A 72,089-nucleotide genomic window follows, 5' to 3' on the forward strand; every position below is an offset into this window, starting at 1 on the left:
CCGAGTACCAACGTAACATATCTTTCTTATCACACCATCATATGTAAATGGGCTAGAAGGTCCATCATGAGATAACTGGAATAAAACATAAGGGAATACTAGACATAGGATGACCCAACATAATAAAGAAACTTATACACGTGACATACGGGCCTATAAGGCTGGCATGATCATTTGTACACTCAAAACATAGGCCGATAAATCCATACAAGTATCCATGTACATGACATATGTCTACAAGCCTCTAAGAGTACATAAACGTCATAAAGGTCGGGACAGGGCCATACCAATCAATACATGTCTAAATCATACTGACCAAATAGGCAACTCCGGAGCAAGTGGAGTGCACTAACACTTTCCGCTAAGCTGATAGCATACTAGGAGGACTGTCAACCTATCTATCGACACATGCGGGCATGAAACGCAGCATCCCCGGGCAAAAGGGACGTCAGTACAAATAAACTACCGAGTATGTAAGGCATGAAAGAAACATGGTGTAAAGAACTTAACATGTAAGTCTGAATATCTTTGTGAATCGTGAAACATATATAATGTCATGCATATGCTTGTAAATATCATGCCATGTATAGGTATATGAGTACATAATATCATCAAGCCTCTGAGGGCATCCCATCATATCATCTCGGCCTCTATGGGCGAAATCATCAATTTATACCAGCTGATCAGGTGGTGGTGCGTATATAACACCGTAACCTTTCCTAATACCCCATATACATATGTAGACGCGTATATAACACCATCTGATCATGGGGCAATGTGCATGTATAAATGAATGCAATACATAAGAAGTAAGTTAATAAGATTTCTCGGTATCTCATGAGATCAATATGCCTTCGGATACATTTGATCAACAACGTATTTCTTTGAGACCCATGAACAGAAGATATAATAATAAGACACATGTGGAATCAAGAACATAGGCACCCCTGGTGCTTCTATGAATAGAGGCATTTATGAAAGTTGTGCGTTTGCTCGTTTCGTTTGTATCGTATGAATCATGCCAAATGGAAAGAAGGGATAGCTTTAACATACCTTTGTCATTTACCTAACCACATGACGTCGGTTCAGTCCGTTAGTACTTCAATCTACAACAACTAATAAGGGACCATTGTTAATCTTACGGAAGCTAGAGCTCAACACAAATTAGTGACTAGCTCATCTACGAAATTTTGGACAACACCTCCCCTTATTATTTTCACTTTCCTCAAATCAACAAACAATACAAACATGTCCAAAATATCAACAAACGTATTACATTAGTATCCAACCTTATATCCATCGCAATACATCACCAAAACAGTCCACACAATCTCATACAACAACCAAGTGCTACTTTGCGCTTTTCCATCCCTATAATGTAGCTAGAACTTGAATACACTTCAATAATGACAACAACAATATACTAAGGTTATACATACTGATTTTTAAGCCACAACACCACATAAAAACGAACTCCTAACAGTCCACAAATTATAACAACTGAAAACTGATTTTCAGATTATTACTTCATCAATTCTTACTCCCACAACTTAGTTAAGGCACCAATAAGATTAAACACAACATCTCCAAGACAATACTCTTATGTGACAGTCATATAATAATATGAAACTACTCCAAACAGTCCATAACACCACAATAACTTTAACTTACTTTCCAGCCCCTACTTCACAAGTCCTTTACCAAACATCCTAGCTAGAACTTAGATAAACTCAAATATATGAAGGAAGGAGGATTTTTTATCTATATCAGATCTTGTAGGGATGAAACAATGGTAGTATATTTACCTTGATGGCCATTAACTTGCTTCACATCAGATCCTTCAAGATTGGAGATTACCCTTTAACTTGAATTGAAAGAAGAAGAAGATTATCAACAACTTCTTGAGAGTTTGGAGTAGGTCAATTTGGGAGAGAATTTCGTAGATCTCTTTATGTTTATACTACTTGGATATTATGAGGATATGTGACTTGATTTAGCCCCTAAAAGGGCCCTCCTGGCTAACCTACAAATGTCCATTTGGGTGGACTAATTTGGGCCTTCCCTTTTAGCAAGTAAGTGACACACCTACTTGTCACCTGCTTGGTTAATTAATAGGTGTCACATGCTGCCCTTATTCACTTAGAAACGTATCTTACCCTCATTTAATAGTCATGACCTGTGTTAAGTAGCTCAAGCTAGTAGGACGGGTAAGCAAGTAGCTCAAACAAGTATCCTGGTAAGCAAGCAGCTATATTTTATGCATCCATTATCTCATTTGTTGTTTTCCAAGTCTCATTCAACTTAACTTACTTAAGACTTTGATAAACCTTCCTTATCCTTGTAGATGGATTTCATTCCTTCTGTTCTTATATCAACCAACTTACGAAGTACTTTTATGTATAAAAACATGGGGTGTATCAGATTGACCGAGGTTCCACCTTATCATATGTTACTCCATTGGTTGCTAGTAAGTTTGGAATAGAACCTGAGTTGGTTAAACCTTTTGAGGTGTCCACACCTGTTGGGGATCCAATGATAGCTAGGCGAGTATATAGAGATTGTACAGTAGTAGTTCATAGTCAATCTACAATAGCAGACCTAATTGAGTTAGATATGGTAGAATTTGATATTATACTGGGTATGGATTGGTTGGCTTCTTGTTATGCCAATGTTGATTGTAGATCAAAGAAGGTTCGATTCCAGTTACCAGGGGATCCTGTTTTGAAGTGGAAAGGTAATACGGCATCACCGAGAGGTAGTTTTATTTCCTATCTCAAGGTAGGGAAGATGATTAGAAAGGGCTATATTTATCACTTAGTTCGGGTACGGGATGTGAAAGTAGAGTCACCAACCATTCAATCTATCCCTGTGGTTAATGAGTTTCACGATGTTTTTCTCGATGAGCTTCCGGGTCTTCTGCCAGAGGGAGAAATTGATTTTTCGATTGACATATTACCAGATACTCATCCAATATCCATTCCTCCCTATAGAATGGCATCTGCAGAGCTGAGAGAGTTGAAGGAACAACTAAGGGACTTGATTAAAAAAGTCTTTATCAGACCTAGTACATCACCGTGGGGAGCACCTATGTTATTTGTGAGGAAGAAAGATGGTTCCTTGCGGATGTGTATTGATTATAGATAGTTGAATAAGGTGACGATCAAGAATAAGTACCCGCTCCCGAGGATTGATGATTTATTTGATCAGTTGAAAGGTGCCAAGTATTTCTCGAAGATAGACTTGAGGTCTGAGTATCATCAGGTAAGGGTTAAGGAGAAAGATATTCTAAAGACAGCATTTAGGACCAAATACGGACACTTTGAGTTTCGTGTTATGCCATTCGGTTTGACCAATGCCCCAACAGTATTCATGGATTTGATGAAACGTGTGTTCGGACCCTTTCTAGATATGTACGTGATTGTATTTATTGATGATATATTGGTGTATTCTCGTTCAGAGACTGAGCATGCAGATCATTTGCGTACTGTGCTCAGAGTTCTACAAAAAGGGAAGTTGTATGAAAAATTCTCTAAATGTTAATTCTGGTTGCATTCTATAGCATTCCTTGGGAATATTATTTCAGGTGAAGGTTTCCGGGTTGATACATAAAAGATTGAGGCAGTAAAGACTTGGCCTAGACTTACGACACCAACGGAGGTTCGTAGCTTTCTCGGTTTGGCAGGTTATTACAGGAGATTTGTAGAGGGATTTTCTTCTCTTTCAGCACCATTGACAAAGTTGACTCAGAAGAGAGTTAAGTTGCAGTGGACCGATGATTGCGAACGGAGTTTCCAGGCTTTAAAGGACACACTAACTTCATCACCGGTTCTAACACTCCCAGAGGGAACCGATGGTTATGCTATCTATTGTGATGCTTCGGGCATTAGATTGGGTTGTGTACTGATGCAGAATGGTAAGGTTGTAGCTTATATTTCTAGACAACTAAGAAAGCACAAGAAGAATTACCCGACCCACGATCTAGAGTTAGCCGCGGTGATTTATGCACTAAAGATATGGAGGCACTATTTGTATGGCATTCATGTTGATATCTATATGGATCATAAAAGCATTCAGTATATCTTCAAGCAAAAGGAATTGAACTTACGTCAAAGGAGATGGTTGGAGCTACTGAAAGACTACGATGTTGATATTTTATACCATCCAGGGAAGGCGAATATAGTAGCTGATGCCCTCAGCTGTAGATCTGTGGATATCCTATCATATTTACAGCCAGAGAATAATGGGATAGCCCATGAGATTTATCATCTAGCTAGTCCTGGAGTTCGATTACTGGACTCAGGTGATACCGGAGTTACTATTCAGGACACAACAACATCCTCTTTAGTAACTGAAGTGAAAGAACATCAGTACGAGGATCCTGTGTTATCTCATTATAGGGATACAACCCCTCAGAAGGAGAAGACACCATTTAAGATTACAGGAGACGGAGTCCTTAGATATCGAGGACAATTATGTATCCCTAATGTTGCAGGGCTACGCCGGCAGGTTATGGGAGAGACTCATTATTCTCATTATTCTGTCCATCTAGGAGCAACAAAGATGTATCATGATATCAGGAAAATATATTAGTGGGATCGAATGAAAAAGGATATAGCAGAGTTTGTTGCTCAGTGCCCTAACTGCCAGCAGGTTAAGATTGAGCATCAAAAACCCGGTGGATTATTGCAAGCTATAGAGATTTCAACTTGGAAATGTGAAGTAATTAATATGGATTTCATCATAGGCTTACCTCCTACCCAGCGTAAATTCGATTCTATATGGGTGATTGTTGATAGACTTACAAAATCAGCCCATTTTCTGCCTGTTAGGACTTCATATTCCGCAGAGGATTATGCAAGGCTTTACATTAAGGAGATAGTATAACTTCATGGTGTCCCTATATATATTTTCTCGGATAGAGGAGCCCAGTTTACAGCCAATTTCTGGAGGTCCTTCCAAAAAGGATTGGGAACTCAGGTAAGTCTTAGTACAATATTTCATCCCCAAACAGACGGACAGGCTGAGCGTACTATTTAGACACTTGAGGATATGTTACGGGCCTGTGTGATAGACTTCAGGGGTAGCTGGGATGATCATCTGCCGCTTATTGAGTTCGCATATAATAATAGCTATCATTCCAGCATTGAGATGGCTCCATACGAAGCTCTTTACGGACGGAAGTGTAGGTCACATATCAGATGGTTCGATGTTGGGGAAACTAAGATAGTAGGACCAGAGCTGGTACAACAGGCAATCGAAAAGATTAAGCTTATACAGGAAAGGCTATTAGCAGCTCAAAGCTGTCAGAAGTCTTATGCAGATAATCGACGACGAGACTTGGAGTTTCAGGTTGACAATTGGGTATTCCTAAAGGTATCACCAATGAAAGGCGTTATAAGGTTCGGTAAGAAAGGAAAACATAGCCCTCGGTACATTGGACCATATAAGATCATACGCAAGGTAGGCCAGGTAGCATATGATTTAGATTTGCCTTCTGACTAGGAGTCTGTACATCCAGTGTTTCATGTGTCTATGCTCCGTAAATGTATCGGAGATCCTTCCAGAGTCGTGTCAGTTGAAGATGTTCAGGTCACAGAGCAACTATCATATGAGAAAACTCCTATTGCTATACTAGATAGACAGGTTCGGAGATTGAGGACTAAAGACGTAGCTTCAGTGAAAGTACTTTGGAGAAACAATAATGTGAAAGAAATGATTTGGGAAGCCGAAGAAGAAATGAAGTCAAGGTATCCTTAGTTGTTTCCTCTTTTAGAGGAGGATCCGACTAAGACATCACAGCCTTAAGGTGCGTATATAGATTCCTGTATTAGTTATTGTCATTGGTCGTGTGAGGCCATTGTCGTTATTGATGATTGTGGCCCTATGTGGCATTGAGTTATTGAGTTTCTATGGGAAGGGTTAGTAGTAGTATTGTTACAAAGGCGACTCTGCCAAAATTTATCTAGGTCCCGGGGAGTTAAACATTCGAGGACGAATGTTTCTAAGGGGGGAAGGATGGTACATTTCGTATTTTCGTACGTTAAAATTTCGTCGTAAGTTAATCGACGTAGGCTCGGGAATGAAATTATTTTTGAGGTTATAAGCACTTATGCTATTTATAATAGGTGATAAGTGAGTGCCGTAAAGATTAAAGGGTAAACAAATCGAAGAATGAGTATTCGTTGAAGTTTGTCAATTTGGAATAAAATACGGTCCAAGTTATAATACTCCGTATTTATAGACTAGTGCCATACAAGGTACTACATGACCATAATAGTAAGGTATATGAATTGTATTAGTATTTAAGTAAATTATGTGCTAGAATTAAATATGTGAATAATTGGTTAATTATTAATTTTTTAGTGGGAGATTAACAAAATAATTAGAATTTGTGGATAAGCTTAATGGAGACCCAACGTGGCAGCAAGGGATTTAGGTAACAATGACTCTTTGGCTAGGGGCTAGGTGACATAGTTAGGGAATTTGTTGGCTAAGTCATCACATAAAATAGGCCCCACACCTATGATAAATACACCTACATATGTCATTAAAGGGAAAGATATATGTTGTAAGGTAACGAATATAGCTTCACCGAAAGTTCTTATGAACCCACAATGATAAGATATATTCCTACCTCAATAAAGTGTGGTGTTATTCTTGCTAAGTAACGGATGGAGCCTCATAACAATTCATATGAAGCTGCATAATACTATAGCAGCGTGAAATTGCGATTCTATGGGAGTACGGTACAATCTTTCTCACGAATATAATACGAATTTTTCTCTACTTCGATCCGCCGTTACGTGTTTTGTCGTAATTGACGTGTGTTAGAGGGATTGTCAAGAGAATCGGCTTAGGTATGTTAAGGATATCCCTTCTTTCCTTTTGGCATGATCCATATGATACAAACGAAATGAGAAAACGTACAACTTTCATAAATGTCTCTATTCATAGAAGCACTAGGGGTGCCTATGTTCTTGAATTCCCATGTGTCTTATTAGTATATCTTTTGTTCAAGGGTCTGAGAAAAATATGTGGTTGATAAAATTTATCCGGAAGCATATTGATCTTATGACATTCCGAGAAATCTTATTAACTTACTTCTTATGTATTTCATTCATTTATACATGTACATTGACCCATGATTAGATGGTGTTATATACGCGTATATTATATGTATATCGGATATGGAAAAAGGTTACGATGTTATATACGTACCACCATCTGATCAATCGGTATACGTTGATGATTTCGCCCATAGAGGCCGAGATGATATGATGGGATTCCCTAAGAGGCTTGATGATGTTATGTACACATATATCTACACATGACACGATATTAATACGCACATGCATGACTTTATAAATATTTCAGGATTCACAAAGTTATTTAGACTTACAGGTGGATTCCCTTACTCCATGTTTCTTTTATGTTTTTTATGTACTGATTTTCATGCCTTACATACTTGGTACATTATTCATACTGACGCCCCTATTTCCAGGGGCCAGCGTTTTATGTCCGCAAGTGCAGGAAGATAGGCTGACGGTCCCCCTTTTTAGGATCCTTGATCAGCGAGAGTTAGTGTGCTCCACTTGATCCGGAACTGTTATTAGTTTTGGTACACTATTTTTGTATGTAGATATGGGTACGATGGGGCCCAGTCCCGTCCTTTGTATAATTGTACACTCTATTAGAGGTCTGTAGACAATCATGTATAGTTGGATAGTATGTGGCCTTGTCAGCTTCTAGTTTTGGATATATAGTTGTCTATATAGCAGCCTTGTCGGCTCGCCCTACCGTATTCCGCATGTATATGTATATATGTCTTTTGGACATGTTTTCCCCACGTATGTTATTCACGTGATTCAGCAGTTTATTGACAAATGCTATTCATGACTTACCCTTAATTCATATTTATATCTTAGACGCATGCTTAGGGGTGTTCGACAGATAAGACTCGGGCACTCTTCATGGCCCATCGGTTTGGGTCGTGACAATAAATTTACCACTTGTACTTTAAGACATAAATACATAATACCTATATGAATACAAACGATACGAAAAGTATGTGAAAATATAGTATTGTTGTTCTCTTATATATTAAAAGAAATAAATTTATTTTGTATCTTTTGAGAATTAAGCTCTTGGGTGATTTTTATTTTCTTGTTAACTGGTCATATTTGAAAATCATTTAATTAGTGAAATCCTCCAGTAAATTAGAGATCAATAGTTTCATGTACACTTCTAAGAAAAAATTGAAATCAAAGAAAGAAATGTGAAAAAGGTAAAAGGAAAAAAAAAAAGCAGTATACATGATCGTAAGAGTCTATTTCTGTGCAACTCAATCTGTGTAATTTCAGAATTGAGCAGAAATATAGAATTTATACTGAAAACTTTTATCGAAACTGCCTTTACTTTGTCGGTCACATTGACTTCCTCGTGGACACTGGCTTAACCAACGGCGGCTGCTGAAGAAGGAAATCAAAATCGCAAAACTGTGTACTTACCCTATGAGGAATTTAATTGTTAGAATATCCATCTGAACCCTAGAATGAAAAATTCTTCTCCGCTCTACTGGATTTCTATGATACAAGGAACGGGAATCACGATTTTTATATCCAAAATCTAACGAATCTGTTATGAATAAGACTGGATAAAAGCGAAAAACAACTTGAAGAAAGGACAGATGTACTAAAAATTGTTGAGTGTCACCATACATAGCATCTTTGATCTTCAGCAAGAACCGATCGAGAAGCACAGAAACATACAACAAATTTTTGCAGAGTAAGTGTCTACCATTCTCCTGAAAAATCAAATACTATAAGAATCAGTAACATAGATATAAGTGAGAGAGAGAAAGAGAAAGAGATAGAATTATATCATAGACAGAACAAAAGTGATTGATTTTTGTAGGACTTGATTGCTTGCTTAGGGACGTTACTTTCGTTTGTAATTATAAACCATAACTGATAACTGATCTCTTAATAGTCGGTTGAGGTGGTGACTTTTGGATTTTTATAAATAGCAGAAAATAGTAAAAAATAGGATAAAAGTAAAAAAATTGACAAAATAGATAATTTGGTTTTTTGGGCAAATAGGAATGCCACATTAGCTGGCCATTTTCCAGCTTTATATAGATACTAGGTAAATTGCCCGCGCTTCGCGCGTTCATAGTGGCATCATTCAATCGCACTCCTTTAACTATATTGGCATACAATCTCTCCTGGCAGGCATTGGATATGTACAAAATAATTTCAAAATGAATACTTTAGAAGCATGATCGCGCATGAGAAACAAAATAATAAATTTGAATCAGTGTTACTACATAGTGAACATATTAGATAATTATACACCAATAGTATTTTTTGTAAAATCTTCCGATTCATTACCCGTGCTCCTGTTCCTTGAATTGTACAAATAAGTTTAACCTTCAAACACCAATTATTCAAATTAAATAAGTACGAAATAACAGAATAATTAGAATCACCTATATATAATTGATTTTTTTAGTATTATAAGTATATTTTCCCCCCTAAATTATGCATTTATCATGAGAAAACAAAGTGCAACGAAGAATCGGTTTTAAAATCGATGAAGAAAGGTTGCATAGACTTGAGGAAGGACTACTTGCCCATTATACAGTCACATTCACTCTATTCAATTCTTCATCAACCTGCACATTAAAAAGATTTTAAAGAGGTCAAAAAGTCCAAAAATACACTCACGAAAAGTACTAAAATAAATAACCAGCATATGAGATATATTCTTGATGCATCCAACATGAAGCAGTACCAAGAAGATGAGATGCACAAATTGTAGATATAGTTGGGAAAATAGTGGTGGTGACTGTTTTAATAATAGAAAACCGTTTCAAATTCCATAATTAAGTGTTAGAGCGTTTAGATTTCAAAACTTATCTGGACAAAGTTGTAACTGAAAAACTGTCCGGTCACGCCTTTTCTGAAAAGGTGAGAAAAGACACTTAATAAATAAATAAGGAAAATGGCATAAAAAGGAGAAAAGAGAAAAATAAGAACACTGCCCAATGAGAGGTGCCATAAGCACAACTGAAGCAGGACATTTAAAATTGTCATCGGCATTGAGAGCTCATTCCAGCATGAATCATCAATGGTATAGTTAGTTATCCTGAAGCACAAATATTTTGAAATAATTGTAATGAAGTAACTATTTGTAAGATTGTATAAAGCTCATGTCACAGTTTGGAAAAGAGTAAGAAATACCTCGCGTGTCTCAGCAGCCATAGGGCGTATATTTTGGAATACCTCTTTGTAAATAATATTTTTAATGAATGTAGGATCTTCTGCGTCCTCGTCAGCATTTAGTATGGTTAATCCTTCTCTTGTTGTTACTCGGGAGACAGCCACATATAATTGACCATGGGTGAATACTTGCTTCGGAAGATACAAGCCGACATGGTTAAGAGATTGTCCTTGACTTTTATTGATTGTCATGACGAAACATGGCGCCAAAGGGAGCTGCCTTCTGTTAAGCTTGAATGGCCACTTTGAATCGTTAGGAGACATAATGATTCTTGGAATTGTGACTCTCGTACCGATATTCTTTCCGGACATGATGTTTGCGCTGACAGACCAATTTCCAAGATGCCTGACAATTAATCTTGCTCCATTGCATAGGCCTTCTGTTTGGTTTAGATTTCTGAGAAGCATAACTGGGGTACCTACTTTTAAGTGTATGTCATGATTAGGAATGCCAGGGAATGTTAAGCTATTTAGAAATTCGGTTGGGTACAACAGTTCTTCATCGTTAGTGTTCATGCTCGCTTTGCATACATTGTCAGAGCTGAAATATGTTCTTCCTTCACCTGGTATCATTTTCATAATTCTATCGTTCAACTCATGTACCATATCATTTTTTGGCGTTAGTATTGCTCTTTCTTTCAGATATGTTGGGTCACTGTAATTTTGTAGGAGAGATGGATAAACTGCCTCAACAATCGATCCGATTGGGTCGTTAGATGATTTCATGCATACATCATAAGGCAATTTGATGAGCTCCTTGTTAATATCATCGTAAAATGATCCATTTCCAACCTGTAGCAACCATTTGTCAAAAGTAGCAATTTGATCAGCCTCGTAATCACTTACTTTTCCATTGCATAGTCTCATATTTTGCTTCAATTCGTATATTGTGAAAAATGGCCACAAATAAGATGAGTTTAGTGATGCATCAACAATATCAGCTTGGGTACCCTTTGGAATAACAAGTAATATTTGGCGAAAATCACCACCACATACAACTGCAAGGCCTCCAAAAGGTTTGTCAGGGCTATTTTCATACCTGACTCGCAGGATATCTCTCAACGTTTTATCTAATGCTTCAAAACATAACTTATTTGCCATGGGGGCTTCATCCCAAATGATTAAAGAAGTTCTCAAAAGTTCAGCTAACTGGGTGCCTTGTTTTATTTCACAAGTGGATTCTACAGTAACGTCCAAAGGAATATGGAAGAGCGAATGAGCGGTCCTACCATTTGGCAATAACAAAGCTGCTATTCCAGAAGTAGCAATGGGAAGAACTATTTTTGATTGTGATCTGAGCTTAGAAATTATTGTATTCCACAGAAATGTCTTGCCAGTACCACCATGTCCATTTATAAAAAATAATCGTCCTTGTTCATTCTCAACTGATGTTATTATTGCATCATAAGCTGACTTTTGGCAATCATTTAAGAGAGCGAATGATTTGTCGTGCAGTATTTTTAGCTCCTCTTTGTCATAGTCTAGCTCCTCATTGACCATACGGTTTCCCACATTTCGCAGTAACGCAGAATCTGGTAGCGGCATTCCATCTATGTCTTTCAAACTTTTTCCCATCTTTAATAGGATGGTTTCAATCTCAAATAACGTATATGCTTCTACTTGTTTTTCAGTTAACTGTAAATTTTTCAATTGAAATCTCTTCCTCTGTAATGATGTTATATCTTCTGATAAAATTTCACAGTTGTTCTTCCAAAATTTGCTTGAATCAGATACCTGACAGTGAATAAGTATCGTTACAAATAGATGTCTCAACTCATTTCCTGTCGCCCAAAGTGCAGCCTCGGCTAAGCAGTCATTCCACTCTTTATCATCATCTAATAATCCTAAAGCGTAGCATGCATCTCTATAATTTTTATACTCCACTCCATTTATTGTTCTGATGCTTTCATAGGAAGTGCTTCCTTTCACAAATTTAAGCAGCATTCTCATATAAAAACGTTCTCCACTTGCAGGATGTGCGAAGTAAATTCTACAAACTGCCTTCCCACTTTGCCTTCTATTCCATGTTTTGTCCTTTGCATTCCAGACCCAACGCGTAGGAAAGTCTGAATATGTCAGCTCTCGTGCATCATCATATCTTTTGTTCGCCTCAAACCATTCTGTGAATTTTATTTTTTCTATGTCCGGTCTGCTAATCACGCTTTCTGCTCGCTTTTCTTCTTCGAATATTATTGTGTTTTGTCCCTCTAAATGATAAGGCAGACGCTCAACTGCCGGCTTTCTATAATGTATGTCAAATTTAAAGATCCTCCAGCAAGCTTCTGTAGCTGATATGTATCTGCAGTCTAAATATTTTTTTATCTCATCATTTTCTGCACCAGTATTGGTAGATTCTATAGTTGCAGTTGCTCTATCAGACCCTTTATGGACATACTTGAACAGGTACTTCACAGACCTTGAGTAATTGCATAATTCGACATTTATATGTGCATCATATTTGACAAGCAAATCCCTATTGTAAGGGACAACATATCTATTGTCTAAGTTAGTGCCATTTTTCTTGACTTGAGTACCTGTGTTCCTTCTCCTATAAATAGGAAATCCATCTGAATCAAAAGTTGTTCGATCATTGAATTTCTTTGGAAAATGCTTCGTGCACTTTCCTTGCCTCATACATGGGCAATGTGGATTCAGTTCTCCGCAAGGTCCATGCATCATAAAGTTCTTAACAGCATTATAACCGTAAGGATCAACTTCCAAATCAGGTATTTCTGCTGCTATTATTCTGTCAATATGATCTGTGGAGGGGCTTTTTAATGTGGGATGCAGGAAGAGCAATATATGCCCATGAGGTAAATGTTGAAATTGTCAAAAGTCCCACATCGGTGGATGACAATTTTGAATGGGAATTTCACCCTATAAAAGGAGGCCTAATGTTTAGGATTTAAACACACCTCTCATTTGCCTTTTATCTTCTTAAGGCATTTGTATCTTCTCTCTTTAGTATTATTTCACTTGTAATTTTGGAGTGGAATAAAATATTGATTGTGTCCGAGGAAGTAGGCAAAATTGGCCGAACCTCGTAAATTCTGGTGTTCTTTTATTGTTGTCTTATTGTCTTGTTTATTATTTAGTGGTTGTCATAATTTTTGGTATAGTAGTTGTGACTCATTCACACTATATACATTTGGCTTCCGCAACAATTGGTATCAGAGCCAAGGTACTGTCTAAGTATGCTCTGTGGTTGCAGCATAGTCTGATCTTCCACATCAGAAAAGATCTATCTTGGTAACTGAGTCAAGGTTCTGTCTGAGTATGCTCTGTGGTTGCAGCTTAGTCTGATCTTCCACACCAGAAAGGAAATAATCTTGATTTGTATCGTCAGCTACTAAATAATATTTGTGTCAAAATGGGAGACAGTAAACAAGAAGAATCTACATCAAGTGTCAATAATACGTCATCGTTGGCATCTTCGCTTATGACAAGAATTGTGTCAAATGCGAAATTTGCGGTAGAAATTTTTGACGGGTCAGGACATTTTGGGATGTGGCAAGGCGAGGTTCTAGATGTTCTTTTTCAACAAGGGCTAGATCTTGCCATTGAAGAAAAGAAGCCAGATGTTATTGGAGAAGAAGATTGGAAAATTATCAATCGTGTTGCTTGCGGTACCATTCGATCCTACCTTGCTAGAGAGCAGAAATATCCATACACAAAGGAAACTTCTGCAAGTAAATTATGGAAAGCACTGGAGGATAAATTTTTGAAGAAAAACAGTCAAAATAAATTGTACATGAAGAAGAGACTGTTTCGCTTCACCTATGTTCCTGGTACCACAATGAATGAACATATCACCAGTTTCAATAAGTTGGTCACAGATTTGCAAAATATGGATGCAACTTTTGATGATGGTGACTTGGCCTTGATGTTGTTGGGGTCACTTCCTAATGAGTACGAGCACCTTGAAACTACTCTACTCCATGGAAATGACGAAATTTCTCTCAGAGAAGTTTGTTCGGCTTTGTACAGCTATGAACAAAGAAAGGGAGAAAAACAGAAGGGCGGAGAAGGAGAAGCACTAATTGTGAGGGGTCGTCCTCAAAATCAAACGAGGACTAAGAAGGGAAGATCCAAGTCGAGATCTAGACCCAGCAAAGATGAATGTGCCTTTTGTCGAGAAAAGGGGCACTGGAAGAAAGACTGTCCGAAGTTGAAGAATAAGGCCAGACATAACAATGGAAAGGCCATTATGGATTCAAATGTAGCTGATTGTGATGATTCAGACTTCTCATTAGTTACAACAGAGTTATCAACATCATCAGACATATGGTTGATGGACTCGGCTTGTAGCTATCATATGTGTCCCAACAAGGACTGGTTCGTGAATTTTCAAGAAGGAGAATATGGAGTCATCCACACAGCGGATAACAGCCCTCTTACCTCATATGGCATTGGTTCAATAAGATTAAGGAGCCATGATGGAATGATCAGAACATTAACAGATGTTCGATATGTACCGGGTTTGAAGAAGAATCTCATCTCTGTGGGAGCCCTAGAATCAAAAGGGTTCAAAATCATTGCAGAAAATGGAGTGATGAGAATATGCTCCGGTGCACTAGTGGTAATGAAGGCCAATCGGAAGAACAATAACATGTACTGCTATCGTGGTAGCACAGTTATTGGGACAGCAACAGTGACATCCAGTGATGACAAAGAGGCAGAAGCAACCAGGCTATGGCACATGCGCTTGGGACATGCTGGAGGAAAATCCTTGAAAGCTTTATCTAATCAAGGATTGTTAAAAGGCGTAAAGACTTGCAACTTGGAGTTTTGCGAGCATTGTGTCAAAGGGAAACAGACAAGGGTTAAATTTGGTATAGCGATCCATAATACTAAAGGCATTTTGGATTATGTACACTCTGATGTTTGGGGTGCTTCCAAAACACCTTCATTGGGTGGGAAGCACTATTTTGTAACCTTTGTTGATGATTTTTCCCGAAGAGTGTGGGTGTATACAATGAAGAGGAAAGATGAAGTGTTGGGAATTTTTCTCAAATGGAAAACGATGGTGGAGAATCAAACAGGCAGGAGGATCAAGTGTATTCGCACAGACAATGGAGGTGAATACAAAAATGATCATTTCAATAAGGTCTGTGAAAATGATGGCATCGTCCGACACTTCACTGTCAGACATACACCACAACAGAATGGAGTGGCAGAACGTATGAACCGGACTTTACTGGAGAAGGTACGGTGTATGTTGTCCAATGCTGGCTTGGGCAAAGAATTTTGGGCTGAGGCAATTACATATGCATGCCACCTCATTAATCGTCTACCATCTGCTGCTATTGATGGCAAGACACCATTTGAAAAATGGTATGGAAAACCTGCTGTAGATTATGACTCTTTGCACATGTTTGGCTCAATTGCATACTATCATGTGAAAGAGTCAAAATTGGATCCGAGAGCAAAGAAGGCTATATTTATGGGGATTACTTCTGGAGTCAAAGGATACCGCTTATGGTGTCCAGAGACAAGGAATATTATATTCAGCAGAGATGTTACCTTTGATGAATCTGCCATAATAGATAAGGTGACAGTTGAAGATGTCAAACAAACTGGTGGTGCATCAAAGCAGGTGGAGTTTGAGGGAAAATTTATTTTTCCTACACAAGAAGCAGAGGAGGAAACTCATGAAGATTACCCTCTGGAAGAAGAGCCAGTAGAAAGGGAGATTCCAACTCAGGAACCTCGACAACAACTTGAATCAATAGCAACCAGCAGGCCAAAAAGGACAATAACGAAACCTGTTCGTCTTATAGAGACGGTTGCTTGTGCAACCTCAATTGTAGCTGATGGTGTTCCTACCACTTATAAAGACGCAATCCAAAGTTCAGAAGAAGATAAGTGCAGGATTGCCATGAATGAAGAAATGCAGTCCCTTCATCAGAATCATACATAGAAATTGGCCAATCTCCCGAAGGGAAAGAAAATAATTGGGTGCAAATGGGTATTTGCAAAGAAAGAAGGATTTCCTAACCAAGAAGATGTTCGCTACAAAGCAAGATTGGTGGCCAAAGGATATGCTCAGAAGGAGGGAATTGATTACAATGAAGTATTTTCTCCAGTTGTAAAACATTCCTCCATTAGAATTATGTTGGCTTTGGTAGCACAGTTGGATTTGGAACTAGTTCAGATGGATGTAAAAACTGCATTTTTACATGGAAACTTGGAGGAGGAAATCTACATGAATCAGCCAGAAGGATTCAAAGTTGCTGGAAAAGAAAATATGGTATGCAAACTTGAAAAATCGTTGTACGGATTGAAACAATCTTCTAGACAATGGTACAAGCGATTTGACAAGTTTATGTTGCGGCAAGGGTACAAGAGAAGCAAATACGATCATTATGTGTATTTGCGCAAACTTAATGATGGTTCCTTTGTATATCTTCTCCTATATGTTGATGATATGTTGATAACTTCCAAGAATTCGGAAGAAATTGATAAGTTGAAGATTCAACTGAAGGAGGAGTTCGAGATGAAGGATCTGGGTGAGGCAAAGAAAATTCTTGGCATGGAGATAATAAGAGATAGACGTACAAAGAAACTCTGTTTATCTCAGAAAGAATATTTGAAGAGAGTACTAAAGCGTTTTGGCATAGATAAGAAGACTAAGCCAATTAGTACGCCACTTGCTCCCCATTTTAAGCTAAGTACTACTATGTCGCCAAAGGATGAAACTGAACAGGAGTATATGTCAAGGGTACCATACGCAAATATTGTTGGTAGCTTGATGTATGCAATGGTTTGTACGAGACCTGACATTTCACAAGCCGTTGGAGTTATTAGCAGATATATGCATAATCCAGGAAAGGAGCATTGGCAAGCTGTGAAATGGATTCTACGGTATATTCATAGTACTGTAGATGTTGGGTTAGTTTTTGAGCAGGAAGGCAATCGGTCTGTAGTTGGATATTGTGACTCAGATTTTGCGGGTGATCTGGACAAACGAAGGTCAACTACTGGTTATGTGTTTACTTTTGCAAAGGCACCAGTTAGTTGGAAGTCTACTTTGCAGTCAACAGTTGCTTTGTCTACAACAGAGGCAGAGTACATGGCTATTACAGAGGCTGTGAAGGAGGCAATTTGGCTTCAGGGGTTGCTAAAGGAGCTTGGTATTGAACAAAAAAATATTATAATTTTTTGTGATAGTCAAAGTGCTATTCAATTAGCGAAGAACCAAGTTTATCATGCAAGGACGAAGCACATTGATGTTCGGTATCATTTCGTACGAGAAATCATAAAAGAAGGTGGAGTCACGGTGAAGAAAATTTATACTACGGAGAACCCTGCTGATATGCTGACAAAAGTGGTGACTGCGGTCAAGTTTCAACATTGTTTGGATTTGATCAACATTGTTGAACACTAAAGATTGAAGATGAAGACACAACCAAAATTTGTTATTGAGAGAAAATTGAAGATGTGGAATTTTGCCAAGGTGGAGATTTGTTGAAATTGTCAAAAGTCCCACATCGGTGGATGACAATTTTGAATGGGAATTTCACCCTATAAAAGGAGGCCTAATGTTTAGGATTTAAACACACCTCTCATTTGCCTTTTATCTTCTTAAGGCATTTGTATCTTCTCTCTTTAGTATTATTTCACTTGTAATTTTGGAGTGGAATAAAATATTGATTGTGTCCGAGGAAGTAGGCAAAATTGGCCGAACCTCATAAATTCTGGTGTTCTTTTATTGTTGTCTTATTGTCTTGTTTATTATTTAGTGGTTGTCATAATTTTGGGTATAGTAGTTGTGACTCATTCACACTATATACATTTGGCTTCCGTAACAGTAAACCTCTTTTCTGAAACTCAATTGTATATAAACCTGTAAATGAATAGTATAAGGTTATGGTTAGGATGCAGGTATAAAAGACATGCAGTACATATTCTTTTACCAACATATGCAGAAGCTATACTATGTAATTATTCACTATTTTTTGGTGGTAAAATTTTTCCTGGATTAAGATTGAGATTTAATCTGACATGACAAAAAAGATTTGGTGATATCAATAACAACTGTTGTCTATGTGTATTTGTGCTAAAAAAATAAGTAATCTCAACAAACTTATGATACGTCAATGATTCTTATCTGGACATTGGCAGGACTTTTAGTGGCTCATGATAATTACTCCATAGCCAATCCTAGTGAATGGTGGGCTTATGGGTAAAGATTGTATATGAATCTACAATTTCATATCTGTTCTCTTTTGGTATTAAGTCTTATAGTTATGTATTATGGGTGAAATTATTTTTGAAGCTTGGATCTGTAGCTAGGGTTGCTATTCAGACTGGGATAATTGGCATAGTTGTGTGCACGCCAATTCGATTATGTACCTGCGAAAATTATCGCTCCTTAAGAGCTATGTAACTTCCTTCTAACTAAGTAGTTATTCTTTTGTTTTTTTGGCTTGGACTTACCATCTATGTCTTTCTTTTGAAGTTTTCAAATATTAGTCTAAGAGAACTTCTATACATGCATATAAATACATTTCATAATAGAATTATGTAAAATCGTCTAATTAAATTTAGTGAAAATAGCATCAAATAGCATCGTTAACAGTTCAATATATTTTTGTTGCTTAGTTTTTCAAGATCCTTTACTATCCCACATATATGCATGATGCATTATATTGTTACCAAAAGTCAGATAAGCACATTGATGTGAATGGCATGTATATTGAAATTATGTACGACTAAGTTGGATTATGACGAACTTCTTAAAGCATAAAGCCTTTAGGATAAACTAAGAAATTATAGTTTTCATAACAAAGAGAATTACTAACATTCAAAAGACCTGTTACTAACACTTCTTTCATGCATATTTATGTTATTAGTAATGTGTGCATTATGTACAGAATGAGTTAACTTACATGCAATTATTTTTCCAAAAGGCTGATTCTTTTTCAGATCTTGCATTAGCTGGAACAATTTTATTTGGAAAACTCTGCATATGATATCAACCCGGTTGTCATCACTCTCTTGTCCAATTAAACGGAGCATTTCATTTATTTCTGGCCACTTTGGGTTGCAAGTGAAAGTAAGGAACAAATCCGGATATCCCGCCCACCTACAAATTGCCATTGCATCTTGATAATTTTGCACCCTATATCGAGGTCCCCCAGTGTGTGAAGAAGGCAAGATAATGGTTTTCTCTATCATTGAACAATCAGAATCACCTCGGACAATAGCATCCATCAATCCAGAAAATATATCAGCCCTGAGTTTTTTTTGATTGTTCCGAATATAACGAAATCTTTCTTCTTCAATTGCCATGTAACCATCCACAATGTATTGCTGCAATAGTCTACCAGCTTGTAGAAGAGTGTGTGCTTCGTTAAGTCTTTGTTGTATCCTGAAGCAGTAGAACTGTCTCATTGTCAATTTTTCTCTCGCGAAAGTTTTTTTGATTATATCTGTCAAAAGAATTCCAAGCCTATATCCATCTTCACCATATGGGTGTATTAATGGGTAAGTCATAGACATGAAACTTGGGTGTAAATCTGTGATTCTTTGAAGTCCGTTTTTCCGATGTTCTACTATAACATCTCGCTGGAAATTTTCATCAGTAAGATCACCAATTATTAGTCCTGCAACTTCAGAAGCTGTGGGTATATTGTATTGTCGGCCATCTCTTGTCCTATCGGATAGTAGTCGTCGACGAAAAACAGATTCAGGATGTTGTTTATATCTATCCCTTGCCATTCGAAATGTTTTTGCCAAAATATTATGCTCGTCCAGCATTTCAGATAAGCCCTGAACAATTTTAGGATCAACTTCTTCATGGAGCAGACTATTCATTCTGTTATGTATCTCATTTTCAGTATCATATATATAGAGCTGGGCAAACTGTGGTTTTTTCCCACTTTCCGGCAACAGAGAGCCAATGTGATGATAATTTTGACCACTCATCCTGAAAACATATGGGCCCTTTGAACGATTGATGCTTCTGTCAACTCGGCCTCCCATAGATGTAAATGCGAACATAGAGTTATAAACTCTGATGTTTTTTTTAAAACTGATACCAAGTTGTCCAGAATCTGTGCTTAAAAGATATTTGAGATAGGGCGGGGGTTGGCTCATTAACGGTAGTCTTACATGGCCTTCCATACAACAAAATGAGAATTTTGGCCGTGTTGTCTGTTTAGTTTTTTTTGTCCGTTCTTCATACCATAAAATGGCACCACAATATTGGCAGGTGTTTGTAGGAGGTCCAAAATTCCAACTTGTTGTATTATGACCTGCCAAATAGAAATTTCAATATCAATATGAACTGTCTTTCAAGTCTAATGTTATTTACATGTCTTGCAGATATATTAGGAGTTTGCGAGCTGTCTTTGAAGTCATTTAAGATTTGTATGTCAGTAGAAAGTGCAGAGAACCTCTAATGTTAAAGACCTCCATGTTATTGAGTATTGGATTGAAACAGGTCCGAAATGAGTGAAATGGATAATGAAGATTTATAGAGCCACACCAGCAAGTCTTTTCATGTTCCAAGGACAATTTATATTGCAAAGAACACTGGACATTCAAACTGAAGCCCATTGATTGCATTTTCTGCTAAGTTGAGCAACATGCAACATTTGTTCCAATTTGGTACTTTTGAATTAGGATTTAGTTTATTCAAGCAGAAATTGTATAGAATTGTTTTCCCCTGTGTTTCCATATCAGGAGACTTACTGTTTTCTATAGTATTTTAGTATGATATCTTTGAACATGTTATGCACAGATAATAATGTGCCTTTTACCCTTTAACTCCTGCTTTTGTTATGTTTGAAAATTTTGTAACAAACAAAAAATATGTACCTGTATTGTACCCAATAATGTGTACCTGTATGTTGAAGATTGTTTTGTATAGTTCTACTGCTTTGAGAACACATATAAACCGATACTTCATTTGCTTCGTCTTTTGGTGTATGATGTCGCAGGATACATAGGTCTCCTGCAATGTATTTACAAATATTCTTTAGTATATAAAGTAAGATGCGAACTGCAAGAGATGTCACTTCGCGAAAGCAACTATGCGTAGAATATTTAGATGTACAACAATACCACAATTTGGGATTCATGGTGAAAGGATCCAGATGGGATTAGATTATGTACAAACCAAAGAAGAGACATAATTTGTTCAATGGTGCTACTGGAATTGAAGCATCATAAGGTTCTGCTAATCTTATGAACACCACTATTCTAGTTTTCTATATTCACACATCAATTTAAGAGTATAAATAACCACTTAGGCATTATCGTTAAGAAAGATATCTTGATGAGTAACAACATACCATTTTGTTGAGTGAACACGTGTCTCCTTATGCAGTGTCGTAACTTCATCAATTTTGTGAATCATTTCACAAATAGTAGTAGCAGGAGTATTTTCTTTTGTGGCTGATTGGCATATTTCTTTTGAATTAATACGACCTTCCGCTTCAATCTGGCATAATGATATCTGCGTTTTTTGATATCAACCAATTCATCATTCTTCTGGTTACATCGAACTGTTGTTGCATATCTCTTCAGTTTTATTTTAAGCATCCTCTCTTGCCGAGCTAAAACTGATAGAAGCTGCCACAGTAGTGTAATTTCCGGCTGAACATTCGTTGAAACATTAATTTTTTTAACAATAGCAGATACCAATTCCATTAAACCTGTTATAAAGTATTGAAAAAATTGAATATATTAAAATTTGAAATGTTTGGTGAAGTCAGATATTAAAAATAAATAGGTCACAAAGATGGTTATGGGATGTGCAAATCAAATTATTCAGTGCAAAAAAACACAATGGAATATTGACAATAAGGACTATGTAGCATGTAATCTTGAACAATTTGTAATTGCTATTATTAACAGGTAAAATATGATATTTCCAGAAAATTAATTGCATTTGTGGCGTTGATATATTCAATGCAAACAGATTCTCAAGAGTATGCCAAGGCAAAATGATAAATAAGGATTATACCCAGTTTATACTTGAGCAAATCCAAACAATTCTTTCTTTGTAAATAGTCAAAGTAATAAAATCTAAGAAGAGACGAAGAAATGACTGGCTGCTTAACAAAAGAAAGAAAGAAACACCTTGCATAAAATTAAAAATTGTAATCACATAAATATATTTTAAATAGAACAAAAATGAAAATTTCGATGAAGAAATGACTGACTGCCTAACAAAAGAAAGGAAGAAACACCTTGCGTAAAGATAAAAATTTTGATCACATAAATGTATTTCAAATAGAACAAAAATGAAAATTTCGGAAGCCAACGTAAAGTAAAACACACTAAGCGTATGATGTTAACAAAAGTGAAGTGTTAGTAATGCTGCAATTTGCTTCTTCTTTATGTTTTCTGAAATACTAATTCAACTTTTCCTTCTTTGCTGCTGTCCCTTTTCAATTTTTAGTAGGAAAAAATGAATTGATGTTTGAATGGTTAGCGAATTAGGAAGAGATGGCTATCATGAGTTTGAACCAAAGTAGAAGGAGGATATCGAGTTTGTCTCGGAAAATAATTGAGGAAAAAGGAAATGTGAAGAATATAATAGGAGACAACCATTGGGGAATCAGTGGAAAGATAAAAGTAAGTGTGAAGTGTATAAAATAGGAGATAGCCGTTATTGATTTTCTGCAAGAAAGTAACTGCCAGGGAGAAGTTGTGTGATGTTTCTCTGAATCACCATCTACTGTTGTATATAATATTTGGGTGTTTCATAAATATTTAATTAATATTAAATTTAATACTGTATTTATTTGGAACATAAAGGTTAGGTATTATCCAGCGAATACAAGTAAGAAGCAACCTTCGTGGGTTAGCGAAAAGGAGATGGTGTTAGAACTTCTGTTTGATAAGAGTGTGTTAAAACTTATGAAAATATGTGAATGAATGGCAGAGAACAATGGCAAATGGAAATGTAAACCAAAATATTTGAAATAAAACTCTTACTCACATGGTTTAGTTTCCAGCTTTTAAGCAAGTTAACATGATGTAATAAACCCAAGTTCATCAAAGTGATGCCCAAGTTTTTAAAAAAGAGATCACCAGACGGAAATCTTAACAGGGTAGACAGTAACTTAAGTTTCATATTGATCAAAAGATGTCTGCATCCTGCTAAAGAAAGAGATTTCAACATGTGTTGTTCTGTTTTTTCCATTTCTTTCTCTTTTGTCCTTTCTCAATTGATGAAACAGTGGAAAGACGGTAAAGATAGGAATGGCAAAAGATATTTAGAAAATTTAAATCTTGAAAGTAAGGATTGTATATAACAACAGAAACTTGCCTGAAAAGAAATACGCTCTTGTTTCTTATGTCAATATTTATCTTTCTACAATTAACAAAACGCTAAAAAAAATAAAATCTGCAATCAGTTTATTGTAAAAGTATGGAGCCGACATTTCGATAAACATTTCAATCAAATGAGTAGTGAAGTAAGAGTATACGGAAATGCTAGCATTGGCCAAATATGACCAAATTTATTTAGAAACCACTTTGCGCTTGGAAATACAAGAATTCATGAAAACAAAAAATAACAGCAAAAGTAGTGACATGATAGATGCAAGAAAATAAATTAGCATTGTTGGTGAAACTACTACCTATATGAGTAAATGAAACTCAAAATGTTTGACGTAATTTTGTATTTATGTAACTTTCACTTAAAATGTTCCAACCAAAGCGGGAACATTTTTCTTCAAAGTATGCCAAACTGTGATACTGTCTACACATCATACTCTTCAGATTTTCTGCAGAGAATCATATGCCTAGGAGAAAAAAATACCTTTCTCACCACATTTAGACAAATAATCAGCAGTCACGAACAACATCTTGTGCAGATCAACTGTACCTTTTGGTGCAATCCCAAGAAAGGCAAGAATTGCTCAATAAAGTAAAAAATCCTATAATAGAAAATACATTGTTGTAGATTTTTGCTACTGAATGCGTTCAATTTGCTTCCTTCCAGAGAATAAGGAAAATAAGTTATTTGAATTGATAAGTGTTTTTTGTATCTAAAGGTATCTATGTCATGTTGATAACATACATAAAATTGTTGAATCAATGACTGTTGTACTTAAAACTCACATATATACTCTCCTTTTTTTGCGTCGAAGACATATTTAGTTCCTTTCATTCCATAGTAACAACCATATACATATGCTAGTAAAGTTTCCAAATCATTAGAAGTACAACTTTTAATATTTCATAGTTTTTACCTTGCATTCAAGTTGTACGACAACAGGAATTAGAATAGGGGAAATTTGAAAAAGATACACATGAACAACGAAAGAGGTGTGTTTCTTATTTTAGTACGCTTTGGTCTTGCTTTTTTATTGCAAGTTTTTTTCTCAGTGGTTATTTCATGATGTAAGGTTAGATTCTCATGCAGTTTTGTAATAACAACAATATGGGAAAAAAAGATCATATATTAAAAGTTAAATTCGAACAATGACATAACATGGAGACAATAGTATTCTGAAACACGTTTACATCAATAAGTTAAGCAAAAAACAACTGCAACAATAGATCAATTTCTACATCAATACTGAAAAGCACAAAAGGATACAATAATTTTGCCTACTCTTAAACAAAATCAAAAGTTCTAAAACCAACAAATAAACACTCTACTTTTTGCTTTTTTTGATTGTTTGCTCGATAACTTCATCGTCATTTATGATTAGGTTTCTTCTATTTCTAATATTTCTTAATGAAGTTCTTCTCCCCCTACAGTTAACACCGTCATTGACATGTGGATCTTCTGGAGAGTCTTCAAAGTCCTCCAAAGAGACATTAGTAGATTCCTGAATAGTTTTCAGAAGAAATATAATTTACATATCTATTAAATATGCTAATTTCTTTTGTAGTTGAAAGTTTGCTAAATAAAACAGTAAAGAAATTTACCTTCCTTTGACAAAACGTTTTGTTTCAATGTTATCCTCAACCTTCTTTTTCCCCTGCATAACAAACGAAAATAAAGCATATTTTCAATGTACATATACATCTGGATTACCATTTAAAACAATCTATATCACAATACCTTTTGTTCTTTCCTTGTTGTGTATTGCAATTCCAGATTCTCATCTGGAATGAATAACTTGGATACCGTATAATTTTCAAGCCCCTCTTTAAAATTGTAATTGTTTAATCGCAGCTTGAAAATAAATTCCTTACCGCAAAGGCTTTGGATTTGTGGAGGTACATTATTGCTTTCCAATGACAGCCTATTGAACAACTTGTGGGCGGATGTATCAAGGAGCTTCTCCGCTACAACATTAAATAGAACCAGAGTAGTCTTTCCAGTTTTGTCATTTACTTTGACGTGTATTTTGTACCTATGATTATACAATCAGTTAAAATAAACGACAGTATAATCAAATTTACATTATTAGTTGCTTCCTTACTTCACCAAAGGAAACTTGCATTCTTTCGCGCAAAAGTGACATGTATAGACACCATTTGAAGGTACAATCTTCTTCGAACACGAGTTGCATGAAATGTAGTACCAATCAAAATAATTATCTATTTCTGTAATGTTGCCCCTCACAGTAACAATGTATTCCTAGCATATAAAAAACTCTAATTAGTAGAAGCATCTTGAAGAATTGGAATTTTAATTACAAAGAAGTAGAAATAGGGAAATAACATGTATATCGGCACTCCAGTCGGACTCCAACAACTCAGTAATGTTCATCCTGTTCATAAACATCTCTTCCTCAATGGGAATGTTATTGACATTAGAGCTCCCGATAGTTTGTACACCAAGAAATGTGGCACCAAACTTTTGAATCAAAGTTGTTATATAATCTATTTCTAGATTTACATATATTTTGCTTGCATATGTCGTGGCGAAAGTAACCTCACCTGTTAATAGTGAATGCAATTTTAAAACAAACTTTAATATATATTCAGAATATCAATAATAAATTACATAGCAATGAACAGTAAACGGAAAAAATTACCACGGAATTGTTTAACTGTTGTAGAAGTAACTATGACAATGTATGGGCCAGAGTCGTTGTATAGAAATGGTTCGAACTTCTCTCCAAATTCTTCCCACAAAGTTATTTTTGATTTTGCAGAACTATACAGGGAAAAAGATGAAACAAAATTTAATTGAGTAACAATCCATATGATCCATCTAATATGTAATCTAAAGATATATGGATAAACAACTTGGATAACAAAATAAAAGTACACACAATAAATCTGGTTTTAGGAAGTTAACGAACTAAAGGAACTTAAAATAAGATAAGTGGCTTACTAATCAGTTATAACTTGGATGTCCCTTTTTTTACATCCTTAATTGTTGATTAGGGGGAAAATTATAGTATCAAAGAATAGTGACGTTATAATTTCTTAGGGAAAACATAAATGCGAAGAAGGTTCGGACTGTTCCTCAATCTTATTTGTGTGTGTTTTCACATCCTTGTTTGCCCAGACCTATACAATTAGATTAGGTTCCATAGAAGTTAGTAAGAGGCAAATATGTAAGAATAATGCATAAATGATAAATAACTGTAAAAGGATTACAGACCGGAAATTATGGAGCGAATATCACTTTTCTCTGAAACAGTTTGGGGGGCGGTGTTCTTCAGATGTCTTCATTGGCGTCGAAGGAAATAAACTTTTTTGTCGGAATAGATAGAACACTTGCAAATCAGAAATAAGGCAAAGAAGGGAGATGTAGTTGAGTTGATAGAAATTAATTCACTAATTAAGAGGGCTGGGGGAATTTGAATAGGGGAAAGGGAATTGTAAATTTAAAGAAGGGTTTGTTAGGTCTGGGTAAATTGGAGCAGGGGAAACGAAATTGAAAATTTAAAGAAGGTTTGTTTGGTAGGAAGAAGCGGCGCGGGAAGAAGGGAAAGTGGAAGCGCAGTTGAAAGTTTAGATGAGGTTTGTTTGATGCGAAGAAGCGGTGCCCGAAGAATATGCGAAGCGTTTTTATTTTATTTTTTGTAATTTCAGTTTGAAATTGCCGAAAAAAACATGGAGCCTAGAAAATTCAATTGTTGTTTATTGAGAGTGCCACATCACCGAGCTTAGGGCCCTCTAATATATATATATATATATATATATATATATATATATATATATATATATATATATATATATATATATAGATTAGTGAAATTAGCCGCGTCTTGCGTGGTCAGAAAAGAAAATCTAATACTAAAATAAATAATTATATGAGAAAAAACAATACTTATTAATTAAACATATTTTCATGATTCTACTATGAACTTCTACAAAAGATAAATTATTTATACAACTGTACATAATTCATTAACAATGCGAATTACATATCATATATAAATTAAATTCTCATCTTGAAAGTCACGCTAAAACTTAAAATATAATAACCCAACTTCATCTAATGAAACAACTCCTTCATGTTACTATCAGAGAGAAAACTACGACTTATTTTCTCCGGAACTAAATGATTCTTCTAGCTTTCAAAGAGTACATATCTTATCTATCTAGGGCTTTGAAATTAAAATCAAATATCATTGTCTTAAAGAGAGTCCACCAATATTTTTATGGTACGATTTCAAGTTCTCAACCTATCTAAATTTAAAATAATATCACCCTCCTTTGATCCCCTTCCATTCATCTAATGATCTATTAACAAAGCACTTTATCAATAGTCAAAACATCTAGCTAGTCTTTTTGCATTATCTTGAGCAAAAGTTACCTGCAACATGCAAATTAATGAGTCAAAAATTAGTAAACCTTTGGGATATGCATCATATTTTTATGACTGAAACCTTTAGGAATTGTAGCACCACAGAAAAGAGAGAACAATCTTACATATAAGATATATGTGGCTCAACAATCAATCTATCATTGCCCCTGCAAGATTACTTAAACTCAAGTATTTTCCAAAAGAGAACTCTATATATTCTCTCGCCATCTGAAGATAAAAATGCAATGCCACTTTTGTAGTAAGCAATTTATCAATCCGATGGGCTTTTTAAGAGTCGACACTTCTCTTCTTCCTATAATAGTAGAACTAAAAGCACTTTCAGATGTTTGTCTTCCTCTGTTAGCCATTGTTTTTTTGTGCTTATGAAAATTATCATCAATTGACAACGGTTGTTTTGAAATAGATTTCTAATTGTGCCCTATCATATCCTGAAAGATATTGATCATCAGTTGCATCCCCATATCTCGTGCGAGTACCAAATCCTCTTGTTCTGTGGTCCTCGCTTAATTACCTCTGACGACTATGATACAGTGAGAAAATAAAATAACCCCGTGAGAGAAAAAGAAAGAAAACAGAAACTTAAAAATAGATATCTGAAAATTAAACACCAACCATGCATACATGAAGCTTCAACCATACCAAGAGTTTCTTCTCTACTGGAGGTTTCTCACTAACAGTTGATAATTATAACTTTATAAGAGTTTTTATTAAAATAATTTTTCATTCATCACATATAAATAACCTTCATCAGAATAAAAGATGAAAAAGACGAAGGATTGAAATGAACGATTTATTTTAATTTCTTATTTATTATGAAGAGAGCTCATCACAGAGAAACAATTGAAGAGTTGAACGTTGTAACGGTTCGGGTAAAGGAAAAAGGTTGTAACGGTTGAAAGTGTTGGTTTTTCTTTCCGTATATTTTGGAGATGCAAAGGCTTAATTATTCAAATTTAATAATGGATTATTATTCTATTGAATTGAGTGAGAAAAAAAAAAAAAAAATAGATAAATACATTTCCTTATCTATGAGATGTGCCACATCATCTCTCAATGTCCCTACTTTATATAATAATATCACCCTCCTTTGATCCCCTTTCATTCATCTAATGATCTATTAACAAAACTCTTTATCAATAGTCAAAACATCTGGCTAGTCTTTTTGCATTATCTTGAGCAAAATTTACCTGCAACATGCAAATTAATTAGTCAAAAATTAGTAAATCTTTAGGATATGCATCATATTTGTATGACTTAAACCTTTAGGAATTGTAGCACCACATAAAAAAGAGAGAACAATCTTACATATAAGATATATGTGGCTCAACAATCAATCTATCCTTGCCCCTGCAAGATTACTTAAACTCAAGTATTTTTCAAAAGAGAACTCTATATATTCTCTCGCCATCTGAAGATAAAAATACAATGCCACTTTTGTAGTAAGCAATTTATCAATCCGATGGGCTTTTTAAGAGTCAACACTTCTCTTCTTCCTATAATAGTAGAACTAAAAGCACTTTCAGATGTTTGTCTTCCTCTGTTTGCCATTATTTTTTTGTGGTTTTGAAAATTATCATCAATTGCCAACGGTTATTTTGAAATAGATTTCTAATTGTGCCCTATCATATCTTGAAGGATATTGATCATCAGTTACATCCCCATATCTCGTGCGAGTACAAAATCCTCTTGTTCTGTGGTCCTAGCTTAATTACCTCCGACGACTATGACACAGTGAGAAAATAAAATAAGCCTGCGAGAGAAAAAGAAAGAAAACAGAAACTTAAAAATAGATATTTAAAAATTAAACACCAACCATGCATACATGAAGCTTCAACCATACCAAGAGTTTATCTCTGCTGGAGCTTTTTCACTAACAGTTAATAATTATAACTTTATAAGAGTTTTTATCATAATAATTTTTCATTCATCACATATAAATAACCTTCATCAGAATAAAAGATGAAAAAGGCGAAGGATTGAAACGAACGATTTCCTTTTAATTCCTTATTTATTATGGAGAGAGCTCATCAGAGGAAAACAATTGAAGAATTGAAGGTTGTAACGGTTCGGGTAAAGAAAAAAGGTTATAACGGTTGAAAGTATTGATTTTCCTTTCCTTATATTTTGGAGATGCAAAGGCTTAATTATTCGAATTTAATAATGGATTATTCTATTGAATTGAGTGAGAAAAAAATCAAAAAAATTGACAAAATAGATAAATACATTTCCTTGTCTATGAGATGTGCCACGTCATCTCTCAATGTCGCTACTTTATATAATAATATCACCCTCCTTTGATCCCCTTCCATTCATCTAATGATTTATTAACAAAGTACTTTATCAATAGTCAAAACATCTGGTTAGTCTTTTTGCATTATCTTGAGCAAAAGTTACCTGTAACATGCAAATTAATGAGTCAAACATTAGTAAACCTTTGGGATATGCATCATATTTGTATGACTGAAACCTTTAGGAATTGTAGCACCACATAAAAAATAGAGAACAATCTTACATATAAGATATATGTTACTCAACAATCAATCTATCATTGCCCCTGCAAGATTACTTAACTCAATTATTTTTCAAAAGAGAACTCTATATATTCTCTCGCCATCTGAAGATAAAAACGCAATGCCACTTTTGTAGTAAGCAATTTATCAATACGATGGGCTTTTTAAGAGTTAACACTTCTCTTCTTCCTATAATAGTAGAACTAAAAGCACGTTCAGATGTTTGTCTTCCTCTGTTAGCCATTATTTTTTGTGCTTATGAAAATTATCATCAATTGCCAACGAGTGTTTTGAAATAGATTTCTAATTGTGCCCTATCAAATCTTGAAGGATACTGATCATCAGTTGCATCCCCATATCTCGTGCAGTACCAAATTCTCTTGTTCTGTGGTCCTCGCTTAATTACCTCCGACGACTATAACACAATGAGAAAACAAAATAAGCCCGCGAGAGAAAAAGAAAGAAAACAAACTTAAAAATAGATATTTGAAAATTAAACACCAACCATTCATGCATGAAGCTTCAACTATGCCAAGAGTTTCTTCTCTGCTGGAGCTTTCTCACTGACAATTGATAATTATAAACAATAATTTTTCATTCATCACATATAAATAACATTCATCAGAATAAAAGATGAAAAACACGAAGGACTGAAACGAACGATTTCCTTTTAATTCCTTATTTAATATGGAGAGAGCTCATCACAGGGAAAAAATTGAAAAGTTGAAGGTTGTAATAGTTCGGGTAAAGAAAAAAGGTAGTAACGGTTGAAAGTGTTGGTTTTCCTTTCCGTATATTTTGGAGATGCAAAGGCTTAATTATTCGAATTTAATAATGGATTATTCTATTGAATTGAGTGAGAAAAAAATCAAAAAAATGACAAAATAGATAAATACATTTCTTTGTCTATGAGATGTGCCACGTCATCTCTCAATGTCCCTACTTTATATAATAATATCACCCTCCTTTAATCCCCTTCCATTCATCTAATGATCTATTAACAAAAGCACTTTATCAATAGTCAAAACATCTGGCTAGTCTTTTTGCATTATCTTGAGAAAAAATTACCCGCAACATGCAAATTAATGAGTCAAAAATTAGTAAACCTTTGGGATATGCATCATAGTTGTATGACTGAAACTTTTAGGAATTGTAGCACCACAGAAAAAAGATAGAACAATCTTACATATAAGATATATGTGGCTTAACAATCAATCTATCATTGCCCGTACAAGATTACTTAAACTATAGTATTTTCCAAAAGAGAACTCTATATATTCTCTCGCCATCTGAAGATAAAAACGCACTGCCAATTTTGTAGTAACCAATTTATCAATCCGTTGGGCTTTTTAAGAGTCTACACTTCTCTTCTTCCTATAATAGTAGAACTAAAAGCACTTTCAGCTGTTTGTCATCCTCTGTTAGCCTCTGTTTTTTTGTGCTTATGAAAATTATCATCAATTGCCAACGGTTGTTTTGAAATAGATTTCAAATTGTTCCCTATCATATCCAGAAGGATATTGATCATCAGTTGCATCCCCATATCTCGTGCGAGTACCAAATTATTTTGTTCTGTGGTCCTCGCTTAATTACCTCCGACGACTATGACAAAGTGAGAAAACAAAATAAGTCCGCGAGAGAAAAATAAAGAAAACAGAAACTTAAAAATAGATATTTGAAAATTAAACACAAACCATGCATACATGAAGCTTCAACCATACCAAGAGTTTCTTCTCTGATGGAGCTTTCTCACTGACAATTGATAATTATAACTTTATATACGTTTTTATCATAATAATTTTTCATTCATTACATTAAATAACCTTTATCAGAATAAAAGATGAAAAAGACGAAGGATTGAAACGAACGATTTCCTTTTAATTCATTATTTATTATGGATAGAGCTCATCACAGGGAAACAATTGAAGAGTTGAACGTTGTAACGGTTCGAGTAAAGGAAAAAGGTTGTAACGGTTGAAAGTGTTGGTTTTTCTTTCCGTATATTTTGGAGATGCAAAGGCTTAATTATTCGAATTTAATAATGAATTATTCTATTGAATTGAGTGAGAAAAAAAATCAAAAAATGACAAAATAGATAAATACATTTCCTTGTCTATGAGATGTGCCACGTCACCTCTCAATGTCCCTACTTTATATAATAAAATCACCCTCCTTTGATCCCCTTCCATTCATCTAATAATCTATTAATAAAGTACTTTATCAATAGTCAAAAACATCTGGCTAGTCTTTTTGCATTATCTTGAGCAAAAGTTACCTGCAACATATAAATTAATGAGTCAAAAATTAGTAAACCTTTGGGATATGCATCATATTTGTATGACTTAAACCTTTAGGAATTGTAGCACCACAGAAAAAAGAGATAACAATCTTACATATAAGATATATGTGGCTCAACAATCAATCTATTATTGCCCCTGCAAGATTACTTAAACTCAAGTATTTTCCAAAAGAGAACTCTATATATTCTCTCGCCATCTGAAGATAAAAACGCAATGCCACTTTTGTAGTAAGCAATTTATCAATCCGATGGGCTTTTTAAGAGTCAACACTTCTCTTCTTCCTATAATAGTTGAATTAAAAGCACTTTCAGATGTTTGTCTTCCTCTGTTAGCATTTTATTTTTTGTGCTTATGAAAATTATCATCAATTGACATTGGTTGTTTTGAAATAGATTTCTAAATGTGCCCTATCATATCCCGAAGGATATTGATCATCAGTTGCAGCCCAATATCTCGTGCGAGTACCAAATCCTCTTGCTCTGTGGTACTCGCTTAATTACCTCCGACGACTATGACAAAGTGAGAAAACAAAATAAGTCCGCGAGAGAAAAAGAAAGAAAACAGAAACTTAAAAATAGATATTTGAAAACTAAACACCAACCATGCATACATGAAGCTTCAACCATACCAAGAGCTTTTTCTCCGATGGAGCTTTCTCACTAACAATTGATAATTATAACTTTATAAGAGTTTTTATCACAATAATTTTTGATTCATCACATTAAATAACCTTGATTAGAATAAAAGATGAAAAAGGCGAAAGATTGAAACGAATGATTTCCTTTTAATTCTTTATTTATTATAGAGAGAGCTCATCACAAGGAAACAATTGAAGAGTTGAAGGTTGTAATGGTTTGGGTAAAAAAAAAAGGTTGTAACAGTTGAAAGTGTTGGTTTTCCTTTCTGTATATTTTGGAGATGTAAAGGCTTAATTATTCGAATTTAATAATGGATTATTCTATTGAATTGAGTGAGAAAAAAATCAAAACAAATGACAAAATAGATAAATACATTTCCTTGTCTATGAGATGTGCCATGTCATCTCTCAATGTCGCTACTTTATATAATAATATTACCCTCATTTGATCCCCTTCCATTCATCTAATGATTTATTAACAAAGCACTTTATCAATAGTCAAAATATCTGGCTAGTCTTTTTGCATTATCTTGAGCAAAAGTTACCTGCAACATGCAAATTAATGAGTCAAAAATTAGTAAACCTTTGGGATATGCATCATATTTGTATGACTGAAACCTTTAGGAATTGTAGCACCACATAAAAAAGAGAGAATATTCTTACATATAAGATATATGTGGCTCAACAATCAATCTATCATTGCCCCTGCAAGATTACTTAACTCAAGTATTTTTCAAAAGAGAACTCTATATATTCTCTCGCCATCTGAAGATAAAAATGCAATGCCACTTTTGTAGTAAGCAATTTATCAATCCGATGGGCTTTTTAAGAGTAACACTTCTCTTCTTCCTATAATAGTAGAACTAAAAGCACGTTCAGATGTTTGTCTTCCTCTGTTAGCCATTATTTTTTTGTGCTTATGAAAATTATCATCAATTGCCAACGGGTATTTTGAAATAGATTTCTAATTGTGCCCTATCATATCCTGAAGGATACTGATCATCAGTTGCATCCCCATATCTCGTGCGAGTACCAAATCCTCTTGTTCTGTGGTCCTCGCTTAATTACCTCCGACGACTATGACACAATGAGAAAACAAAATAAGCCCGCGAGAGAAAAAGAAAGAAAACAAACTTAAAAATAGATATTTGAAAATTAAACACCTACCATTCATACATAAAGCTTCAACTATGCCAAGAGTTTCTTCTCTGCTGGAGCTTTCTCACTGACAATTGATAATTATAAACAATAATTTTTCATTCATCACATATAAATAACATTCATCATTATAAAAAATGAAAAAGACGAAGGACTGAAACGAATGATTTCCTTTTAATTCGTTATTTATTATGGAAAGAGCTCATCACAGGGGAAAAATTGAAGAGTTGAAGGTTGTAACAGTTCGGGTAAAGGAAAAAGGTAGTAACGGTTGAAAGTGTTGGTTTTCCTTTCCGTATATTTTGGAGATGCAAAGGCTTAATTATTCGAATTTAATAATGGATTATTCTATTGAATTGAGTGAGAAAAAAATCAAAAAAATGACAAAATAGATAAATACATTTCCTTGTCTATGAGATGTGCCACGTCATCTCTCAATGTCCCTACTTTATATAATAATATCACCCTCCTTTAATCCCCTTCCATTCATCTAATGATCTATTAACAAAGCACTTTATCAGTAGTCAAAACATCTGGCTAGTATTTTTGCATTATCTTGAGCAAAAGTTACCTGTAACATGCAGATTAATGAGTCCACAATTAGTAAACCTTTGGGATATGCATCATATTTGTATGACCGAAACTTTTAGGAATTGTCGCACCACAGAAAAAAAGAAAGAACAATCTTACATATAAGATATATGTGGCTCAACAATCAATTTATCATTGCCCCTGCAAGATTAACTTAAACTCAAGTATTTTTCAAAAGAGAACTCTATATATTCTCTCGCCATCTGAAGATAAAAAAGTAATGCCACTTTTGTAGTAAGTAATTTATTAATCCGTTGGGCTTTTTAAGAGTCAACACTTCTCTTCTTCCTATAATAGTAGAACTAAAAGCACTTTCAGATGTTTGTCTTTCTCTGTTAGCCTTTGTTTTTTTATGCTTATGAAAATTATCATCATTTGCCAACGATTGTTGTGAAATAGATTTCTAATTGTGCCCTATCATATTCTGAAGGATATTGATCATCCGTTGCATCCCCATATCTCGTGCGAGTACCAAATCCTTTTGTTCTGTGGTCCTAGCTTAATTACCTCCGACGACTATGACACAGTGAGAAAATAAAATAAGCCCGCGAGAAAAAAAGAAAGAAAACAGAAACTTAAAAATAGATATTTGAAAATTAAACACCAACCATGCATACATGAAGCTTCAACCATACCAAGAGTTTCTTCTCTGATGGAGCTTTCTCACTGACAGTTGATAATTATAACTTTATAAGAGTTTTTATCACAATAATTTTTCATTCATCACATTAAATAAGCTTCATCAGAATAATAGATGAAAAAGACGAAGGATTGAAACGAACGATTTCCTTTTAATTCCTTATTTATTATGGAGAGAGCTCATCACATGGAAACAATTGAAGAGTTGAAGGTTGTAACGGTTCGGGTAAAGGAAAAAGGTTGTAACGGTTGAAAGTGTTGGTTTTCCTTTCCGTATATTTTGGAGATGCAAAGGCTTAATTATTCAAATTTAATAATGGATTATTCTATTGAATTGAGTGAGAAAAAAATCAAAAAAATGACAAAATAGATAAATACATTTCCTTGTCTATGAGATGTGCCACATCGTCTCTCAATGTCCCTACTTTATATATAGATATAAAATAATATAGATTGGTTTTGGGGAGGTTTTGGAGGGATTGATATTTGCATGTTTTCCTTTCCTGAAATGTTATGTGCTCGTTGAGGCATTAAAGGAGGTACAAAAAGAAAGAAAAAGATGGAAGTAAAAGCTTAAAGAGGGGTGAGAGTTTCAGTACTAGTTTCGTTAACGTAATGGTCGGTGTTGATTGAAATTTAATGACTGGAAGGGGAAAAACAGAACAGAGATTAAATACGTTCACTGTAAAGCCAATTTAGAGAAGTGTTTCTCTTTTATTGGCGGAATCGAGTTTTTCAGTTATTTTACTACTTTTTAAAATTTTTTGTAGCATCTAACTTTTGAGGCTTTTTAAATTTTTTCAATAGTTTCCGCCAAAGAACTGTGAATGCTCATATGAAATGAAGGCAAATAAGAATTAATTAAAGCATGTCAGTTGCACCATTGTGACATATCACATTGAATGTTTTAATCTAAAAGGTAATAAAGCTTGCAATAACACACAATACTGTTTACACTTAAAATTGGATAACAATTAAACTTATAATAAGGTTCTAAGGATACAGAATTTCACTTAATACCGATATCTAAATAAGAAGATTAATAACAGAAATGAACTATAAAATAAAACGAACTAGGGTGCCCTCGAACTAACTGATACCAAAATAGTTGAAAATAAAGCAAGCTGATGAGCAAGAAAGTATAAGCTAAAGAGAGAGCGTTATATTGGCTTTCTTACGTGAGAACAATGTGTTACAAATGGTTAATACTCCCCTTTATATAGTAGAGGAGTTCTACTTATGGTATAACTCTCATTACAGAAGGAAATTCCATGATTAGCTAATTAACCATTTCTGATTTGATCCGTTCCGAGATTTACACCATGATCCTTGACCAGTCACCGAGATTTACGCCGTGATCCTCGACCAATCACAGATATCTCGCTTTTATGTTATTGTGCTATCTTCGTTCTTGCTCGATGTCTGTCTTGTTTTGCTTCGATCGCTACTAGCCTCGATCTTAACAGGTACCTCGGTTCTAAACTCGGTACCTTATTCTCGTGATATGGCCCATTCCATTACAAGGCCATCCTTCGATGCAAACTCCCGGTCTCGGTCAAATAGTAAAATTGATAAAAATCGAGGATTGCCTTTTTAAGGTCTTACGATTTCGAGGTTTAGTAATTCGATCATGTCAATTTTTTGGACGGCAGTCCCCGAGTATCGGGTAAATTGCTTGAACTTCAATTGTGATCGGCCCTTAAGCCAGTTTCCACAATAGATCATAAGTATGAAATTGTAAAGTATAAATTTTTCTGAAGCATAGAACATCTGGTAAGGAAAAATACTTCTTTCAATAGATTATACATGCGTGCGTGTTTTGCCATTAGGGTTCGAGTAATCTACATAGACACGGTTCATTTGACCATTTAGTCCTCTACAAAAATTACCTATCGAGACCCTGTCAACACGAAGTATTTTTCTTGTAACTATCCGAAGGTGATACCCCCAGTATTCGAGGTTGATTATAAAGGAGTCTCAGATACTATTGAATTGCTCTAAGTTAGCACGAACAATGGTTGCCTCGTTAAAAACCTCACCGGTAAAATTCATTTGGGACAAAAGCCGGTATAAGGAAAAAAGAGTGCAACGCGTGCTTTCAAACCTAAGGACTCTGCGTTTGAAGAATCCTTTGATGTCTTTGATTAAATACCTGCAAATGGTTAGTATAAAATATAAATGAAAATGGAGAAGGTCATACCTTAGCAGTAATATCGTTTGAGCAGTGATATATTCCAATTGTTTGGTTATTGTTCGCCGTTTGCCGTGCCAAGTTTGTAGGATCCTTTTCCGATGATATCGAGGACCCGGTATGGTCCCTCCCAGTTCGGACCAAGTTTTCCTTCTTTTGGGTCTCGAGTATTAAGGGTGACCTTCCTCAAAACCAAGTCCCCGATTTTGAAGTATGGAAGATTGGCTCTTCGATTGTAGTACCTTTCGATCCGCTGTTTATCTGCGGCCATTCGAACGAGGGCGGCTTCCCACTTTTCATCTAGCAATTCGAGGCTTGTATTCATAGCCTCATGATTTGACTCTTCCATTGCATATCGAAACCTGACTCTAGATTCCCCGACTGCAACCGGGATCAGAGCTTCAGCGTTGTGGGCTCAAGGAGGAGAGGAATGCCCTTAAACTTCTCTGTGGGCAAAAAGAAGAGGAGACCAAGGACCTCCGAGCCGAGTTGGCCAAGGCTCACCAAGATCATACCGACCTAATCGAGCAGGTAATGAAAATCTTAAAAGTTCATGGGATCAATTCGGAACGGTGGCTAATATTTCAATCTCACAGTTGTAGCAGAAGGTCGAGAAAATCGAGCAGCTCCACGAGGAGGTCAATATGATGAAGGCGGAGACCTTGGGGTGGAAAGAAGGCATAGACCGCTTCGCTGCAGAAAAAGAGACCGCTTTATCCAAATTGTCATCGACCGAAAGTTAGCTTCGAGGCATGAGGGTGAAGAGCTCGGCTCAAGCAAGGAAAATAGAGGAGCTCGAGGCTCGGTTGGCTTCCGAACTTGCCAAGGCCAAATCTGAAGCTGAAAAGACAAAGGCTGAGGCAGATGCGATCGTGGCCATCTATCGGGCCGATGTTGAAGCCGCTCAAGTCCAAGCGAGAGAGGCAGCCGAGACCGCTCAAACTCGAGCATATTGGATTGCCGAACTCGCCCAATGTCAATATCGGAGGGAAACCCTTGAGGAGATCCACGGTCGAGGTTTCGATCTTACCAACGAGATAGTAAAGGCTAGAGAGCATGAAGCTGAAGTTGGAGCGCTGGCCACTTCCGATGACGATGATGATGATGGCAGTAAGAGCGGGTCCGAGAATGGGGAGGAACTCGATGGAGAAGAAGCTTCCCCCGGAGAAGATCAGGAGCCTTAGGATTTTTCACTTTTAATCTTTTGTATAGGATCCTGATCAGACCTTGTAAATATTCTCATATATATAAAGATCTCTTTCCTTTCCGATTTGTCTTTATTTGATTTATGCCTTGTGAAAAATTTGTTTTGTTTATGCCTTATGAAAATTTTGTTCATAAGTTCGAGGCTTAAGCAATTTGATTGAAGCTGAACTAGTGTAGCTTTTATAATCGAGTGAGTACTTGCTTGAACTCGTAGTAGGGTTACCCTTAGGTTTTAATTGAGTGAGGATGATTTCTCAAAAATAAACTGGCCTTTTAGGCTCTTGAATTAGGCCGATACAGCCATAGCAAAAAGAATGGCTTTCTTCCCCTTTTTGGTTTGAAAAGTTTATTGTTTAATCATATAAATTCTGTTGTGCCTTAGCACGAAATAAAGGGTTTGCTCGAGATTTTGAACAGTTTCGTACCCATTAGGATTTTCAAGGGTCGATATTATCGAGACCCTTTATTTCGTAATGCCTTAGCATAAAATAAAAAATTTGTTCGAGAGTTCGAACGACTTTGTACCCATTAGGGTTTTCGAGGGTCGATATTATCGAGACCCTTAGAAATTTAGCTGAGGGTAGCCTTTATAACCGGTTTGTGAAAATATTCGAAGGCCTGTTTAATAACGGAAATCGGACGTCTCCGAACCGTATTAATTTGGTCGTAGTCTTTAACTTGGGATTTGCCTTTTGGGATTGTTCCCCTATTATACTTGGAACTTGTTTGAAGTATCAATCCCCAAGTGGGGGTGGCCCTTAGCGTCTCTTAATCTTTTCTTCAGATTTTGAATGATGGTCTTATTTGTCGATTCGGCCTGTCCGTTCCCACTAGGATGATATGGCATCGACAGGATTCTTTTTATTTTGTGATCTTCGAAAAATTTTGTCACTTTGCTGCTGACGAACTGCTTTCCATTATCACATATGATCTCGGCAGGCATCCCGAATCGACATATAATGTGGTCCCATATGAAGTCTATGACTTCTTTCTCTCTAATTTTCTCGAAAGCCTGCACTTCAACCCACTGCGAGAAATAGTCAGTCATAAACAAAACAAATTTAGCTTTACCTGGGGCCGATAGTAGAGGGCCGACGATATCCATTCCCCATTTCATGAATGGCCATGGGGATAAGACTGAGTGGAGTTGCTCTCTGGGTTGGTGAATTATCGGTGCATACCTTTGACATTTGTTGCACTTTCGAACAAACTCTTTTGTATCTTTTTCCATATCGGCCCAATAGTATCCTGCTCTGATGACATAGTGAACTAATGATTCGGTGCCGAAATAATTTCCACAGGTTCCCTCATGGATTTCTACTGGTCCCAAACATATTGCGAATGGTCCATCGAACATCCTTCTATACAGTGTTCCGTCTTTGGCCAATGTGAATCGTGCGGCTTTCGTACGTAGAGTCCTCGATTCCCTAGGGTCCAATAGAAGCTTCCTGTTCTTTAGGTATTCAATATATTTGTTCCTCCAATCCCAGGTCAAACTTTTGGATTTGATTTCGGCATGGCCTTCTTCGATTACTGACCTTGAAAGTTGTACGACAGTCCCCAGGCTAATCTCGTCATCTTCGACTGATGACCCCAAATTTGCGAGGGCATTGGCCTCGCTGTTTTGTTCTCGAGGCACATACTGTAGAGTCCATTCTTTAAACCGATGTAGAGTCACCTGTAGTTTGTCCAAGTATCTCTGTATTCGATCTTCTCGAACCTCGAAGGTTCTGTTGATTTGGTTTACCACAAGCAAGGAGTCACATTTGGCCTCAATGACTTCTGCTCCCAAACCTTTAGCTAGCTCGAGACCTGCAATCATGGCCTCATATTCGTCCTCATTGTTAGTTAACTTGGTAGTTTTTATAGCTTGTCTAATTGTATTACCCGTGGGTGGCTTCAAAATGATGCCTAACCCGGACCCCTTCACGTTTGAAGCACCGTCTGTGAAGAGGGTCCCCACCCCCGATGATGTATCCGATTTTATTAATAGTTCCTTTTCGACCTCGGGTACGAGGGTTGGCGTAAAGCCGGCCACGAAGTCCGCTAAGATTTGATACTTGATGGCCATTCGGGGTTGATACTCGATATCGTACCCACTGATCTCGACGGCCTATTTTGGCCAATCGGTCCGAAAGTTCGGGCTTATGCAAAATATTGCGAAGAGGATAAGTAGTCACCACGCAGATCGGGTGACACTGAAAATATGATTTTAATTTCCTAGAGGCGCTTATTAAGGAAAGCGCTAATTTTTTATAAGTGTGGGTACGGGGTCTCGACCTCACCTAGAGTCCGACTAACATAATAAACATGAAATTGCGTACCTTGCTCTTCTCGAACTATGACCCCACTTACCGCGATTTCCGAGAATGCTAAGTATAAGTATAGTTGCTCGTCCGCTTTCGGAGTATGAAGCAGTGGCGGGCACGAGAGGTACCGCTTTAGTTCTTCCATTGCTTGTTGGCATTCCGGGGTCCATGCAAAATTGTTGTTCTTTTTAAGCAGTGAGAAGAACCTGTGACTTCTATTTGAAGACCTCGAGATGAATCGGCCTAGGGCAGCTATGCACACTGTTAATATTTGTACGGCCTTAACATTATCCACGACTGTGATGTCTTCTATCGCCTTGATCTTATCGGGGTTGATTTCGATACCCCGATTTGATACCATAAAGCCGAGGAATTTGCCCGAGCCGACCCCGAATGCACATTTCTCCGCGTTGAGTTTCATGCTGTATTTCCTTAGTATATCGAAGGTCTCCTGCAAATGTGTCAAATGGTCCTCTGCTCGCAGGGACTTAACTAGCATATCCTCAATATAAACTTCCATTTACTTACCTATTTGTTCATGGAACATTCGATTTACTAAGCGTTGATAAGTAGCACCATCATGTTTTTAGCCCAAACGACATTACATTATAACAATAGGTGTCGTACTTAGTGATGAACAAAGTCTTTTCTTGATCCTCTGAGTTCATTTGTATTTGATTGTACCCGGATTAGGCATTAAAAAAACTAAGGATCCCGTGGCCTGCCATGGCATCGATCATGCGATCGATATTCAGCAGAGGAAAAGAGTCTTTAGGACATGCTTTGTTTAAATCTTTATAGTCTACGCACATTCTAAGTTTATTTCCCTTTTAAGGGACTACGACTACGTCTGCTAACCATTAGGGATATTTTACCTCCTGAATGGATCCTATTTTGAGAAGTTTGGTTACCTCGTCCTTGATGAATGCATGTTTTACCTCGGACTGGGGTCTTCTCTTTTATTTACCAGGCGAAACTTCGGGTCCAAGCTCAGTCAATGTGTAGCGATTTTCGGCGGGATCCCTATCATATCTAAATGGGACCAAGAAAAACAATCCATATTATTGATTAGAAATTTGATGAGTTTTACCCTAAGCTCGAGGGTTAACCCCGTATCATGTTATACCTTTCTATCAGGTAGATGCTCGATCAGTACGACCTGCTCCATCTCCTTGACCGTCGATTTGGTGGCATCGGAATCCTCGGGAATTATGAAGGATCGAGGGATCCAGTATTCATCGTCCTCGTTCGTTTCCTACTTCTCCGATTGAGTCGAGGCTGGTAGATGTGGTTGCTATTTAGCTTCATGTTTTCTTTTGGACTCCTATCTTTTTGTTGATGTAAGCGCCGATACCAGTATCACTTCGTCGACCGCGAACATCTCCTTGTCAGCATACTGTTCCCCATATACCGTTTTTCTTCCATCCGGTGTTGGGAACTTCAGCATTTGGTGAAGGGTTGAGGGGACCGCTCTCATATTGTGAATCCAGTATCTTCCGAGCAGTGCGTTGTATCTCATATTGCCTTCGATCACATGGAAATTTATTTCTTGAATAATTTCGGCTACATTTACTGGTAGGATGATTTCACCTTTAGTTGTTTTGCTTGCCATGCTAAAGCCATTGAGAATCCGAGCTGCGGGTACGGTCTGATCTTCTAGGCCAAGCTACTCCACGACCTTCGATCGAATAATATTGGCCGAACTTCCAGGATCAATTAAAACACGTTTAACCTAAATTTTATTCATAAGGATAGAGATTACCAAAGAATCATTGTGGGGTTGTGAGAACCCTTCTGCTTCCTCATCATTGAATGATAAACCGCCTTCTGGCACACAGTCTCGAGTTCGTTTTTCTCTGGTGATTGGTACTTTAGTGCATTTGAACACAGGCCCTTGCGGAATATTGACCTCACAAACGATCATGTGAATCACGTGTTCTGGTTCTTCCTGCTCATTTTTCCTGTTTACGTCTTTGTCTCTGAAATGGTTTTTAGCTCGGTCGCTTAAGAATTCTCGAAGGTGACCCTCGTTGAATAAACAGGCTACCTTCTCCCTTAGTTGTCTGTAGTCTTTGGTTTTATAACCATGTGTACCATGGTATTTGCATGTTTGATTGGGGTTCCTTTGGGATGGATCAGTTTGTAGGGGTCTCGGCTATCTAGTATCTTTGATTCTCCCAATGGCTGACACAATACCTGATGCGTCAATGCTGAAGTTGTATTCTGACAGTCATGGTGCTTCTTTGGGATTGGCATGTTTATCGAAGCCACTTTTTATCATGAGCCCTCGAGAGCTCTGTCTTCGATCATTTCGGATAGGATTGCATCTTGGGCCATTGTTTCTACGATCTACGTTGTATGGTAGATACCGATCTCTGCTCGATCGGGGTTCTATGTCGATATCCCTTTGAGTTCTGCCGACGTGCCTGTTTGGATAAGCGAAATCGGAAGGGGTCCCCAATTGATCATCCTCGACCCTGATCTTCGACTGGTACCGATTATGTACATCGGTCTAGGTTACCGTTGGATATTCGATTAAATTCTGCTTTAGCTGTCGTGATGCCACCGAACTTTGTTCGTTCAAACCTTGAGTAAAGGCTTGAACAACCCAATCGTCTGCGACCAGTGGTAGTTCCATGCGTTCCATCTGAAACCGAGATACGAATTCCATCAACATTTCGTTGTCTTTTTGTTTTACCTTGAAGATGTCCAATTTTCTAGTCGCAACCTTTATTGCTCCGGCATGTGCCTTTACGAAGGAGTCTGCAAGCTTGGCGAAGGAATCGATGGAATTAGGCGGCAAATTATGGTACCATATCATTGCTCCTTTCGACAAGGTTTCTCCAAATTTCTTCAGTAGAACAGATTCAATCTCATCGTCTTCTAAGTCATTTCCCTTTATTGCGCATGTATAAGAAGTGACATGATCATTAGGATCAGTGGTCCTATTGTACTTAGGAATTTCTTCGGAATGGGTTTCGGTGCCGCACTTGGAGGGAAAGGCTTCTGTACAAATTTCTTTGAATTCATACCCTTTAGAATCGGCGGTGCCCCCGGTATTTGGTCAACCCGGGAGTTGTATGTCTCTACTTTCTTGTCATTTGCCTCGATTTTCTTTTCTCCCGATTCAATCTGTTTAGTGAGCTCCTTAAACATTTTCATAATGGCGGGGTCAGTCCCCGATTCGTTGGCATTCGACCTTTCCGGCACAGGATCGGTCCTTTGAACGACTTCTAGTTCGATCCTACTGGGTATTTCGTGTTGATTTTGTAGTTGTGCTATAGCGTCCTGTTGAGCCTGTAACATTTCGAATATCAATTGGAGGCTAACTCCGCCATCTTCTCCGCCCTACGTACCTCTACCACCTGATCGAACTTCCCTGTGTATACTACCTTAGAGCTCAATTCCCAAATTTGCATTTAGGGTGATATGTGAACTGATATCGACGGGATTTGCAATTGATGCTCCCTCGAGGTCGGCCTAAGGCACCTCGATTCCTGGGGCGGCTATGTTGTCGTTTTCCCCGTGAAATTCGAGGCTATTGTCACCATGTGTAGGTGCTGCTTGTGAGTTTGAAATGTTTGTCCTGAAAACAAAGATTCTTACGAGAACAAGTGTAAAGAAGTGCGTGTTATTGGAATCAGTATTAAGCAATTACTATTTACCCTTAAAATTGGATAACAATTAAACTTATAATGAGGTTCTAAGGATACACAATTTCACTTAATACCGATAGACAAATAAGAAGATTAATAACATAAATGAACTATATAATAAATCGAACCAGTATTGAAATGGAATTCAACCCTCTAGGGTGCCCTCGAACTGACTGATACCAAAATAGTTGAAAATAAAGCAAGTTGATAAACAAGAAAGTATAAGCTAAAAAGAGAGTGTTATATTGGCGTTTTTACGTGAGAACAATGTGTTACAAATGGTTAATACTCCCCTTTATATAGTGGAGGAGTTCTACTTATGGTATAACTCTCATTATAGAAGGAAATCCCATGATTAGCTAATTAACCGTTTCTAATTTGATCCGTTCCGAGATTTACGCCATGATCCTCGACCTGTCACCGAGATTTATGCCGTGATCCTCGACCAGTCATGGATATCTCGCCTTTCTGTTATTGTACTATCTTCGATCTTGCTCGATGTCTGTCTTGTTTAGTTTCGATCGCTACTAGCCTCGATCTTGACAGGTACCTCGGTACTGAACTCAGTACCTTATCCTCGTGATATGGCCCATTCCGTTACGAGGCCATCCTTCGATGCAAACTTCCGGTCTCGGTCAAATAGTAAAATTGGGTGGGCCCGGTTTTAACCATATACAAATACATTCCTAATCTCACTAATAGAGGCCTGCCATGAGAGTACATGTCATGATGAGTAAGAAAACCGCTCGAAATTAAAATGAAGATGTAATTGATTAAATCTTTTATCTGGGAGTTCTCTCGTGGAAATAGTATACCCCAACAAACAAGAGCGAATTAAGCATCTTAATTAAAGATCTCTATCCCTGGTACACTTTTGAGGAAGGGTAGGGTACCTTTTTCTATCTGTACAATAGTTATAGATGGTGAAATTTTGGCGAACCCATTGAAGTCTTGTATATTGAGGGCCATCCACGCTTCCAACAAAGGTACCTTTCTGATGGAAACTATTCACAACATCCTTTTATAGTTCTCCAACACTTATGAAAAAAGTGCAAGTTAAAACCATCTGGATCAGGTGTTTTATCTCCTTTAAAAGAATTGATAACTGCTTCCAATTCTTCAAAGTAAATGGTCTTTCCAGCCACTGTTTATCTTCTTCTGACAATTTCTTTAGATTATCATCTTCCCAGCTAGGAGCCCGTTTGGATGGGCTTGTTGTAAGTGACTTTTAAGCCAAAAGTCATAAGTTAGGAACTCTAACTTTTGGCTTTTGACTTATTTTTTTTTTATTTTAGCTTAAAAATAAGTGCTTAAAAGTACTTTTTTATTTTATCCAAATACTACAAAATTGTCACGCCCCAAAATCGAGGAGCGCGATCGGTGCTCAACCGAGTGAACCTGACCGAGCAAACCTGTTAGATTTTATTCTACCCAAACTCATCCATGAATAGAGAAAATACATATTATCATTAATTAGACGAAAATGTGTTCACGTCTACAATACCAATTTATTTCCAATAGTTTCATCATTTTTAAAGTCTCAAATGGACAAGTAATACATCCACAACATAGCATAGTTTGTCTTTTCTCAGCACCAAAACATAACCCACACTATGTCTACGGAGACTCTATAGTTAAAGAAGAGTGCAATGATAATGCCGGCAACAAGGCCCCGGCTATACCTCAAACAGAATACACAAAGTACAAAAGATTTATGACCCCGGAATGAAGTGGGGCTCACCAAGTCAGCTGGGAAGAAGGTGCACTGCTATCAATGAGAAATATCTCCTGTTGTGGAACCACCTGTATTCATTAAAGATGTAGCGCCCCCGGCAAAAGGGACGTTAGTACCGTCGAATAGCACTAGTATGTATAATTAAACACCCTCTCAATAGAATGACAAATAATACTAATAAGATTATCATAATATCAATGAAAGACTTAATCAACATCAAACCTCAATTTAAGATCAAAACAATGTTCAAATTAATTTCCATATCTCACATTGGGAGATTTTTAGTATCGATATACCATTGTCCACAATACCATTATTCACAATACCATTATTCACAAAACCAGTACTACCGTACTCTCAGCACGGAGTCCGATCATGACCCGATCGGCTAGGCCATCTCATTAGAGGCATCAACCACAATTTCTCTCAATATCAGTACCATCGTCTTTAACACAGAGTCCGATCATGACCCGATCGGCTAGGCTATCCATTAGGGACATCAACCACAATTACCATTTCAATTACAATTTCCAGCACAATCACCACCATGTGTGCGGTATGGTGTCCGATCACGACCTGATTGGCTAGGCCGTCTTATTTGAGACATTAACCTTTTTATATCAATCATTGCATTTCATAATACTTTCACATCTTTTCATTTGATTGGCACTAGTGGCCATAATTATAAGATCATTCTTGGCATGTTGGCCATATTCAGTATTTCATGCTCACATTATCAATTTCAAATATCATCCTCATCATCAACAACAAACACAATTCAATTCAAAGTGTGTAGTACACATGTGAGCAATTTAGAGTCTAATGCACATAGAGATATTTCACAAAATTTGGCATAATAGCCTTCATTTGAACTTGACTTAAAGTCGAAACATTATTAATGCACAGCCCATATTTTAACACATCCTCAATTGGTAGCATAACCTGAATAGAGCATTTGTAATGCTTGTTAAACATATATCGTTCAACCCAATCTTACTCGGAATAGCCAATTTCATAATGAATCACTCGGGACTTACATAATTTACATGCATATCGTGGGATTCAATTCTAAGAGAAGAGTTTAGCCAACCTACCTCACTTGAGCTTCCTTACACTCTAAAACGTTCCGAAATTCTTAGCAACTTCAATCTATTTTAGAAATATAACAAATTGAATCAAAATTAGGAAGATGATCATGGTTCTAGCTCACTTGAGTATTTTATCAAATACTAGATGTGCATAAGGTTTCAACGTCCATTTTATGAAGGACTTTATCATCCCACAACCCAATCTTTACCATTTCTAGCTCAACAATCTTCCTACACCCTTTGATAACACATGCATGTAAAATAAACAACTCTCATGCCCAAAAATTTATCTTGCTAGTTACCAATTTTCAGAAAATTTCGAAATTAGGGTTTAGGGTGTAGAATCTTACCTCTAGGATGAAGACCTAGTAAGCTTCCCTTCTTAATCTTCCAAAACTTGAGCAAGAATTGAAGAAAAATTATGGAGGAACACCTTCTCACTCTAGGGCACTCTCTCTCACTCTAAAATATCAGATTATGTCTCAAAAATGGCCCAAAGCTTGTATTTAATGAAATAGGGTCGGGTTTTAAAAACCCAAAAATGGAGCTCCGGAACAAGGTATGCGATCGCATAACCGATATGCGGACCGCATATCAGTCGCATATTTGGTTACAAAATAGCCAAAAGAACTGCTTGTGTATGCGGTCACTATGCGGTCCATATAACTGTTATGCAGTCGCATAATGCACCGCATAACAGTTATGCGGTCGCATAGTCGACCGCATAGTTGCTTCCAATTGACCCAATCAACTGCCTCACTCTGCGGCCATTATGCGGTCCGCAGAGTGGTTCTGCGGTCGCATAAGGGACCGCAGAAATGTACTTTTCCGGCAAATATTTTTCTTTACTTTCCGGTGCATTGTTCAATCCTTAAACACGTAAGCCTAGTCCGGCACCATGAAACATTATTTTCTTTGTAAATTTTACCGGGCTTTACACTTAAGTACTTCAAAATTTTTTGGGGTGTTACATTCTCCCCCGCTTAGGATCATTCATCCTCAAATGAGGGTAAAAATCCGTCATTAGCATCTTATGCAACTCAGGCATCCCTTGTAACCAGGCCTATCCACCTGTCAGAGAGCCCGAGAAACACATCCTAACAGTTCATACATATTCCAATGACGTAACATAATACAAAATAACACCAACTGTGGTCTCACAAGCAATATATTTCCAGAAAGGAACACCCTTAACGCCAATTGTACAAATGATACAAAATTCATAGAAAGCAACTCTTAGAATATTTCTCATAGATCACAACTTTATAAATACATGGCTATTCAAACAAATAAGGATACTTTTTCTTCATTTCTTCCTCGGCCTCCCAAGTAGCCTCTTCGACCTGTTGGTTTCACCACAACACTTTCACGGAGGCAATTTCTTTATTTCTCAATTTTCGGACTTGACGATCAATAATAGGAACTGGAATCTCTTCATAAGTCAATTACTCATTTACCTCAATAGTCTCAACCGGAACAATGAGTGTCGGATCTCCAACTACTTTCTTCAACATAGACACATGAAACACCGGGTGTACTAATGACATCTCAGGTGGTAGCTCAACCTTGTACGCCACCTTACCGATCCTCTGAATGATTTTGTACGGTCCGACATACCTCGGACTCAATTTCCCTTTCTTACCAATTCGCATTACCCCTTTCATAGGGAAAACTTTCAAGAATACCCAATCATCTTCTTTGAACTCCAAATCCCTACGACGAACATCCGAATAGGATTTATGATGACTCTGAGAAGTCTTCAACCGCTCCTTAATGATTTTAATTATTTCCATGGCCTGATGCACAAGGTATGGCCCTATCAACTCTGCTTGCCCAATTTCGAACCACCCAATGAGATATCTACATCTCCTACCATATAAAGCCTCGAACGGTGCCATTTGAATGCTAGCGTGATAACTATTATTGTAGGCAAATTCTATGAGTGGTAAATGATCATCCCAACTCTCTTTGAAGTCTAGAACACAAGCACGGATCATATCCTCAAGCGTCTGAATAGTCCCCTCTGCCTGCCCGTCAGTCTGCGGGTGAAAGGCTGTATTAAGATTCACCTGAGTAGCCAAACCTTGCTGAAATTTCTTCCAAAAATTAGCAGTGAATTGTGCCCCCCGATAAAAAATGATGGAAACTGGGGTGCCATGTAACCTGACTATTTCTTTGATATACAGTTGAGCATACTGCTCCGCTGTGTCGGTAGACTTAACCGGCAAAATGTGTGATGACTTCGTGAGCTGATCCACAATTACCCAAATTGAGTCAAACTTGCGCGAAGTGCGCGGTTGTCCTACCACAAAGTCCATATTAATCATTTCCCACTTCAACATTGGAATTTCTATGTTTTGTGCCAACCCACCAGGCCTTTGGTGTTCGGCCTTCACTTGCTGATAATTCGGACATCTTTCCACAAAATCCACCACATTCCTCTTCATATCATTCCACCAATAGACTTCCTTAAGATCATGATACATTTTTGTAGAACCTGGGTGCACGGAATACCTAGAAGTGTGAGCTTCAGTCATAATTCTTTCTCGGAGACCATCCACATTTAGAACACAAAGTCGCCCTTGGTACCTTAGTGTACCATCATCCATGCCAAGAGAAAAGGCCATGGTCTTATGCTTATGAATCCCCTCTTTCAACTGCACTAACAATGGATCGTTGTATTGCTTCTCTTTGACTTCCATAACAAGCGATGATTCAGCCCTAAGTTGCATAATTATCCCTCCTTCACAAGAGTTCGCAAGACGAACTCCTAAACTAGCCAATCGGTGAACTTCCTTGGCTAATGGCCTCTGATACGCCTCCAACCCATAGATTTCCGGCTAAGAGCATCCGTCACAACATTAGCCTTCCCCGGATGGTATAAAATATCAATGTCATAATCCTTGAGTAATTCAAGCCATCTTCTCTGCCTCAGATTCAATTCCTTCTGTTTGAAAATATATTGAAGGCTCTTATGGTCTATGAACACATGGACCCCATATAAATAATGACGCCAAATTTTTAATGCAAATACCACCGCCGCAAGTTCTAAATCATGTGTTGGATAGTTCTTTTCATAATTCTTTAGTTGCCTAGAAGCATAAGCTATCACCTTCCCATGTTGCATTAATACACATCCAAGCCCGATTCTTGAAGCATTACAATATACCACAAATCCATCTATACCCTCTGGTAGAGTCAATACCGGTGTCGTAGTCAATTTTGCTTTCAATTCATGGAAACTCTTTTCACAAGCATATGACCATTGGAACTTAGTTGCCTTCTGCGTCAATTTAGTCAATGGAGAGGCAAGAGTAGAAAACCCCTCCACAAACTTTCTGTAATATCCAGCTAAGCCTAAGAAAGTGCTAATTGCTATTGGAGTTGTAGGCCTCGGCCAATTCTTCACAGCTGAAATTTTTTGAGGATCAACCTTAATTCCCTCACTAGAAACTACATGACCCAAGAATATGACTGATTCAAGCCAAAGTTCACACTTTGAAAACTTTGCACATAACTGGTGCTGATGTAGGGTTTTCAGAACTACCCTGAGATGGTCAGCATGGTCCTCCTGACTTCATGAATATACAAGAATATCGTCAATGAACACTATCACAAATGAGTCGAGGAATGGCTTAAAAACGCAATTCATAAGATCCATGAAGGATGCTGGAGCATTTGTTAGCCCAAAAGACATTACTAGAAACTCAAAATGCCCATACCGGGTTCTAAAAGCTATTTTCGGAATATCCCGCTCCCTGATCTTCAATTGGTGATACCCGGATCGTAAATCGATTTTGGAGAAGTACCTGGCACCTTGCAATTGATCAAACAAGTCATCAATCCTTGGCAGTAGGTACTTATTTTTGATTGTTACCTTATTAAGATGCCGATAGTCAATACACATTCTCAGTGACCCATCATTCTTTCTCACAAAAAGGACCGGTGCGCCCCAAGGCGACACACTTGGCCGGATAAAACCCTTTTCTAACAAATCTCTCAATTTTTCCTTTAGCTCTTTCAATTCTGCCGGTGCCATTCTGTAGGGTGGAATAGATATAGGATGCATGTATGGCATTACATCAATCCCAAAATCAATCTCCCTGTCTGGTGGGATCCCAGGGAGTTCATCCGAAAAGACTCCCAGAAATTCATTCACAACAGGCACAGACTCCAGGGTAGGTGCCTCAGCATCGGTGTCCGTAACCCGGACCAAATGGTAAATAAATCCCTTGTTGATCATTTTCATGGCCTTTAGGTAAGAAAAAAACCTACCCTTCGGCACTACATCATCACCCTTCCACTCAATAACCGGCTCATTTTGAAATTCGAACCTAACAGTTCTGGTTCGGCAATCAAGCTTGGCAAAACAAGAATAAAGCCAATCCATCCCCATTATCACATCAAAATCGACCATTCTCAATTCAATAAGATCGGCCACGGTGTCCCGACCACACAACGTAACAACACAATCCCTATAAACCCGCGTGGCTAAAATAGACTCACCAACCGGAGTAGATACAAAAAATGACTCATAAAGCTATTCTGATTCTATCCCAAATTCCATAGCAACATAAGGTGTGACATATGACAAAGTGGAACCAGGATTAATAAGAGCATATACATCATGAGATTGGATAGTCAATATACCTGTAACAACATCTGGAGAAGCCTCTAAATTCTGGCGACCCCTCATAACATAGAAACGGTCGGATCCTCCCGAATTCTATGCTCTACCCCTAGCTGCACCACGCCCTGCGGGTGTTGGAGTGCCTTGAGCTGGAGGAGGTGCTGCAGATGTAGTAGCTGCAGAACTGGCTGGCTGTGCCATGCCCCTGCCCGCACCCTGGCGGGACGAATGACAATCCCTCTGAATGTGACCCCTCAATCCGCATCCGCAGCATATGGGTAAGTCCATGTAGCATATTCCTAGGTGCATCTTTCCACACCTAGGGCATGTGGGATTCCTCTGCTGCTGGAATCTACCACCATGATGACCTTGTTGATTGGATCCCCTGTTGCCCCGACTGGGCTTGAAACGGCTCCACTGCTGCTGCTGACTAGGCCCTGATGGTGGTGCACTAGCCGAAGACTGAGCAAAGGACTGTGATGGCCCTGACGACCCTCCTCTGAATGTTGACTTGCCACCACCTGAAGAACCACCAAAGTTGCCCGTAGACAGGGCCTTATTATTACCCTCTCGCTCCATTCTATTCCTTAATTTGTGGGTCTCTGTGGCTTGAGCGAATGCCACCATCCTTCCATAGTTCATATCAGAATTCAAGGCTGCTATAGCGGCCTCATTAATTACCAAGGGACTAAGGCCCTGCACAAATTGGCGAACTCTAGCCTCCATAGTGGGCAGCATGTAAATAGCATATTTAGACAGGTACGCGAATCTCATATGGTAATCCCACATACTCAGGCTACCTTGCCTCAGGTTCTCAAACTCAGCAGCATGTGCTGCCTTAGTCTCGACAGGCAAGAAATGATCAATGAAGGCATCGGCAAACTCACTCTGCCTCGCCGAAGAGCTCCCTTCTTCACAGGAATCCTCCCATAGTTCAAACCAAGAATATGCCACCTCTTTCAGGCGGTAGGAGGCCAATTCCGCTGCCTCTATTTCAGTAGCACGCATAACTCTTAGAGTTTTGTGGATCTCATCAATGAAATCCTGGGGATCTTCCTCTGGGTTAGTACCCGTGAACACTGGAGGATCCAACTGGAGAAACCTGTTCACCATGGAACCAGTAGAATCCCCTGGCTGACTGGAATAAGTGGGTGCACCATTTGACCTCTGGGTCTGGGAAGCCACTATTTGAGCCAACATCTGTATGGCTCCCCTAAGATCAATATCAGAAACACCAAAATTGGAAGCTGGAACTGGAGATGGAACTGGTATATATAAGTTGGAGGGACTGCTGCACCTTCAGTAGGTGCAGGGACAAGTGCTGTTTGATCAGTTGTAGTAGTGTCAGGCAGTGTAATAACTGGAGGAATATTCTCACTCCTCGGGTGCTCGCCCGCATCATTAATTATATGATCAATTGTCACTCTTGGGGTGACATTGGCTCTTTGGCCAGTTCTTGCCTTCTTCTTAGGCGCCATGTACTGAAAATTAGAGCAACTCAGGAGTTAAAGGAGGAACAATTTTACAACAAGGTTTATCGCACGATCAAGAACATGAAAGAAGGGTATTATTCCTAAATGCCCATGTAGCATCCTAATTAGAGATGTGGTCGACAACACACCGATAATAAGGACTATATTAGACACGGCTCCGAGACATCCTAGGACACTTTAAAACCTTAGGCTCTGATACCAAGTTTGTCACGCCCCAAAACCAAGGAGCGCGACCGGCGCTCAACCGAGTGAACCCGACCGAGCAAGCCTATTAGATTTCATTCTACCCAAACTCATCCATGAATAGAGAAAATATATATTATCATTAAATAGACGAAAATGTATTCATCTCTACAATACTAATTCATTTCCAATAGTTTCATCATTTTTAAAGTCTCAAATGGACAAGTAATACATCCATAATATAATATAGTTTGTCTTTTCCCAGCACCAATACATAACCCACACTATGTCTATTGAGCCTCTATAGATAAAGAAGAGTGCAATGATAATGCCGGCAACAAGGCCCCGGCTATACCTCAAACAGAATACACAAAGTACAAAAGATTTATGATCCCGTAATGAAGTGGGGCTCACCAAGTCAGCTGGGAAGAAGGTGCACTGCTTTCAATGATCAATATCTCCTGCTGTAGAACCACCTGCATCCATTAAAGATGTAGCGCCCCCGGCAAAAGGGATGTTAGTACCATCGAATAGCACTAGTATGTATAATTAAACACCCTCTCAATAGAATGATAAATAATACAAATAAGATTATCATAATATCAATGAAAGACTTAATCAACATCAAACCTCAATTTAGGATCAAAACAATGTTCAAATTAATTTCCATATCTCACATTGGGAGATTTTTAGTATTGATATACCATTGTCCACAATACCATTATTCACAATACCATTATTCACAAAACTAGTACCACCATACTCTCAGCACGGAGTCCGATCACGACCCGATCGGCTAGGCCATCATATTAGAGGCATCAACCACAATTTCTCTCAATATCAATACCACAGTCTTTAACACGGAGTCCGATCATGACCCGATCGGCTAGGCTATCCATTAGGGACATCAACCACAATTGCCATTTCAATTACAATTTCCAGCACAATCACCACCATGTGTGCTGGATGGTGTCCGATCATGACCCGATCGGCTAGGCCGTCTTATTTGAGACATCAACCTTTTTATATCAATCATCGCATTTCATAATACTTTCACATCTTTTCATTTCATTGGCACTAATGGCCATAATTATAAGATCATTCTTGGCACGTTGGCCATATTCAATATTTCATGCTCACATTATCAATTTCAAATATCATCCTCATCATCAACAACAAACACAATTAAATTCAAAGTGTGTAGTACACATGTGAGCAATTTAGAGTCTAATGCACATAAAGATATTTCACAAAATTTGGCATAATAGCCTTCATTTGAACTTGACTTAAAGTCGAAACATTATTAATGCACAACCCATATTTTAACACATCCTCATTTGGTAGCATAACATGAATAGAGCATTTGTAATGCTTGTTGAACATATATCATTCAACCCAATCTTACTCGAAATAGCCAATTTTATAATGAATCACTCGGGATTTACATAATTTACATGAATATCGTGGGATTCAATTCTAAGAGAAGAGTTTAGCCAACATACCTCACTTGAGCTTCCTTACACTCTAAAACATTCCGGAATTCTTAGCAACTTCAATCTATTTTAGAAATACAACAAATTGAATCAAAATTAGGAAGATGATCATGGTTCTAGCTCACTTGAGCATTTTATCAAATACTAGGTGTGCATAAGGTTTCAATATCCTTTTTATGAAGGACTTCATCATCTCACAACCCAATCTTTACCATTTCTAGCTCAACAATCTTCCTACACCCTTTGATAACACATGCATGTAAAATAAACAACTCTCATGCCCAGAAATTTATCTTGCTAGTTACCAATTTTCAGAAAATTTCGAAATTAGGGTTTAGGGTGTAGAATCTTATCTTTAGGATGAAGACCTAGTAAGCTTCCCTTCTTAATCTTCTAAAACTTGAGCAAGAATTGAAGAAAAATTATGGAAGAACACCTTCTCACTCTAGGGCACTCTCTCTCACTCTAAAATATCAGATTATGTCTCAAAAATGGCCCAAACAGTGTATTTAACGAAATAGGGTTGGGTTTTAAAAACTTAAAAATGGAGCTCCGAAACAAGGTATGCGATCGCATAACCGATATGCGGACCGCATATCGGTTGCATATTTGGTTACAAAATAGCCAAAAGAACTGCCTGTGTATGCGGTCACTATGCGGTTGCATAATGCACCGCATAACAGTTATGCGATCGCATAGTCAACTGCATAGTTGCTTCCAACTGACCCAATCAACTGCCGCACTCTGCGGCCATTATGCGGTCTGCAGAGTGGTTCTGCGGTCGCATAAGAGACTGCAGAAATGCACTTTTCCACCAAACATTTTTCTTTACTTTTCAGTGTATTGTTCAACCTAGAAAGTCCGAGTCGCGGCGAGCTTGCGAGCCACGAAGAATTTCTACAATCCTTAAACACGTAAGCCTAGTCCGGCACCATGAAATATTATTTTCTTTGTAAATTTTATCGGGCTTTACACTTAAATACTTCAAACTTTTTTGGGGTGTTACAAAAATAACTTAAAAGCTATTTTGGCTTAAAAGCACTTAAAATAAGCTAATCCCATTGGGCTCTAGGTCTCCAATCTTCCTTTTCAGTAAAGAGTCCTCCAAAAAATTCCTGGATATGATCTTTAATAATCTTATCATCTTCAACCAGCTCTCCTTTCATAATTAATTTGTCCATGCAATTGTACCTTTTGTGTGCATTTACTTGTTTGTGAAATATTTTTGTATTTCTATCACCCTGCTCAATCCATAAGCATCTAGATTTTTGTCTCCAACTTATCTCTTCAGATTTTGCTATTTCTTTAATTTCCCTGATGATATCATTCCTTTCATCCTCTATCTGCTCTGGATTATGGTTATCTCTTAGCCCATGATCAATTTGCTCTATCTTTTCTAAAACCTTATTCTTCTTCACTTCCAGATTACCAAATATCTCTTTATTCCATTCTTTGATATTTGCTTTAAGTAAGCTCATTTTTTAGCAAGGATGACATCAGGTTTTCCTTGAATAACATATGATTTCTACCTAGAATCTATCAAATCAATGAAGCCCTTATGCTCAAACCACATGTTTTCAAATTTGAGATATTCCTTACCCTTGTTCCAGGCTCCACATTCCAAAAGTATAGGACAAGGATCTCGTTTATCTGAAATACGGATAGAGTTGAATTTATACGTAGTTCTAAGGATACGTGATATAACTTGGTACAAATTGGAAAAATAAGTAAATGGATATTGAAATTAGTTATAAAAGGAATGAATACAAACCCAAATTGAAAAGAGAGTGATTGATAAGAGAACAAGATGAATCAATATCAAAGCCCAAAAAGGATAATATTTGCTAGATGTAATAGAAATCTCAGTAAATCTGAATGTGAATGAATCAATGTCCCCTTGTACAGATGGTAACAGCTCTTGATATAGTGGGGGAATCCTACTTTAGATATAATTAAAAATATATAGTGGGGATCCCATGATAGATTAATTAATTAGCCTTTCCTTGATTCAAGTCGTGACTTCCGCCGAGATTCTCCCCCCAAATGCGGCTATAACGGATTTTTGCTCCTTGATTCGGTCTCGATCTTGGCCAGTCTCGGTATTGGTCGGTCTCGTTGTCTCGAGTTCGATCTTGATTCGGTCTCGATCTCGGCCAATCTCGGTATTGATTGGTGTCTGGGTCTTGAACTTGACAACCCAACTTCACATCACCTCTTTATATTATAATGACGAACCCCGGTCCATCATGCTCCAATCTTGATTAGTCACACAAAGGGCAAACTCGGTTTTGACCGTATATAGATAGCCCCCTCGTTTCTTGGAAAGAAGGTGGCGAGAAACGATCTGATTTTCAACCTCCGACTAGATGAATACTTACGTCTGCAACGAGCCCGATTGTGACGTATGTGACAAACATCCCGTCAGTCCAGTTACCAAGGCATTAAATGCATGTCAGTCGATGGTCGGCCACTACCAATTTTGAACCATCGCTGTGAAATCTATAAATAGCCCCCTTTTTCATTATTTCAAACATTTACCTTCAAATGCTTTTCATTCCAATCTACACAGTTCTTTACCTTCTTCAAAGCTTTCTATTTTCAGGTTTTGGAATTTCTTTGCTTGTTCTTCTCAAAACGCCAAATACTTCAATCTCCCTTCTTCTTTATTCACAGAAATTTAGATGGCCAAAACATCTAAAACTGTTTCGCAGAAAGAGGTTGCTTCCTCATCTCGCCGGCCGGGCGAGAAAACAGTGGTGGACCCACACATTGAAGAACTTGTTCCCGGGGGTGCGCTATTGATTCCGACTTTAAGGTCGAGAAAGCCTTATCGGTTGCTGGTCAATGCGAGCCGGTAACAAGATATATATGCTTGATACCAAAAAGTCTTCTTGATATGGTGAAAAAAGATTGCAATTGGGAAAACAAATAGGTTGTGATACAGGCACCGGAGGAGGCAATCACTACCCACGTGGAAGGGTACCTGAGTGTTTACACTTATCCTTTCACGCTGGCTCCCCTCGATTCAGTCATTGTCGATTTTTGCAAGAAATATCAGGTGACCCTCGGTCAAATTCACCCTTCTTTTTGGAGGATTGTGATATTGCTTCGTTTCTTTGTGAGCAAAATCAACAGGCTTCCCTTCACCCTCGACCACCTCATAAGTTTATATAGCCCTCGACTTTACCGAGGTGGGCTGATAAGGCTTCAACGCCGGGTTACCAAGGCATTTACCTCGAGTATAGATGAACACAGAGATCGAGGTTGGATGGGCCAGTTTGTTCGGGTGAAGACCTCGGACCTAATCCCAGCCGAGAGTATTCCAATTCCGAGAAATGGAATATGAAACATAAGTATGATTCCATTTTTAGTTTTTGTTGTTTTTACTTTTTCATCTTTCCTTATCAGTGTTTTTCTTGACGCGGCCATTGCTTGGATACCGGGTGCAGTTCCCCACCTCGAGAACTGAGTCAGGAGCCTGGTTTCTACGTCAACATACATCGAGCGCATGTGGCATGATTTGTTAAAGGGTCGGTGGGAGGCTCGTACTCATGGTAAGCCTTCTTCTTGGCTTACCGATTTGCCTATTGTTCAAGCATTTTTTCTCAAGTATGAGTTTATTTACTTTCTCCTTTTGTAGGTCTCAGAAAGGATGTGGTTATGAGATGCTCACCTGGAGATGAAGAGGCTTTACCGCCTATCTCGAAACCGGCGATGGAGATTAAGAGAAAAAGGGCCTCGAACCCCGAGGTTCAAAAACCCAAGAAGAGAGCGGCCCATAAACCCAATGGGAACACAATCCCACTGACTATGGAGTCAGTCCAAAGACTAAGGGAAGAAGAAGAAGAAGAAGAAGAAGAAGAAGAAGAAGGTGGTTCTAGGCTAGTGGCTCGTACACGAGCTGGCACCGATATTCAGAAAGCTTTAGAATCGGTGGGAGTTGATACTACTCCGTCTAGGCTCGATGAGGTCGAGGAGGAGACTCTGACCCAAGTTCTTGAGCCGAAGGGAACAGAAGATGCTTTACCTCGGGGCGAAGAGATCGTCGAAGAGACGGTGAAAGCCGGTGCAGAAACCGGGCTTGAGGCTCCCCAAGACGGAGGTGACGTCCCAAAAGACCTACTCGGGGCAATAGAGATCGGGGATTCCTCGTTTCCTTCATTTTTCCAGTTGATGATACGCGACGCTCAAGCCGTGGAGGCCTATCACGGGGAAGGAGCCCATGAAGAGGAAGACCCATTTCGTGGTTATTTTGTCGGGGTAGGAGATGTCACTGGTCTTGGTGACTCGGCAGCTCCGAAGAAGAGCTCGAGCGAGGTGGGAGCGCCTTGTCTTTTCAACGAAGCCCAACAGGCCCTGAATCGGGTAAGTTCATATTTTCTTTGTCAATTCTCATGCTAGTATTTTTCTTGCCTTGTATAATTCCTTTTATTTTTGTAGGCTTCTGCGCTCCATCACAAGGCATTTTTCGATCCCGAGGGGAGCTGAGCTGGTACAAAGTTGAAGTCCGAGGGCTCACTGAGGAGAGAGATGCCTTCAAGCTTCTCAGTGAGTAGAGAGAAGGAGAAGAAAAAGGACTTTGGGCTGAGCTAGAAGCAGCTTCGAAAGATCAAGTTGATCTAGCCGAGCAGGTAAAAAGATTCTTTCGTTTTAATGATACTGACTCGAGATTGATGGCTAACAGCTCGGTCCAGCAAAAGTTCGATGTGATCAGACAACTTTGTGTTGAAGTGGATGCCATGAAAATGGAGGCCGAGGAATGGAAGAAGAGTATGGACAGCCTCGCCTCAGAAAAGGAGGCTGCTTGAACTCAACTGGCCTCGGCTGAGCTCCAACTCCGAATCTTGAAATAGAAAGCCTTGGTGCGAGACAAGAAAATTGAGGAGTTCTAATCTTGGTTGGGCTCAACAACTTCTGATCGAGAGAGACTGGCCATAGAACTTTCAGCGGCCAAATCGGAGGTCGAAAAAGCCATGGCCAATGCTGATGCAATGGTGGTCGTTTATCGGTCTGATGCTGAAGTTGCTCAGGTTCGAGCAAAGAAGGCTACTGAGGCTGCTCTGGCTCGAGCAAACTGGGTTGCCGAACATGCTAAATGTCAGTCTCGAAGGGAGACTCTCGAGGAGATCCATGCTCGTGGCTTCGATCTTACGACCGAGATCGAGAAAGCTAAGGAACTTGAACCCGAGGCCAGAGTGTTGGCCTTTCCTAATGATGATGATATCAGGAGTATGAGCGGATCTGAAAGTGAAGGAGGCCTCGAGGGCGAAGATGCTGCTCCTGGAGAGGACTAAGTCCTTTAGTATTTTTTGTGTTTCTTATAAGACCATTTTGGTCTTTTGTAGAGAAACTTGATCGGGCCATGCTGCCCTTGTAAATGATTTTTGACATATATATAAAACTTTCTTCCTTTTTGCCTTATGAAGTTGTATTCTAAGATCCGAGGATTAAACAATTCAATTGGAACCAAATTAGTATAGACCGTAAACTTTATGGTCGAGTGAGTGCTTGCTCAAACTCGAAGTAAGGTAACCCTTAAGTTTTTTATTTGAGCGAGATCGGTCTCTCGAAGTCAAGACAAAAAATAGCCTTTAGGCTTTATGGACGAGTGAGTGCTTTCTCGAACTCGAAGTAAAGTAACCCTTAGGTTTTTTATTTGAGCGAGGACGGTCTCTCGAACTCAAGACAAAAATAGCCTTTAGGCTTTATGGTCGAGTGAGTGCTTGCTCGAACTCGAATTAAAATAACCCTTAGGCTTTTGTAAAAAAGATTGTTTATGGCTTTGTCCCCTTTTCGGCTTGAAAGAGTTTCTTATCATTCGTATTTGCGAAACTTGTAATGCCTTCGCATAAAATAGGGAATTGTTCGAGAGTTTGAACAATTTTGTACTCATTAGAGTTTTCAAGGCTTGATATTATCGAAGCCTTTTATGATTTTTCCGGGGGGTAGCGAGAGGGGGTAGCCGTTTTAACCGGTTTATGATTGATTTTGAAGGCCTCTTTTGTTACGGAATTCGGACGTCTCCGATTCGTGTTAATTCGGCCGTAGCCTCTTTAGTACGGGATTTGCGTCTTGGGCTTATTTTTCCGTTTTACTTTCGAGCTTGCCCGAAGTATCAGTCCCCGAGTGGGGTGGCCGTGGCCTAAAAAATCCCTCTTTAGTTCATGATTTGCCTCTTGGGCTTATGATCATCGGAGTTTATATAATTCGATCTCGTTGATTTTTCGGATGGCAGTCCCCGATTTGTGAGGGTAATCATTCGAACTTCGGTCATGGTTGGCCCTTAAGCCTGTTTGCATAATAGATCGAGAATATGAAGTAGAAGAACCTTTTTGAGGTATGAGATATCGGTAAAGAAGAAATTTCTCTTTATAAGTCATTATACATGCGTACATGTTTTGTGCCAGGGCTCGAGCAAACTATGCAGGCATGGTTCGTTTGACCATTTGGCCCTTACAAATTTTTCATATCGAGACCATGTTGCCATGAAGTAACTTCCTTGCATCGAACTTGATATTCGAGGGCAAGGCACCCCAGTATTCGAGGTTGATTGTAAAGAGGCCTCAGATACTTTTGAATTGTTCTAAATTAGCACGATCAATGGTAGCCTCATTAAAAACCTCGCCGGAAAACCCATTTGGGACAAAATCGGTCTAAGTGAAAAAGAGTGCAATGCATGCTTTCAGACCTAAGGGCTTCATGTTGAAGAATCCATCATTGTTCCTGGTCGAACACCTGCAAGGTTTAGTTTCTAAATACAAATGAAAATGGGAGGGTCGTACCTTAGCAGTAGTATCGTTTTAGGTGCGATACGTTCCAATTGCTCGGTAGTTGTTTGCCATTTATCATACCGAGCTTGTAGGATCCTTTTCCGACGATTTTGAGAACCTGATACGGTCCTTCCCAGTTCGGACCCAGTTTCCCTTCATTCGAATTTCGGGTGACTTTTCTTAGCACCAAGTCCCCGATGTTAAAATGTTGAAGATTGGTTCTTCGATTGTAGTACCTTTCGATCCGCTATTTTTGGGCGGCTAATCGGACAAGAGCGGATTTTCATCTCTCGTCCAATAATTCTAGGCTCGTATTCATGGTCTCGTTATTCGACTCCTCTGTTGCATAACGGAACCTGATGCTAGGTTCTCCGACCTCGACCAGGATCAGAGCTTCAGCACCATAAACCAACGAGAATGGTGTTGCTCCGGTACTGGATTTTGACGTTGTGCGGTATGCCCATAGGACCTCAGGTAGTATTTCTCTCCATTTTCCTTTAGCGTCGGTATCTCTTCTTAAGATTTTGGATGATGGTTTTGTTGGTCGACTCGACTTGTCTGTTCCCGCTGGGTTGATAAGGTGTTGATAGGATCCTTTTGATCTTGTGATCCTCGAGAAATTTAGTTACTTTGCTGTCGATGAATTATTTTTCATTATCACATACAATCTCGGATGGCATCCCGAATCGACATATGATGTGGTCCCAAATGAAGTCTATTACTTCCTTTTCTCGAAATTTCTCTAAAGCCTGTGCTTCAACCCATTTAGAGAAATAATCAGTCATAAACAAAATAAACTGAGCCTTACCTGGGGCCGATGTGAGGGGGCCAACGATGTCCATTCCCCATTTCATGAAGGGCCATGGAGATAGGACCGAGTGGAATAGTACCCCGGGTTGATGAATCATGGGCGCATGTCTTTGGCATTTGTCTTATTTTCGAACAAACTCCCTTGCATCCTTGCCCATATCGGTCCAATAATATCCTGCTTTTATTACTTTGTGGACCAGCGAATCGGCACCGGAATGATTTCCACAAGTGCCCTCGTGAATTTCCCGTAGGATGTAATCGGTATCTCCCAGTCTCAAACATATTGCCAATGGTCCATTGAACATCTTTATAAATAGCGTTCCGTCTTTGGACAAGGTGAATCGTGCTGCCTTTTTGCGCAGAGCTCTCGATTCCTTTAGGTCCGAAGGAAGCTTCCCGTTCTTAAAGTACTCTATGTATTTGTTTCTCCAATCCTAGGTTAAACTTGTGGAGTTTATCTCGGTATGACCTTCTTCGATTACCGATCTCATTAGTTGTATGATAGTCCCCGAGTTGAGCTCGTCATCTTCGACTGATGAACCTAAGTTTGCAAGAGCGTCGGCCTCGATGTTCTGTTCTCGGGGTATATGTTGTAACGTCCATTGCTTAAATTGATGTAGAGTCATCTGTAGTTTATCCAAGTACCTCTGCATTCGATCTTCTCGGACTTCAAAAGTCTCGTTAACTTAGTTTACCACGAGGAGGGAATCACACTTACCCTCTACGACTTCCGCCCCAAGCTTCTGGCTAGTTTGAGACCTGCAATCATGGCCTCATACTCGGCCTCATTGTTAGTCAATTTTTAAGTTCTGATAGACTGTCTAACTATATTATATGTGGGTGATTTTATTACGATGCCTAGTCCGGACCCCTTTGCGTTCGAAGCGTCATCCGTGAAGAGGGTCGAGACTCCCGAAGATGTACCCGATTTTATCAGTAGTTCTTTTTCAATCTCTGGTACGAAGGCCGGCGTAAAGTCAGCCACGAAGTCTGCCAAGATTTGAGATTTGATGGCGGTTCGGGGTTGTGACTCAATATCGTACCCACTGATTTCTATGGCCCATTTGGCCAATCGACCCGAAAGCTCGGGTTTGTGTAAAATATTTCGAAGAGGATAAGTTGTTACAAAACATATCGAATGACATTGGAAATATGGTTTTAGTTTCCTAGAGGCGCTTATTAAAGCAAGCGCTAATTTTTCTAAGTGTGGATATCTAGTTTTCGCCTCGCCTAAGGTCCGACTGACATAATAAATAGGAAATTGCGTATCTCGTTCTTCTCGAACCAGGACACCACTTACCGCTATCTCCGAGATAGCTAAGTGCAGGTAAAGTTGCTCGTCCACTTTCGGGATATGAAGCAGCGGCGGGCTCGATAAATACCGCATTAGTTCCTCCAAAGGCTGTTGGCATTCCAGCGTCCATGTAAAGTTTCTCTTCTTCTTAAGTAGTGAGAAATATCGGTGGCTCCTATCTGAGGATCTCGAAATGAATCGCCCTAGGACGGCTATCTGTCCCATTAGCCTCTGCACGACCTTTACATTATCCACTACCGTGATATCCTCGATAGCTTTGATTTTATCGAGGTTGATCTCGATTCCCAGATTGGACACCATGAAGCCAAGAAACTTGCCCGAGCCAACTCCGAATGCACATTTTTTGGGGTTGAGCTTCATATTGTACTCCCCCAATATATCAAAAGTTTCCTTCAAGTGCTTTAAATGATCCTCTTCTCGCAGGGACTTAACTAACATGTCATCAATATAAACTTTCATTGATTTTCCTATTTGTTATTAGGCGTTGATAATTTGCACCAGCATGTTTTAGACCGAATGGCATTACGTTATAATAGTAGGTACCGTACGTAGTGATAAACGAGGTCTTTTCCTAGTCCTCCGGGTTCATCTGTATCTGGTTGTACCCGGAGTAGGCATCGAAAAAACTGAGAGTCTCGTGGCCGGCTGTGGCATCGATTATACGATCGATATTAGGCAAAGGAAAAGAATCCTTATGGCATGCTTTATTCAAGTCTTTATAATCTATACACATTCTAAGTTTGTTTCCCTTCTTAGGGACTACCACCACGTTTGCTAGCCATTCGGGGTATTTTACTTCTCGAATAGATCCTATTTTAAGAAGTTTGGTTACCTCATCCTTGATGAATGCATGTTAGACCTCAGATTGAGGCCTTCTTTTTTGCTTTACCGGATAGAATTTCGGATCCAAGCTTAGTCTATGAGTGGTTATTTTCGGTGGGATCCCTGTCATGTCAAGATGGGACCAAGCGAAATAGTCCATGTTAGCTATAAGAAATTGAATAAGCTTTTTCCTGAGCTCAGGATTTAACCCCGTGCCCATGTATACCTTTCCCTCGGGCAGATGTTCGATTAGCGTGATTTGCTCCAGTTCTTCGACCGTTGATTTGGTAGCGTCAAAATCATCAGGGACCATAAAGGATCGAGGGATTCCATAATCATTAACTTCGTCAGTCTTATGCTTCTATAGTTGGGTCGAGGCTGATGTTTGTGATTGCTATTTGGTGTCCCATTTCTTTTTCGAACCTGATCCCTTTGTCGATGATAGTGATGATATCGGAATCACTTTATCGACGACGAACATTTCCTTTGTGGCCGGTTGCTCCCCGTAGACCATTTTGATTCCCTCTAGTGTTGGGAATTTTAGAACCTGGTGAAGGGCGAGGGTACTACTCTCATGTTGGGGATCCACCGCCTCCCGAACAGAGCGTTATACCTCATGTTGCCCTCTATCACATGGAACTTCATTTCTTGGATGGTCCCGGCCATGTTTACTAACAAAATTATCTCGCCCTTAGTAGTTTCACACGCCATATTGAATCCGTTTAGTACCAGGGTTGCGGGCACGACCTGGTCCTGTAGATCGAGTTGCTCTACGACCCTTGATCGAATGTTGTTGGCCGAACTATCTGGATTAATTAACACACGCTTAACTTGAGTTTTATTCATAAGTACAGATATTACCAGTGCATCGTTATGGGGATGCATGATTCCTTCCACGTTTTAATAACTAAAGGATAAGGTTCCTTTAGGTATGTAATCTTGAGTTCGAGATCGCTTCTCTCTTATAATCGACATCTTAGTGCGTTTAAGCACCGGTCTCTTGGGGACATCGATCCCTCCGATGATCATGTGGATGATGTGTTGTGGCTCTTCTTGTTCATTTTGTCTATTGAACTCTCTATTTTTGAAATGGTTCTTGGCCCATTCACTTAAAAACTCAAACTCTCAAAGGTGCCCTTCACTGAATAACCGGACTACCTCCTCTCTCAATTGCCTGCAATCTTCCGTTATGTGGCCATGGGTGCCATGATATTTGCACATTTTATTGGGATTTCTCTGGGCTGGATTGGACTGCAGAGGTCAAGGCCATTTAGTATCTTTGATGCATCCGATAGCTGACACGATGGCGGATGCATCAATGTTGAAGTTATATTCTGATAACTGCGGTGCTTCCTTATGTCCGGTATGCATGCCGAACCCATTCTTGTTCATCAGCCTTCGAGACCCTTGGCTTCGATCACTTCTCCTTTTGCCTCGTACGGGGTTGTGTCCCGGTTCGCTACCCCTACGATCTCCGTTATACGGGGTTCTCGGTCGATATCATTTTTAATAACGGATCCAGAACACAACTGGTCATCTTCGACTTTGATCTTTAATTGATATCGATTGTGTACATTGACCCAGGTAACAACCGGGTACTCGATCAAGTTTTGCTTCAACTGTCGTGAAGCCATCGAGCTTCGTTCATTCAGTCCTTGGGTGAAAGCATGAATGGCCCAATCATCTGTGACCGGTGGTAGATCCATTTGTTCCATTTGGAAACGAGATACGAACTCTCTTAGCATCTTGTTATCTTTTTGCCTTACCTTGAAAAGGTCCGACTTCCTGGTTTCGACCTTTATGGCTCCGTCATGTGCTTTTACGAAAGAATCTGCAAGCATAGCAAAAGAATCAACAGAGTTAGGCGGTAAATTATGATACCATATCATTGCTCCCTTTGACAGGGTGTCCCCGAACTTCTTAAATAATATGGATTCGATATCATCGTCTTCTTGATCGTTCCCTTTAATGGAACATGTTTAAGAGGTGACGTGTTCATTGGGGTCGGTCTTTCCATTATATTTAGGAATTTCGGGCATGCGAAACTTCTTGGGGATCGGTTTTTGAGCTGCGCTTGGGGGGAAGGGCTTTTGTACAAATTTTTTGGAATCCAAGCCCATCAATATTGGTGGTTCCCCTGGGATCTGATCAACCCTGGAGTTATAAGTTTCCACTTTTTTGTCGTTTGCTTCAATCCTCCTTTCTCCTAACTCTAATTGTTTTGTCAGTTCCTCGAGCATCTTAATAATTTCGGGATTAGCCCTCGATTCTTGTTCATTCGACCTTACTACAGCTGGCCCCATTTTCTAGGTGACTTCTCGGGGTGGATCGGGCTCGGGCCTGCTCGGTGCTTGGGTTTGGCTCTGCAACTGAGCTATCGCTACCTGTTGGGCTTGCAACATTTCGAAAATCATACGCAGGCTGATCCCGTTTTCTTCAACATTTTAGATGTTTCGAACTGCAGAACGAGTTCCACCATGAAAGCTGTTTTCGGGGTCGGAACGTTGGTTCGCCTCAATGGCCACATGCGAATTAACGTCAATTGGATCTACGGCCCGAGTTCCCACGGGGTCAACGAGTGGCCTTTCATTCCCGGGCATCAGGTTGTTATTCTCATCTTGAAGGCCAGCTTCGTTGTCTATAGGTAGGGTGATTAATTGAGAGTTCGTAGTTTTTAACCTGAAATCAAAGACACTTCCAAGACCAAGTGTAAAATAGTGTGTTTTACAGAGATTCATACCAAATAACCACTATTATCCTTAGCCCCACGGTGGGCGCCAAACTATTTACCCGAAAAACGGATAGAGTTGAATTTATACGTAGTTCTAAGGATACGTGGTATAACTTGGTACAAATCGGAAAAATAAGTAAATGGATATCGAAATTAGTTATAAAAGGAATGAATACAAACCCAAATTGAATAGAGAGTGATTGATAAGAGAACAAGATGAATCAATATCAAAGCCCAAAAAGGATAATATTTGCTAGATGTAATGGAAATCTTAGTAAATCTGAATGTGAATGAATCGATGTCCCGTTGTACCGATGGTAACCACTCTTGATATAGTGGGGGAATCCTACTTTGGATATAATTAAAAATATATAGTGGGGATCCCATGATAGATTAATTAATTAGCTTTTCCTTGATTCAAGCCGTGATTTCCGCCGAGATTCTCTCTCCAAATGCGGCTATAACGGTTTTTTGCTCCTTGATTCGGTCTCGATCTTGGCCGGTCTCGTTTTGGTCGGTCTCGGGGTCTCGAGTTCGATCTTGACTCGGTCTTGATCTCGGCCGGTCTCGGTATCGATCGGTCTCTGGGTCTCAAACTCGACAACCTAACTTCACATCACCGCTCGATATTATAATGACGAACCCCGGTCCATCATGCTCCAATCTTGATTAGTCACACGAAGGGCAAACTCGGTTTTGACCGTATACAGAACTTATGTAGTTCTAGGAAAGACTCATTTCTTGATAGTCATGAAATGTTTATCCCATCCCTCTGTCACTAGGAATCTATCAATCCTAGGGGAAGACTGATTATTATTGCCCCTAAACCAGGTGTATAAACCCCATGTAGAGGAAGATCGATCAAAGCCAGGCCATGGATGAATCTTTAAAATTCTCTCATTGCTCTTGTATCCTGGCTCTTCCGGTTCTTTCATCTTCAAACCGAACAACATTTAAATTACCCCCAATATCCCATGGTTGAGATACAATTCCACTTATAGCTGCTAGCTCTTTCCATAACCTGTTCCTCTCTTTTCTATCGCATGGTCCATACACTCCTTTTAAAGCATGTCGCAATCTTAAATTCACTTTCTCAAGCGCAATAGTAATTACAAGCTTTTCCATCTTCTCTTATCCCAGCATATCAGAATCCCACTATTTCCTTGAGCTTCTAATTCAACACAGTCCGATCATCTTGAGCCTCCAACGTGCGGATACAAGAAAGATCAAACCTTTTCATTTTAGTCTCTATTAAGCATACTATTTACCCAGAAAATCGAGTAACAATTAAACTTATATTGTGGTTTTAAGGATATTTGATTTAAACTAATACCAATTGATAAATAATGAATTAAATAGATAAATTGGACAAAAATAAATCTGACCAGTATGCAAACAATGCCTCGACCTTGATTCGAGATAGTCTCAAAGTTAGTTAACAAGAACAACAGAGGATGGAACAAGCAGTGATGAACAGTAAGTAAGGCAAAGAAAGTAGCATATATGTATATGTTTATCAGTGAATTATCATGCCTACAAATTACTAGAACTCCTCTTTATATAGTGGAGGAAACCAAATTATGGTATGTCTCTAATTACAGAAGAAAATCGTATAAACAGCTAGTTAACCGCTTCTAATTTGGTCTGTTCCGAGACTCACACCATGATCCTCGTCCAGTCTCGGATATCCATTCCGAGATTCACGCCGTGACCTTCGACTGGTTATTGATATCTCTCCATTCCGTTATTATGCTTCCCTCGAAGTCGGTCATACTTGGTCTCGATTGTTGCTGGCCTCGATCTCAACGTACACTTCGATATCTAGGCTTGCCGTCTCATCATCCCGGGTCTAATTTATTACGAGGCTACCCCCTATGAAACTCCCTTGTCTCGATCAAACAACAAAATTGGGTTGGCCCGATTTTGACCGTATACAGATAGTCCCCTCGTTTCTTGGAATGTAACAAGAAGAAACGAACTGAGCCTTCAATTTAGTACCTCGACCAATTATGACGTCAATGTCGTGACGTAAGCGACAGAAGAGATTGAAGCATCGCGTCTGCATAATTTCCAAGGTCATTAATTAACGCCAGTTGATGGTCGACCACTAGTGCTTTTAAACCGTCAAAGTGGCTATTATAAATTAGACCACCTTTATAATCCTCTTAAAATTTACACTTTCAAACTTCTTCTAATCCTCAAAAAACTCTTGTATTCTCTTCAAGTTCATCAACTTTGCCGATTTCTGTTTTCCAATCTCTAAAGAACAAATTCTGCCTTCTTCTACCTTAAACATCATATAGCAATGGCAAAAACATCAAAATACATTCCTCAAGAAGAAAAATCCTCCTCGTCGTGGTCGGTTGGTGGCAAAACACCGGTGGATCCATGTATTGAAGAGTGCATCCCCTGACCATGTGAACTTACTTCCGACTTTAAAGTCAAAAAACCCTCTTCGGTTCCTGACCGATGCGAACCCATGTCTAGATATATCTGTTCGATATCCGAAGGCGATCTCGAGCAGGTAAAAAAGGATTGCTGCTGAAAGAATAAAGAGGTGGTGATTCCTACCCCTGAAGAGGGTATCACCACTCATGTGAAAGGGTTTTTGAGTGTGTATACCTACCCTTTCACACTGGGTTCCATCGATCCCGTCATAATCAACTTCTGCCGCCAATATCGGGTAACCCTAGGCCAGATCTACCCCTCTTTTTGGCATATTGTCATTTTGCAAAGATCCTTCTCGAGCAAGATCGAGGGGATGTCTTTCACCCTTGATCATCCCATTAGGCTATGCAGCCCCCCGTCTTTATTGGGGCGGACTGATATGGCTTCAGCGTCGGGCCACGAAGGTGCTATTCTCAAGCATAGACGAGGACAAGAACCAAGGATGGATGTGCCAGTTTGTCCAAGTCAGGACCTTCGATTTAATCCCCGCCGAGAATATGCTATTCCCCGAAGAATGGAACATGAAGCGTAAGTAAAACTTTACCGATAATGTTTGATTACCTCTTACGTTTCTTTTATCTCTTCTCATCTATATTCTTCTTTATGGTGCAGCTTCCCCCTGGTTTCCTGGTGCAGTCCCGGACCTTGCAGGTTGGGTTCGACAACTGGTTTCAACCTCCTCATATGCTGAGCGCTTGTGGCGCAATTTGTCCAAGGGTCGATAGGAGGCCAAAAATCATGGTAAGTTCCCTGTACGTGTTTGATAATTTCCTATGAAATACTTTTTTTTAACTTAATTTCTTCTTATACAGGTCTTGGAGATAACGTCGTCATGAGGCCGCCTCCCCTCGGGAAGAGGAGGCCCCGAAGCCGACCAAAGACAAGAAAAGGAGAAGGGCCTTGACTCCTAATAACCTAAAGCCCAAGAAAAGTAAGGCTCGAAAGTCGAAGACTGATCCCTCCGTTATGTCTGCCGATGTAGCCCAAATGCTATGAGATAAGGATGACGAAGGAGAAGATGTCGACTGCCTGCTGGTGGCTCGGAAGAGGGAAAGCGTCAAAGCTTCGATAACTGCTGAGCCGGTGAAGGTCGAGGATATTGAGACGCAGATCGAGGTGATCTCGGGGGAAGGTCCGAACAGAGTCCCCGAGTCATCGGCTATTGATGACGCCTCCTGCAGTGATGAGCAACCAGCGGGAGTGCCCGAAGGGTCTAGTTCTGAGGCCCTTCAAAGAGAAGAGAATGCCCCGAGTGACTTGCTTGGGGCAATTAATATCGATTATTCGCCGCCCGATCCCACGTTCTCCGAGGGGCAATTTCGGGATGCCTGGTCCATTGGAACCCCCGAAGTGGGGACGGCCCCCAAAGGGGATGATATATTTCATGGTT

The 72,089-nt window shown here is 38.5% G+C and overlaps 5 protein-coding genes across 7 annotated transcripts; 2 read left to right on the forward strand and 3 right to left on the reverse strand.

Annotated features, from left to right (window-relative positions):
- Positions 1–5,148: 5,148 nt before the first annotated feature.
- On the forward strand, positions 5,149–8,472 carry LOC138899943 (uncharacterized). Its single transcript, XM_070186644.1, has 3 exons — positions 5,149–5,404; positions 5,519–5,747; positions 8,361–8,472. The coding sequence occupies exons 1-3, from the start codon at positions 5,149–5,151 to the stop codon at positions 8,470–8,472; spliced, it is 597 nt and encodes a 198-aa protein (XP_070042745.1).
- Positions 8,473–9,285: 813 nt separating this feature from the next.
- Positions 9,286–13,865, reverse strand: LOC104097482 (uncharacterized). Its single transcript, XM_009604043.4, has 2 exons — positions 10,242–13,865; positions 9,286–10,146 (listed from the first exon to the last, which is right to left on the reverse strand). The coding sequence occupies exons 1-2, from the start codon at positions 12,957–12,959 to the stop codon at positions 10,138–10,140; spliced, it is 2,727 nt and encodes a 908-aa protein (XP_009602338.2). The 5' UTR covers positions 12,960–13,865; the 3' UTR covers positions 9,286–10,137.
- A 5,214-nt stretch (positions 13,866–19,079) lies between these two features.
- Positions 19,080–20,267, reverse strand: LOC104084746 (uncharacterized). Its single transcript, XM_070186645.1, has one exon. It carries the CDS (start codon positions 20,265–20,267, stop codon positions 19,080–19,082), a length of 1,188 nt encoding a protein of 395 aa, XP_070042746.1.
- LOC138900503 (replication protein A 70 kDa DNA-binding subunit B-like) lies at positions 20,116–27,221 on the reverse strand. Of its 3 annotated transcripts, XM_070187409.1 has the most exons (10): positions 26,812–27,221; positions 26,539–26,717; positions 26,237–26,358; positions 25,921–26,138; positions 25,679–25,836; positions 25,315–25,609; positions 25,179–25,231; positions 21,581–21,943; positions 21,130–21,240; positions 20,116–20,539 (listed from the first exon to the last, which is right to left on the reverse strand). In XM_070187409.1, the coding sequence occupies exons 4-8, from the start codon at positions 25,981–25,983 to the stop codon at positions 21,913–21,915; spliced, it is 600 nt and encodes a 199-aa protein (XP_070043510.1). In that variant the 5' UTR covers positions 25,984–26,138; positions 26,237–26,358; positions 26,539–26,717; positions 26,812–27,221; the 3' UTR covers positions 20,116–20,539; positions 21,130–21,240; positions 21,581–21,912. The 3 variants fall into 3 exon arrangements, with proteins under 3 accessions (XP_070043510.1, XP_070043511.1, XP_070043512.1); XM_070187410.1 differs by lacking the exon at positions 26,539–26,717 and having other exon boundaries at positions 26,812–27,217; XM_070187411.1 differs by lacking the exons at positions 20,116–20,539; positions 21,130–21,240; positions 21,581–21,943 and adding an exon at positions 24,749–25,044 and having other exon boundaries at positions 26,812–27,220.
- An 11,541-nt stretch (positions 27,222–38,762) lies between these two features.
- Positions 38,763–39,194, forward strand: LOC138899944 (uncharacterized). The gene has a single exon (XM_070186646.1). It carries the CDS (start codon positions 38,763–38,765, stop codon positions 39,192–39,194), a length of 432 nt encoding a protein of 143 aa, XP_070042747.1.
- Positions 39,195–72,089: the final 32,895 nt, after the last annotated feature.

Source organism: Nicotiana tomentosiformis, chromosome 10, assembly GCF_000390325.3.
Source record: "Nicotiana tomentosiformis chromosome 10, ASM39032v3, whole genome shotgun sequence".
Classification (NCBI taxonomy): domain Eukaryota; kingdom Viridiplantae; phylum Streptophyta; class Magnoliopsida; order Solanales; family Solanaceae; genus Nicotiana; species Nicotiana tomentosiformis.

Coding starts and splice junctions, on each gene's coding strand:
- LOC138899943 (XM_070186644.1), top strand. CDS start 5,149: ATGGCTCCATACGAAGCTCTTTACGGACGGAAGTGTAGGTCACATATC. Junction 5,405..5,518: donor GAAAGGCGTTATAAGGTTCG/GTAAGAAAGGAA, acceptor CTGTACATCCAG/TGTTTCATGTGTCTATGCTC. Junction 5,748..8,360: donor GAAGAAGAAATGAAGTCAAG/GTATCCTTAGTT, acceptor GTGTAATTTCAG/AATTGAGCAGAAATATAGAA.
- LOC104097482 (XM_009604043.4), bottom strand. CDS start 12,959: ATGATGCATGGACCTTGCGGAGAACTGAATCCACATTGCCCATGTATG.
- LOC104084746 (XM_070186645.1), bottom strand. CDS start 20,267: ATGGGAGGCCGAGTTGACAGAAGCATCAATCGTTCAAAGGGCCCATAT.
- LOC138900503 (XM_070187409.1), bottom strand. CDS start 25,983: ATGTTTATGAACAGGATGAACATTACTGAGTTGTTGGAGTCCGACTGG. Junction 25,610..25,678: donor TGCAAGTTTCCTTTGGTGAA/GTAAGGAAGCAA, acceptor GTATAATCATAG/GTACAAAATACACGTCAAAG. Junction 21,944..25,178: donor AAACGTTTTGTCAAAGGAAG/GTAAATTTCTTT, acceptor ACTTTATAACAG/GTTTAATGGAATTGGTATCT.
- LOC138899944 (XM_070186646.1), top strand. CDS start 38,763: ATGAGGGTGAAGAGCTCGGCTCAAGCAAGGAAAATAGAGGAGCTCGAG.